At 43.9% G+C, this 71,122-nt stretch overlaps 5 protein-coding genes and 2 pseudogenes across 16 annotated transcripts in view; 2 read left to right on the forward strand and 5 right to left on the reverse strand.

Annotated features, from left to right (window-relative positions):
* Positions 1-1,519, reverse strand: part of LOC133895474 (nucleolin 1-like) — a 4,520-nt gene extending 3,001 nt beyond the window's left edge. Inside the window, exons 1-5 of the mRNA XM_062335807.1 lie at positions 1,196-1,519; positions 848-934; positions 629-751; positions 89-181; positions 1-5 (exon numbers count right to left, since the gene is read on the reverse strand). The exon at positions 1-5 is cut by the window's left edge and continues 127 nt beyond it. Coding sequence (XP_062191791.1) covers positions 1-5; positions 89-181; positions 629-751; positions 848-934; positions 1,196-1,450 — 563 coding nt within the window. The 5' untranslated portion in view covers positions 1,451-1,519. The remainder of the gene's footprint in view (positions 6-88; positions 182-628; positions 752-847; positions 935-1,195) is intronic.
* A 12,668-nt stretch (positions 1,520-14,187) lies between these two features.
* Positions 14,188-15,408, reverse strand: LOC133895020 (uncharacterized; annotated as a pseudogene).
* Positions 15,409-16,885: 1,477 nt separating this feature from the next.
* LOC133895777 (uncharacterized) lies at positions 16,886-19,910 on the forward strand. Of its 3 annotated transcripts, none has more exons than XR_009905649.1 (4): positions 16,886-18,671; positions 18,802-19,008; positions 19,270-19,360; positions 19,712-19,910. XR_009905649.1 is itself a non-coding variant. In XM_062336283.1 (3 exons), exons 1-3 carry the CDS (start codon positions 18,378-18,380, stop codon positions 19,300-19,302), a joined length of 534 nt encoding a protein of 177 aa, XP_062192267.1. In that variant the 5' UTR covers positions 16,886-18,377; the 3' UTR covers positions 19,303-19,477. The 3 variants fall into 3 exon arrangements, 1 of the variants encoding a protein (XP_062192267.1); XR_009905650.1 differs by having other exon boundaries at positions 18,820-19,008; XM_062336283.1 differs by lacking the exon at positions 19,712-19,910 and having other exon boundaries at positions 19,270-19,477.
* Positions 19,911-21,243: 1,333 nt separating this feature from the next.
* Positions 21,244-21,969, reverse strand: LOC133895021 (pollen-specific leucine-rich repeat extensin-like protein 3). The gene has a single exon (XM_062335236.1). The coding sequence runs from the start codon at positions 21,967-21,969 to the stop codon at positions 21,244-21,246; it is 726 nt and encodes a 241-aa protein (XP_062191220.1).
* A 4,734-nt stretch (positions 21,970-26,703) lies between these two features.
* LOC133894723 (peptidyl-prolyl cis-trans isomerase CYP18-2-like) lies at positions 26,704-30,403 on the forward strand. Of its 10 annotated transcripts, none has more exons than XR_009905502.1 (9): positions 26,704-27,279; positions 27,382-27,490; positions 27,570-27,685; positions 27,795-27,856; positions 28,210-28,343; positions 28,979-29,063; positions 29,167-29,296; positions 29,382-29,949; positions 30,105-30,403. XR_009905502.1 is itself a non-coding variant. In XM_062334882.1 (8 exons), the coding sequence occupies exons 2-7, from the start codon at positions 27,466-27,468 to the stop codon at positions 29,255-29,257; spliced, it is 456 nt and encodes a 151-aa protein (XP_062190866.1). In that variant the 5' UTR covers positions 26,704-27,279; positions 27,382-27,465; the 3' UTR covers positions 29,258-29,296; positions 30,105-30,403. The 10 variants fall into 10 exon arrangements, 2 of the variants coding, with proteins under 2 accessions (XP_062190866.1, XP_062190867.1); XR_009905498.1 differs by having other exon boundaries at positions 29,224-29,685; positions 29,825-29,949; XR_009905497.1 differs by having other exon boundaries at positions 29,224-29,296.
* Positions 30,404-31,387: 984 nt separating this feature from the next.
* On the reverse strand, positions 31,388-32,891 carry LOC133895022 (putative F-box/LRR-repeat protein 23; annotated as a pseudogene).
* A 19,677-nt stretch (positions 32,892-52,568) lies between these two features.
* On the reverse strand, positions 52,569-55,110 carry LOC133894859 ((E)-beta-caryophyllene synthase-like). The gene is made up of 6 exons (XM_062335043.1): positions 54,572-55,110; positions 54,087-54,453; positions 53,770-53,991; positions 53,565-53,700; positions 53,223-53,474; positions 52,569-53,137 (listed from the first exon to the last, which is right to left on the reverse strand). The coding sequence occupies exons 1-6, from the start codon at positions 54,984-54,986 to the stop codon at positions 52,856-52,858; spliced, it is 1,674 nt and encodes a 557-aa protein (XP_062191027.1). The 5' UTR covers positions 54,987-55,110; the 3' UTR covers positions 52,569-52,855.
* Positions 55,111-71,122: the final 16,012 nt, after the last annotated feature.

A 71,122-nucleotide genomic window follows, 5' to 3' on the forward strand; every position in this document is an offset into this window, starting at 1 on the left:
TTATCCTAGGGGTTGAGAAAGAAAGTGAATTGAATGACTTTATGCATAAAATGGGGATGTCTCCAAACAATAATAGTTCTATGCATACCTCATCCTCAGAATCACTCTCTGACTCAGAACTTTCACTGGAATCTTCCTTTTTGGAAGCCACAACAGGGCCCTTAGACTTGGGAGCTACTTCCTGAACAGATAGTCATGATTGAACTCAAATAATGTTTAATCATGAAAAATATTGGTGCATAACCCATTATTATTTAGAAATGGTGTTCTATATATGAAAGGTACAATCTGTGACTTGAAGCTAAAATGCCATACTGTTTGACCTAAATCCAAATGGAATGCATTGAAAAAGGCACCTCAAGGCACACAACATAACAGACTAGACAGCCACTAGACAGCCGACAAGCCAGAAAGAATATAAAGACAAATCTGTAAACTTAATCACAAATAGCAATTGCAAATGTCCGAATAGAACCTGGTCCCACATACTTTCAAGCACAAATAATTTATTATACAGGTTTCATTACATATTGTTCTGAACTGGAAAATATAATCATAATGCAATCATCATGGTTGTGAAATGACATTAATTAAGTACAAGACAAGCCAACAGGAACAAAATACTCACATCATCATCATCTGACTCATCCTCAGAACTGCCCTCAGAGTTGCTGCTCTCTTGCTCGACTTTCTTGGAACCATTCTTGGCAACCGGCGCCGGGAGTTTAGGAGCAGGCTTCTTTGCAGGTTCCTAGATCAAAAGAAGACGAATTAGCATCACAACTCATCCTCCGAAGAATTAGGCTTAGCTAGTAACTTTGACATAAACAATTCAGCAGTGATGTACCTCATCAGATTCAGAGGTCTCATCGCTGCTGTCATCACTAGTCTCTTGTTTAACAGGTTTGGCAGCCTTCTTGGATTGTACCTTAACCTGTATTAATGGAAGTTGTGTAAGCCCTGGTTTATGCTCAATATTGTAGGAAGATATTATACATATGTTAATAAACAGCTATCAACGTTCCAAACCATACTTAGATTTCACATATCAAAGTACAGATGGGGCCATCAAATTCGTAGTACTACGCAAGTTGTATGCCAACCAAAGCAGCAAAAAAAAACACGGACCAACGATCACAACAAAGGGAGCAGACATGAGACAAAGGAATGGGGGGAACTGCGAAGAATCGGATACCTCCTCCTCGGACTCGGACGAGTCCTCAGAGCTGCTGCTGCTCTCGGCCTTCTTGGGCGGCGGCTGCTTCTTCGCCTTCTTGCCGTCCTCCTTCAGCGGCGGCACGGCCTTCGCCGGCGGCGCCGCCTTCTGCTTCTTGGCGCTCACCACCTTCTCGATCTCGTCCTCCGCCTCCCGCTTCTTCCCGCCCTTCCCCTTGGGCACCGCAGCCGGCGCCGCCACCGCGGCCGCCGCCTTCTTGCTTGACTTGCCCATCGGAGGAGAGGAAAGGAGAGAGGAGGCGGGGTGGAGGCGGAGAAACCCTAGGGCTGCTAGGGTTTTAGAGAGGGTTTGCAAGAGGAGGAGAAGTGAATTTATAGGCGGAGGTGTGGTCCGCAGGTTGGGCTACTTGGGCCTTCGTGGGCTTTTCGTGGGCCTCCGTTGCTATATGCACCGGCCCATTATCTGGGGATTACAGAGCCCATATACTTCCAAAAAAAATATAAGCACAACTATAGATAATTGAAGTTCAGCTTTTAGGGTTCAGCTCCGCTCAAAAGAATAATTGAAGTCAGCGTGCCAGCTTGATAGCTACCTCTAGAGACAACTCTATCCATGGTACTTTTACCTGCTTTTATCATTGATTCCGTTGATGCATAGTTGCTTAGTTTGCACATTCTCATAACCTCCTTCATCGTCTCTTGCAATGCTCACTAATTGCCTCGGTAACAGTTTTATCCAGCGGAAACAACCACCACTTGTCTCCGTTGCACCCGTCCCGTCCTTGCCCGATGGCACTCTTTTCGTCGTTGTAGCAAGTGTCGTTATCACTGCCACCTCCACTCTGACTCATCATAAGTGCTATGGCTCCATGCCTCCACCACCGACACGATCCACTTCTATCATACCTCCTTACGGTCAGCGGTGCCACCACCCAGTCGAACTAGCTACCATACCCTAACCCCCTCCCCATGTCTGTTGGTTGCTCAACCTCAAACCCTAATCCTAACCCAATCCTCAACCTTAACCCTCATCCACGACCATGGTGATCATCTACGACAACATTGTGACAGGTAGGTAGCTTCATGACCAGTGCCAATACCATCGGCTTTCCTTTTCTTTTGAGGCTAAATGGACATCATTCAAGGGTAGCCTTCTCAGACAACCCATTTGGCAACTTATTCACTTCAGCCAAGAGGTATCAAGAGGTATCTAAGACTCATTTGGAAAATAGGCTCACAATGCTCGTCTTCCACCGACAATCATTTAGCTAAGAGATAGAGTCGATCCACCATGGGATTGCAAAGGTGGATGTCATCCTTTTCTGACCAAACCAAACATCCGAAGAATGGTACGAAATAGTTCGAAAAAGATACTCATGGTTTTTCATATTGCAACAAATTGATTGAGCAATTAAGTATATTCTCATAACTAACGAAATAGTTCAAAAGAGATACTCATGGTTACTCATATTGCAACAAATTGATTGAGCAATTAGTAAGTATATTCTCATAACTAATTAAGCTTCTGGTCCCACTACTGTTGCAATCTACTCCCTCCGGTCATAAATAAATGTAGTTTAGAAAAGGTTTGGTCAAACTTTTAAAACTTTGGCTAACAATAGCTTTAAAAATATTTAGTTTAGAAAACTTAAAATCATATGTGTACATTTGTCTTAAAAAATACTTTCATAATATTACAAATTCAATAAAATTTATAAATATATTCTAATATAAAATAATGATCAAAACCATGCATTTGAGAGCATGTCTTATCCAAAACGACATGTATTTATAACCAAAGGAGTAGTCATTAGGGCTTGTTCCACCCAACTTTACTAACTACTGGGTTAGAGACAGGAAAATCTTGGTCTTGACTCATATAAAGTTATACTAGCCCATCGGAGCTAGCAAATCTGAGCTTTGATTAGGGTTCACAAATTTGATAGACCCCTGAAAACCATTCGGGGTTGGTAACCGCGGTAACCGCACAGTAATTCGAAGGGATTCGGTAGAAACTGGTTGAATTTTGTCAAATTTTTTATTTTTTTTATTTTTGAATTTGAGTTTGATCGGTAACCGCTCAGTTTCTAAATACGGTGTAAACCGAATTAGCTGATAACCGTGATAACCAAGCGGTTACCGTCGCATTTTTGAACCTGGCTTCAATGTTTCAGAAGAACCTACGAGAATAAATCTTAGAGCTGGAATTTGGGTTAGGAGACTTCTCCACATTTTCAACACAAACTTCTCAAGAAGTAAGCTTCTCTTAAGTTGTGGTTCGTCTTCACTTGAAATTGAAGCTTGATCAAACATGAACTTAATCATTCTATCGATAAAAAGGAATTATACACAACCATGGTTGTGGCGCGCAACACATTCTCCATCTCCATCTCCTGTGTGCCCATCACACGGAGGTGTACTGCAACGATGATGGGTGGGGAGATCTGTGAGGGAGTGGAAGGAAGGGAAGGAAACAACAAGAGTGCTCTGGAGGTAGAAGAAGGTGTGCTGTGAGTCTGTGACGCTGGCGAGAGCCAGATGACGTGGCTGTTGTAATCGCAAAACCACCCTCAAACTAGAGTTAGGGTGTTAAGTGGACCACACAATAGTTTGGGGGTGAAATAGACTTTTTTCTTTAAGAAAAAATATAAAAACAAAATCTCTAGTCTCTTCTCTATCTAGTCTAGTCTCTACTATACAAAACACGAGTTGATTCTCGCGTCACATCTTCCCCTCCTCTCCTCCGATCTAATAAAAACCTCTAAAATTCGAATAATTTACCCACTTTCGCCATTAATCCTCGTCCTTCAGCCTCGCTAACTAGCTAATCACACGCGAGCCCTCTGCCTCGTTACTGGTTACGAATACGAGACTCATTTTACTAATGAAAATAAAAGAAGAAATTAGGAGAAAAATTAGCAGATAATCTCTTCCTCCTTTTTGAAATCACATCTGAAATCAAACTACGGTATCGCTCTTGACGTATTCATTTGGCGACACTCATATGGTGCATCCACATCTCCGTACCTTGAGTTTGTGTTTGATGTCACCGCGTTCAATGTTTGCATTTTCATTGCAACGCAAGGGCACTTAGCTAGTCTAGTATATAAAACACGAGTTGTTTCTCGCGTCACATATTCCCCCCTACTCTCCTCCCATCTAATAACAACTCCTAAAATTCAAATAATTTATCCACTTTTGCAATCCACTCTCGTCCTCCAACCGCCCTGCATCATTACTAGCTACGAATACGGAACTCATTTACTAATGAAAATAAATGAAAAAATTAGGAGAGAAATTAGCGGATAATCTTCTCTTTTTTGATCCCATCTGAAATCAAACTATGATATCGCTCCCGACGTATTCGTTCGACGGCGCTCCCATAGCACATCCATGTCTTCATATCTTGAGTTTGTACTTAATATTATCGCGTCTAATATTTATATTTTCATTGTTACATGCGAGCACTTAACTAGTTTAAATTTAATTTGCTTGTTGTCTTATGTCATCGTGCTCGTCATCCTCTCAATTTCTCAGCTCGCCGACCTGCCAGCCGGAGCCCCTCTATAAATACTAGCCAAGCCTATCCCACCCGACCAGCCCCACACACACAGAATACCACCGGACCGCCGCAACCGCCGATTAAAGGTTCACTGATTCCGATGGCTCTGATGTCGCCACGAGGGGGTGAGGAGCTGTAGGACTGGGAGGAAGGCACGGGGGAGAGCTCCCCGCCACCAGCCCCCCACTCTTATCTCCACGAAGTGCGGAGGATCTACGAGTGCCTCTGCCGGACGTGGCGGCACAACCAGGCGCTCACCAGCCTGTCAGGCTCCCTAAGTTCAATTTCATCAGACTTAGTGAAAAAGGCAGAGCCAGAGTGAAGTCGGCGACAGGGATAAAAGAATAATGACTTCACCTGAAGGGGGTATGAGCAGTCGTAGGCGTTGAGGTGTTATCCAACCGCTGGGTTCAAGAGAAGCTCATGTTGGAGACATATTTACGTTCAGCCGCTTTTGACGTAGAATCTGTTTAAAACTCTATCCGACATTTGTCATTCTTAAATTCGCTGTAATCCTTGATAATTGTTGTTTAGCGGTAAAAAACTTGTTTAACTAAGCCAAGGCATGTATCACCTAAGCCGAGTAATGAAAAAAAAAAGAATCCCAATCATTCTGTTAGCTTAGAGTAAAGGTAGGGTAGCTTGTTTATCCGGATTACCTTCATGTTTCTTCATCAGTTACCTTTAATCCTCCTAAAAACAAAGGGAATTTTCAGTAGGTCGGGATTCTGCATCGGGAACCCTTGACATAGGTATCAGACCCACAACATTTCCTTGGAATTTTGGATTTGATCTCGCTGAAGCGCAGGTTGGGCGGTTGCTTGCAGTTCGTTCCGTAAAATCCCGACGCTAGAGGCGAGGTTTCAGATCCGGTGGCGACGGCGGGAGATTGGATTTAGCTTCGGGTTGCACGGCGTGTTCATGTGTAAAATCCCTTGGGCGATCTCCAATCTCAGGCGGCAGCAGGATCTCTCAAGGCTTATAGCGAGGGTTTCGACCCAAGCTGCCCTTGGGAAATTGATTTATGGTTAAAACTCGTGCACAGAAGCTTCAGGTTGGGATGGGATCAAGTGAAGAAGAAGCCATGAAGCATGAGCTGACTCAAATCAAGGCAGGTATCTCTGAATTGATGGTGTTGAAGGGGGATATGAAGAACATGCAAGGGGAAATGTCTGAAATCAAGAAACTACTGTCAATGATTGCAGCCGGGGTACCGAATCTGGTGGGATTCGGTGCGCCTAGTGGTTGTGGTAGTAAAGCAGCATTTCCATAAGGGAGAACTGAAGCTATTGATGTGAACAAATCGATTGTGCCCAGTGGTTCAGCTACCGCCATTGCTACAAATAATCAGGTAACATCCTTTGGTGCTGCAACTGGATTGAATAGTTTTGGTGGTACTGCAGTATGTAATGTTGAAGTTGTTGTTATACCATTGTCTCCCGATCACAACATTCAGTTGATACAAGTGAATGCTCCACCAATATATGCTAGAACCACTGTTGTACCTAGTGTAAAATGTTGTGGAGGTAGATATTCAGATATCAGTCTTAACACTGGGTTTGACCCATATGGTATAAGCAATATTGCTTCTGGTCATATGATTGGTACAAATGTGCAAAGTAGTATTCCTGGTATGCAGATTGTTAATACCCAGAGGAATATAAATCTTTGCCAAGATGGAAACACTAATACATATGCTGAAGCATCTTTTAGAGGTCCAAGACTTGAATCGCCAATTTGCAGTGGTGAAAACCCACAAAACTAGGTCAGGCAATGTGAAAGGTTTTTTGTTGTTACTGGCACTCCTATGGAGCAGTGGGTTAACCTTGGAATTGCACATCTAGCTGGCTGAGCTGATAACTGGTTTTGTGGCTTGGGAGTATCATGGAATCAGGTCACATGGCAACAATTTTGTAGAATGTTGATTGACAGATTTGCTGAGGTGGGTACCCATGATGCTGTTGTCAGGTTTCAGAACTTACAATAGTTGGGAATAGTTGCAGCATATATTGATAAATTTGAGGAGTTCATGGGGTTTCTGAAAAGAGATCATGAATACTTAACGGAAGCTTTCTTTCTAAATTTTTTATTGGAGGGCTAAAATCTCCAATCAAGCAGCAAGTGACATGCCACCAGCCAAGAAGCCTAATTGAAGCTTTCTGGTATGCCAAACATCTGGAGCAAACAACCATAGTTAAAGGCCAATTGTACCCATGAAATTTAACAACTAGCAAGGAGGAAACAATAAGGTTGTTGTACCAAGGGATAATGTTGTGAACAACAAGGAGAAGGATAAGAACAAATGCTAGTTCTGCCAAGAGCCATAAAATCCTCAGCACAACTGCAAGGTTAGAAAAGGCATTAGATGAGGGAAGTGAGACAACAACCAAGGAGAAACCCTGGAGGATGGAAAGCGGTGTGATGATAGCAACTCTAGAGAGGACTCCCCTGAACCTGGCTATGCTACTGCTCTTGATAGTCCACATCAACAAGTCATAGCTGAACAGACAGAGCAGTTGATGTAGATATCACTCAATGCAGTGGATGGAACAATTGGCCCCTTAACCTTCTCCTTGATTGTAAAAATCAATGACAAAAAGGCAGCAGCCCTGGTTGATAGTGGCAACACGAATTATTTTATGGATTATGAGTATGCACTGAAATGATTTTAAGCTAAGCCATATTGCAGCAAAAGTGGTAGCAGTTGCAGGAGGTGGAGAGTTGATCAATGATGCATTAGTTAGCAATCTGTCTTATGATGTACAAGATGTGGGATTCAACAATACTTTCAGGCTGCTCAATCTCAAAAGTTATGATATCATCTTAGGCGAAGACTGGATTTCTGAGCATAGTCCCATTAGCCATGACTTGCAAAAGGGGCCGCTAACCATCACCAAGAATGGCAAATTATTAGCATTCCCTGATCATACTACCACTGGCAAGAGATGCATGATCAATGCCAAGAAATTGCAGAAGATGATTAACAAGGGTGTGTTGGGGTGTGTACTGCATGTCAAGCTGATTCATGAAGTTTGTGATAAGGAAGGAGCCAAACCCCCACCAGAAATTGAAGAACTCTTAGAGCAGTATTCTGATGTGTTTGAGGAACCGAAGGGGCTGCCACCTCAAAGGAGCTGTGATCATGCTATACCACTAAAGAGTGGAGTAGAACCACCAAATTTAAGGTCTTATAGAGTTCCTCATTATCAAAGACATGCAATGGAAGAAATAATCAAGAATATGCTCAAATAAGAAGAAATAAGACCCAGTGTTAGTCCTTATTCCTCACCAGCTGTCATGGTTAGAAAAAAAGATAGGTCCTGGAGGATGTGTGTGGACTATAGGCAGTTGAACTCAATCACTATCAAGAACAAATTTCCAATGCCAGTAATTGATGATATTCTAAATGAGTTGTATGGAGCAGTAATTTTCTCCAAAATTGATCTAAGATTTGGTTTCCATCAAATCAGAATTGTTGTAGAAGATATACCCAAAATTGCCTTTAAGACACATTTAGGCCATTATGAATATACAGTAATACCCTTTGGGCTTACTAATGCTCCAGCATCATTCCAGTCCTTGATGAATCAATTTTTTTTCTGAGAAAATTAGGAAGTTTTTTTGGTGTTCTTCGATGATATTCTAATATACAACAAGAGCTTAAAAGAACATGCAACACACCTAAAGTTAGTCTTGGATATTCTTAGATAAGAGCATATGTCAGCTAAACTTAGCAAATGTACTTTTGCTCAGACTCAGGTTGAATATTTGGGGCATATTGTTAACAGAGAAGGAGTTTCTACTGAAACAAAGAAGATTGATGATGTACTTAGTTGGCCAAAACCTAAGAATGTGTCTCAATTTAGAGGTTTCCTTGGCCTAACCGGTTATTACAGGAGGTTTGTGAAAGACTACGGGAAGATTTGCAGGCCTTTGTTTGATCTTTTGAAGAATGATGCTTTTGAGTGGCAAAGTCAACACATTGAGATATTTGAGAAACTCAAGAAAGTAATGACTACATGCCCAGTACTAGCTTTACTAGATTTTACTCAGCCCTTCATATTAGAAATTGATGCAAGTGGATCTTAATTGGGAGCAGTACTTATGCAAGTTGGGAGGCCAATTGCCTATTTCAGTAAGACACTGAGCAACAAAGCTATGGCTCAATCGGTATATGAAAAGGAGGCAATGACAATCATTGAAGCTCTAAAAAGGTGGAAGCACTATCTCTTGGGAAATCAAATCATGATCAGAAGTGATCAAGAGAGCTTAAAGTATATATCTACACAAAAGCTCACTGATGGTATCCAGCATAAGTTGTTGCTCAAGCTAATGGAGTATGACTACAAGGTTGAATATAGGAAGGGAAAGGAGAATTTAGCTGCAGATGCCCTGTCAAGAAAAACAAACCCTGAACAGGAGCAAGAATGTCTAGCAATAACTGCAGTACTACCTGAGTGGGTACATGATATAAAAGAAAGTTACAATGGAGATAAGTACCAACAGATAATAGACAAATTAGATGGGCAACCTGATCCATTGAGAAAATACACAATTGTGGCTGGGATGCTTAGGTATAGGGCAGATTATATGTGGGTGAGGGCAACAACATGAGGAAATATATTCTACATTCATTCCATTCCACAACCATAGGTGGCCATTCAGGAAGAAGAACTACATATCACAGGATTAAGAAACTCTTCTACTGGCCTCTCATGAAAGGTGATGTTGAACAGATGGTTGCTGAGTGTCCAATTTGCCAAATCACCAAGTCAAAAAAATTGCATATTCCAGGATTATTGAATCCACATGAAGTGCTTGATATGGCATGGACACACATTAGCATGGATTTTATAAAGGGGTTGCCCAAATCAAAGGGAAATGATGTGATATTGGTAGTGGTGGACAAATTTACCAAGTATGCTCATTTCTTTGCACTCTCTCATCCTTACAAAGTGCAACAAGTTGTCCAACTGTTTATTGATCAAGTGTTCAGGCTACATGGATTTCCTCTTGTCATTGTGTCAGACAGGGACATGATATTCATCACCAACTTATATCAAGAGATCTTCAGGGTTGTTGGGGTTACTATCAAGCTCAGCATGGCATACCATCCTCAAGCTGATGGTCAAACAGAGAGGGTAAATCGGTGCTTGGAGAACTACTTAAGAAGCATGGTGTTCCAGAATCCCAATAATTGGTTAGCTTGGTTAACCATGGCTGAGTGGTGGTACAACACAACATACCATACCTCACTGAAAATCACTCCCTTCCAGGCTTTATATGGACATCCTCCACCCCAAATTGGAGAATTATCAATCCCATGCAATGTCTCTGAAGAAGCAAAGCTGACATTAACCGAGAAGGAAAGGATGTTGCATGAGCTGAAGGGTAACTTACAGAAATCTCAAGAGAGGATTAAGCACTTTGTTGACAAACGTAGAACGAAAAGAAGTTTCAAAGAAGGAGATATGGTGTATCTCAAAATGCAGCCCTATCGCTTGACTGCTTTTGGACTTAGGGGATCGATTAAACTCAGTTCCAAATACTATGGCCCCTTTAGAGTTATGCAGAAAATTGGGAAAATAGCTTACAGATTACTGCTGCCTGAAGGAGCAAACATACATCATGTGTTCCACATCAGCCAACTTAAGAAACATCTGGGGAATCATGTTGTACCATCACTTGATCTGCCACTGATTGATGCAAATGGGAAGATCAAAACTGAACCCTTGCTGTTTTGGATAGGAGAATAGTTCCTAGAAACGATGTTGTTGTGGCACAATGGCTTATTCACTGGGTCAACCTGACAGCAGAAGAAGCTACCTAGGAGGATGTGAGCTTCATCAGGAGTACATTTCCAAATTTTAATCCTTGAGGACAAGGATTGTCTCAAGGAGGGGAAAATTGTCAGGCTACCTGAGTTCAGTTTCGTCAGATTTAGTGAAAAAGGTAGAACCAAAGTGAAGTTGGCGACAGGGATAAAAGAACAACGACTTCACTTGAAGGGGGTATGAGCAATCGTAGGCGTTGAGGTGTTATCCAACGGCTGGGTTCAAGAGAAGATCACGTCAGAGACGTATTTATGTTCTGCTGCTTTTGACGTAGAATCTGTTTAAAACTCTATCCGACATTTGTCGTTCTTAAACTCATTGTAATCCTTGATTACCGTTGTTTAGCAGTAAAAAACTCGTTTAACTGAGCCAGGGCATATATCACCTGGGCCGGGTAATGAAAAAAAAAAGAATCCCAATCATTCTGTTAGCTTAGAGTAAAGGTAGGGTAGCTTGTTTATCCGGATTTCCTTCCTGTTTCTTCACTAGTTACCTTTTATCCTCCCAAAAAAAAGGGAATTTTCAGTAGGTCGGGCTCTGCATCGGGAACCCTTGACACAACCCCTCCTTCCACGGCTGCCTCGTCCACCACCTACGCTGCCACCCGCTAAGGTACCTCATCCACCAAGTCGAGGAGAAGAACGAGGATGTCTTGCTCCATTGGAGGATCCTCGACGAGTGCGCCAACCTCGACAAGCGCCCTGTCTTCTACGCGCGATCCTTGAGGTTGGTTTGCCGTACCGATTCTGATCTGATTTCCCTTCCACCATTTCCGATAATCTAGAGATGATGATGGTTAATTGGCTGATACCAAAGTGGCAAAAAAATTTAAAAATTTCTCTGTTACTGTTTCACGATTGTGTTGTGCTGCTCTTCTGTCTTGATGAGCAGCGTGTTCCAGTTCGAGCGGATCACGACAGCAGTAATCCAGAGCTTGATGAGCCATGTCAGAGGTTGATGGAGGACCTCAATTTGGAGAGAAGAAAGTGCAAGTTTTCTTTCTTCTTTCTTTTTTCAAGGAAAATGAAAAAATGGATATAGATGGCGCCACCTTCGTTTCATGACTTTTGGTTAAAACTGGTTGATCAATTTTCCACATGGGTGATATAGAAATTATGCATCTTCATGAGATTATTTTCTCTTCTCTTACACGCCGATGCTCCTAAACCGGGTAATGTTGAACTTTCCTGTTGCAAACTTGTCAAATTTCATATATCTTGCCCTCTGAGGTCGGATTGAATATTCGGTAAGAGGTGACAAGTAGGGATTTCAATTTCGTTTTACAATTTGTTTTCGTTCACCGGCAAAAAGACCGAAATTTCAAAATTTCGGTCATTTTTCGTCCTCTACTCTGTGGATCCTACATGTCAGTGAAAGAAAATTCTGGAATTAGATATTTCGTTCCGGCGAAATTTCGGCGAAATTTTAATTCCTGGTGACAAGTTTCTTACAGCACATGATTGTTCAACAGCTAGCTGCATTGCTTTCTGAGGTCGGATTGAATATTCAGGAAGCTTATGTTTACTCCACAATTGATGGCTTTTGCTTGGGCATTTTTCTTGTTGATGGGTGGGAGACAGAGGTAAACTTTAAGCATGCACAAGCTTAGTGATGGACTGTCTGCGACATTATGAAAATATTATTTGTATTTTGAATTTGAAATTTGACTATATGAATAGATACCAATTACTACCGGCTTACATTTTTAGTAGACAGAGTGAACCATCAATATCTATTATAACATCTCTCTTATATGCAACCGTTATGTGAAAATGCCATCTCTTTTGCAATTGTTCATGCAGGAGACAGATGAGTTGATCGCTAAGATTAAGGAGACATTAGCACTGAAAAATGTATGACACCCTTGTATTTTCAACATATTTGAATAAATTTGGTTTCAGACTTAAAGTCTTGAGTTAGACATCTGCATATGCTTGTTTTATGTCACTTGTCATAAAACTCTACTTTCAGCCAGTATCTTGTGTTTGTGGCTAAAATTTCCTCCAGAGTTTAATTGTTTCCGTGTAATTTGCAGGCATCACCATCTAATTCAACAAATTCTTCGACATTGGAGAAAACTACTTGACCTACAGCAAAAGGTTGGAGATTCTGAAAATTGGCCGGAGCATGCTAACAAAGGGGGAAAATATTGTATCTGGATCTTCTGCAGACTTGTAAGAGAACTATTTGATACTTCAAAGTTCCTAGTAAAATCATCACCTTAGCATCGTTTCTTCGAAAGGTGGCACCTATTATGTCACATCACTGCTTTTCTTGCAGGTTCACCCGCCAGGCCTCTATAAGATTCATCTATGCATGCTGGCATTTGTTGACAAGGAAATGATTTTAAATCTGCATGTTGTCATGAGGCCATCTGAAAAATTGGAAAATTTTCTGTCTCAATCTATTCCTGAATGAATTGTCAGGAATTTTACTTCATCGTAGTGTTAGGCTGTCATCTGAACTATGCCGTTTTGTTGCGTGTGATCTTGACATAATACACTCAAAACTTGGTTCTCCATTTCTATTGTTTGGTGGCTAGACATAATGGAATGATATGATTATTTTTCCTGTAGCAACGCACGGACTTTTGGCTAGTTAAGAAAAACTAATCTCCATCTTCATTAAAAAAAAAAACTAGTGACGACGTTGGTTCACATCCACCCCTTCCCTCCTGCTTGACCGCCGAAGCCACCGTACACGTCTCCTAACAGAAACACGATTCATATGACAAATGGAGCGCCGGCGGGCCTCTTCGATATGGATCGTCAAGCCAGATGATTGATGGGAGGTTTTAGGGGTATTGTGTCTGTGTCTCAGAGGTTTACAGTAGCAAGGAAGTCAGGGGAAGGAAGATCTTGAAGATTAGGTTTCAGAGGATGCTCAAATCGCTAGCTGACTAGCAGTATTGTGTTTCAATGGAAGCTCAGATTTGCACCATGGGAGGACAAAAGAGAGTTTGCACTCTGCAATTCAGAAATCTTATGCAATGTTTTGTTAGGGGATTTCGTAAATACATACAAACACACACACACACACACACACACACACACACTTGATCTACAATCTGAATCGAATATGTTTGCAATCTGAATCGAATAATGAGAGAAATATCAACGATTCATGCCTTCATGTTTGCAATGCTTTGTTGAATGAGTCATCCATGCAGAGAAAAACCTACATTTTTTTATGTATTTCTAATGGATTCAAACATTCCCGGTTGATGATAAATTGGCTGCTGGTAAATACTGTCCAGTTTTATACGCTATTATATTCAAAGATATACAAGGAGATTCTCTTTTTTCTACTTGTTTTCTACTTGGTAGAATTAGTAAATGGAATATCTATATCTTCTGGTGCAAAAATTAGATTATTTTTGCAATACACGGGCACTCGACCAGTTGATTCCTGTAAGCAAAGTTTTTTTTTTTTTTTTTGCAAGGCAAGAAACCTAACTAAACCAACCCCATAAAACCCTCACTGAACCTCACGAGACGATCCATGCAGGGGCGGATCTAGGAGGGGTGCTGGGCGTGTTGTAGCACCCCTGCCAGTTACAACTTCTCGTATAGCTTCTTTAGAGAGAGAAGATGAGATAGAAGAAGAATGAGAGGATCAGCACCCTTGTTTGGAACTTCTTTGGATGAAGGAGATCAGCACCCCCCTCGAACCTCCGCTGGCTCCGCCACTGGATCCATGCAATCCATCTTTACGTATGATCCAGAGCGGCTGTCCCACATCCGCTCCACCTCACCGACGTCGAGCTTCAACCGCCCCTGGCACTCCGGCCTCCTCAGGTTGATCAAGCCGACGTCGTACTTGACGGCGCGGCGCCCCCACGGGTGCGTCACCTCGTCGGCGTGGGCCACGTACACGTAGTTCCTCAGCGCCCACGACCGCAGGCCAGCGCCGACGGTGAACCCTTGCGCGCCGTCGATGAACATCGCGCGGTCGCCGATGCCCTACACCCGCGCCCACCTCGGCGGCCTCCAGCTGCTGCTCCGGCTTAGCCGCGCGCGGTACGCCTGGAGAGAAGACCATGCCGAGGCTGTCCCCGGCGCGCGGCGCACCACGAGGAGCACGTCGTCGGCGGAGGACGGCGCCAGGTAGGCGGCGTCGATGTCCCCCACACCCGGCGGCGGCGGGATCACGGCGCAGGCGCGCAGGGTGTCGACGTCGATGACCGTGGTGAAAAACAGGAGCAGCTCGAGGACGAAGAGGCAGCCGCTGCGGTAGTTGATGGTCATGAGCGAGCCGCGCCGCGACTGGTGCACCGGCGTCCACTCGCCGCCGCCGTGCTTGCAGAAGAAGGCTGTGTCTCCGCTCAGGTCCGGCAGCGCCGCGCTCTCGCCGATGAACGGATCGATGAGGTGGCACGCGTGCCTGTAGCACACGTCCGTCGCGAGCACCGTCCCGCCGTACGGGCACGACACGAGCCGGCGGCCGGGCGCCACTTGCAGCCGCACGTCGGCGTCGTCGTGCATGCGACTGTCGGCGAGGGAGAAGACCTTGACCCGCTCTCGGACGCGAAAGCAAGGCAAGGGAGCGTCGACGTCGCCTCCTCCTCGTCCTCCGCTCTGGGCTCGGCTGGAGACAACGCCGTGATGACATCATCGTCCTCTTCGTCCGGCGTTTCTCATCGCGGCGACCACAAGGACGACAACCGCGACCACGACGATGGACGCAGCTGGGGTATTTCCGGGGACGAGGAAAGCAGGAGGGACCTCAGCCCAGCTCTGTACTTGTCCTCGTCCGGCAACGTCGGCGGAGGCGAATCCCGTAGACGAATTTGTTGGGCTTGTCGGACAGTCTCGAGAAGAGGGCGGCGGCGGCCATCGTGTTCGTGACCACGGGCCTCCTAATCTTCAGACGGCGAGATTTCAGGTGTCATCCCTGTCGCCATCACCGTCGCCGTCGCCACGTACCCTGGCTGGCAAGGTTTAGGATTCGGAGAGGAGATTTTTGTGATTGTCAGTCTGCTACCTGAGTTTAGAGGAATACTCAGGGAAGTAGGCTAACTTAGCAGAGCGGAAGCAGAGCGGCGAGATGACAGAGACGCTGGTGGCGGAGGACGGCCGGTGGGCCAGTGTTGAGGTGGGGGAGTTCCAAAACGAAGTGGTTAGTGCGGCAGGAGGGGGGAGGCAAGGGCGAAGCGGCAGGGGCGTTGAAGGTTGAAGAAAGACTGTGACTTACAACCGTCGGGAAGAGTAGAAATAGACGCCTCATAAATAACATCTCTCTTTTATATAACTAGATTAGAGATGGTATGCCTGTTTTTTTTGATAAAGAGACATGTATGCTTGTTGTAATATGTATGTATAACAACCACATCGTTGGTGTTTTAAAACCGCGAATTGGCATTCAGAAAGCACGGGATTTTACTACTGTGTTGCAATATGGATGTATTTTCATACGGGGTGGGCACTTGCCCTGGGACCTAGACCAACTATGAAGGCGTATTTGATTATGGACGGAGTTTCATAACCAATATAAATCCCTAGTTTCTGGTAGGGTCCCATAGTTGTACACAAGGGTAGTGATATCGGCACGTACACCGTGCTGCCAAATTTTTGCAGATGGAAAATCATATGTTGTTGTCCACGTGCTAACTGGAAAGGGGAAGTAAAGTGACATGCAGATGGTCTGTACTGGATCAACGCAGCAGCATGCAGTACTGCGTGTCCCCAACAGCTGGTGGGTAGTCTGCTATCATGTTAAAGTGGTCTGGCAATCAATTTAATTCTCTTTATTAAGGACTCAATAAGTTCATTTTAAGTATGAACATAGGATACATAATGCTCTACATCAATGCCAAGGCGAGATAATTGTCATTGAATGCCTTTGAGGTGAATTCACCAACATTATCCATTCGAATTGACTTAATGCGATTCTCTGAGAAATTAGCACACAAACGAATGATCTGGGCAATGAATTTAGGGAACGCATGGTTCCGTGTAGACAGAAGACATACATGACTCCATCTGGTAGAATCATTTATAAAAACCACGAAGTATCTGAATGGTCCTGACAACGAATTAATTGACCGCATATGTCACCGTGGATTCTCTCTAGGAACCCAGGGACTCAGCCTTTATCTTCAGGTAAGAGGGTCTAGTTATCAACTTTCCTTTTACGCAAGATGTGCAAAAAATCTTCAGGTTTAGGAAAGTGTTTTGATTGAATGTCATGACCAGCAGAACCATTTATAATTTTTCTCATCATTATTCCATGATGATCCAATCTTCAATAACATATCTCTACTACTTTAAAAAAAACATAAAGTTTCCTGTTCCGCTCCCATACATTCCGCTCCCGTGAATCACGCGCGCTGATTCTGCCCCCATCCCCTTCTCTCCTCTCTGAATCCGCTCGCGATTCCAAATAACTCGCGCGCTGATCCGCTCGTTCCGCTCCTCCCTCCCCGTCCGCCACCCACGTGCCGCGCTCGGGCCCGACGAACACCCCCTGCCCCTCGATCCGGCCGCCGCGGAAATCCCCCTCGAACGTGGCCCCCGACGGCCACGAGAACCGGTCCTTCCCGGACGCCTTCCCGCGCCGCCATTACTTTTTTGCTCCGACTCCGTGCCGGTGGTCCGCCATCTATGACGAATGCGGTCGGGCCCGACGAACGCCCCTGCCCCTCGATCCGGCCGCCGCGGAACTCCCCCTCGAACGTCTTGGGCGGCGTTCGTGTGCGCGGCTCCCTCATCGCTGTTGTTCGTGCGGCAGGGGTGTGGACAGGAGGTAGTGCAGCGGCGCGAGGAAAGGGCTGAACCAAAACGCCTGAGGTGCAGATTAGAGGAGGAAAAATCCATCTTGTATCTCGATCTTGCACTAGGTAATGTATAAAATTGTTTCTCCAACTGATTATCCATTGAAGATTGGTTTTAGGTTGGGTAATTAGGCCTAATCTCACCGGACATCACGCTGCTCGCGGGGGGTTTCTGCTACAACATTTCAGCCCGTGCAATATTGATCGAATAGAAGTTTAGGGTTCCTTAAGTGCTGAATCTCATAATGCAATGTACTAGAGAGTTATAGATAATTTCATTACCTTTCTACAGAGTATTATTTCACGGGATTTGAATGAACAGATCTGGATTTATGATTTTTTTAATTCAGTCTGTTTGCAGAGTAGCAGGAAAACTGCGCGATTATTTCGTATCTCAGTTTAACCATAGTAAACCCATCTTGTGATCTGGATCTTGCACTAGGTAATGTATAAAATTGTCTCTCCAATTGATTATCCGTTGAAGATTGGTTTTAGGTTGAGTAATTAGGCCTAATCTCATCGGACATCACGCTGCTCGCGGGGGGTTTCTGCTACAATATTTCAGCCCATGCAATGTTGATCGAATCGAAGTTTAGGGTTCCTTAAGTGCTGAATCTCATAATGCAATGTACTAGAGAGTTGTAGATAATTTCATTACCTTTCCATAGAGTATTATTTCACGGGATTTGGATGAACAGATCTGGTTTTATGATTTTTTTAATTCAGTTTGTTTCCATAGAGAATTATTGCTTTGTAACTTTTATCTCATCAGAGTCCCATAATCAAGAGTAGGATCTAAAGCTACGAACAACGCTCTTGCTCCTTCCGCTAAACGGTAGGCGACACCCTCTATGCTCTTCTTCTACCTTGCTGAACTAATGTTCTTGCAATTATGCTGTAATCCCTCTACTTCGGATTACAAAGCAGAGATGATAATGTATCATTGCTGAATTGCTTGTACAATAGAGATGAAAAGGTATTCATTTCTGGTGGCCAAAATATCTGTTGGCCCTTACACTTTGCTGATTGTACTATGGTTGAAATCTGTTTTGAATTTTGTATCTGTAGTCACTGGTCCCTTGTGAACTTTTCAAATTACCGAACTACCTTTTCTCTCATGAATGATTGTATTCAGGGCAATCTGCAGCATGAGTTCACTGGTAGCAATTGTGTGCCCCTGGAATGTCATGGAGTAAGGCGGGAGCTGATGGGACTTCTCAGATACATGAGGCTCTGCATGTTCTTCTCAAAGAAGCCATATGAAGTGTTTCTAGCGTTTGGTGTGTATGGCCATAGTGATATTCTCATAAGGAAGTCTAAGGCAAGGGTATGTATCACCCTGAGTCATTTTGATGTTTTTTTTCTAGCACAGATTGCAAATGGAGATACCTTAATAGAAGCCTGCATTCACTGTTGTCCGCGATGAAAGTACCAAATGCTTCCTCCTTTTTATTCAGGGTGCGACCAGCGCTAAGGATCGTCTGACAGCAGCAGCTGCTGCAGAGTTTCCATTCCATCATTCAGTGTTACAAGAAGGTCGTAAATCCAACTTGGTGGTTGGACATGTGCATCGTGGAATGGTTGCAACAACTCGTTGGATTGCAGATCAGACCATTCCCTGCCTCAGCAAAGCCGTCGAGCAATTCCCAGATTACAAAATTAAGGTAAATTGTCAAACTTTTTTGACCCTCTTCAAGTGTACATCCCATTTCTCGTTATGCGAGGAAATAAATAAGTACATTGCAGAAGACATGCATGAGGTTTGATTTTTTTTAATCTTTTGCAAAACAACACATGGTATTATGATAATAGTAGTTTACAACAATTCTTGGTCCATTTTGGTTAACAGAGAAAAGTAATCCCTTTGTACTCGGGTGGTTTATCCAATTTTAATCGATACCTGATCTCTGCATTTTCTTTCTCAGATTTTAAGTACATTGCAATGGGAGTTATACTAGAAAATCAATGGGAGTTATCGTGAAAGCAGACTCTGGAAAGAATGCGCTGGTTGTCAAGGTATTATGCATTATTCATATGATTAATGTCTTCTTTAATTAGCGCCCCTTCCACTTTTAGATCATCAGTTGCTACTACATAGCAATTGTCTACTTCTATATTAGAGAAGAGAGGAATAAGTCCATGTTTCAGCATCATCGCAGCGTGATAAAAAGGTTAACAAATTACAAGGTTATCACACAAATGAGTAACAACCGACAACTGGGGGGGGGGGGGGCGAAAGAAATAATCCAGCTAACTAATTTGTGCTACATATTGGTGAGTAGTAACCGTTCTCTACATGAATATATTCTTGCCGCAATTTGTGCTACAAATTGTAAATGTTTGATAAATTGATTTTGCAATTGTTAGAACCAAGGATGATGTATGGAAACATTGCCAATCATGAAGCATTTTTGCGGAGGAAGCTCGAAGAGCAGCAGCAGGCAGCCGAGCTGCAGCAAGCCATCAAGTTGCGGGGACGCCTGTTCATGAGGCTGTAGCTTCTCGACCTCAAGAGCAGGGTTCATCATCTCAGCTCCCCTGTTGGTTCACCCATGTCTCTGGGATAAACTGATGGCAAAGAAATAATCCAGCTAACTAATTTGTGCTACATATTGGTGAGTAGTAACCGTTCTCTATATGCATATATTCTTGCCGCAATTTGTGCTACAAATTGTAAATGTTTGATAAATTGATTTTGCAATTGTTAGAACTAAGAATGATGTATGGAAACATTGCCAATCATGAAGCATTTTTGCGGAGGAAGCTCGAAGAGCAGCAGTAGGCAGCCGAGCTGCAGCAAGCCATCAAGTTGCAGGGACGCCAGTTCATGAGGCTGTAGCTTCTCGACCTCAAGAGCAGGGTTCACCATCTCAGCTCCCTGTTGGGGCGGGCACACGTGAGGTCATGGATGTACAGATATACACCCAAATATTTATCCCATTCTTTTCCGGTTCAGCCATTTTATTCAGCCGTTGCAAGATTACTCAAAAATTCATATTTTCAATCTCTTTTCTCTATAAGTTTAGACTTTCTAAAAGGCTCCAAAAAATCTACCAATTTTCGTGTAGGTTGTATAATTTATAAGCAACCCATTTTAACTGGTTGCACTTAAAAAGCTAGAACGGAATTCAAATTAAAATTCATTAAAGTTGATTGTTTTTGCACATTTCATGAATTTTTAGAGCTTTAAAAGAATTCCCAAAAATAAGAAAAAAATCGCCAATATTCATCTTAATTAATGGGCTAATTTCTAAAATTATCCTCAGATCTAAGTTATATAGTGAAATTTCAAGCTTCTTCGTATGATCTCACTTTTCATGAATTTGATCAATTCCAATTAAATGCAAATGCATGCAACAATTGTTCAAAAATGATCAAAGATGATGCTCATGTTGTATATGTATGTCAATTGTTGTTATTGAAAAAAAAATATTTTCAGAGAGAATCTAAAACCAAAATATTTCTGAGAGAATTCAAACGCTAGGCAGGGCGCGGTGACGGCGTGGGCATGAGCGAGGCGCGGCGCACATGGCTGCACGCGGGCACGATCACGATGGGTATGTACACCCAAGTTAAAAATGCTAGACCCGCCACTGCCCTGCTGTTGGCTCACCCATGTCTCTGGGATAAACTGATGGCAAAGGTAGCATCATTGATGTAACCAATAACTTTTGTATAAGTTTAATATTATCTTGTTTAATTTTTATTTTCGTTGTAACACATGAGTACTCAACTGGTTTTAAAAGTTTCTCTATTTTCAAATATGATCTGCATTGCGACATATTCTTCTAGTGGCTTAATATGTGTAGTACAATCGAGAGGAATTATTAGTGTGCAAATAAACCCTTTTTGCATTTCTCTGGAATTTCATGAAATTAATTAAACCCCAAAACCTATAGCTACTCAGATCTATCTAGCCCCTGAGATGGAGGTGGGGCCTGGACCCACGTTGACCCGGTCAAAATTGACGCGGGGGGTGGGGGACAGAGGGCGGCGGCGGCCAGAATTTGAGAGCTCGCCGGCGGCGAGCGGGGCAGCGGCTTGGCCGGCGGTGGGAACCACAAGCACCATAGCGCGACGAGGAGTCCGTTTGGAGTGGATGAGGCGACATGTGGCGGCGGGAGCATGGCCGGCGGCGGCGCTCTACGGCGAGAGAAGGAGGAAGGGGAGGGGCGCATGACGCTCACCAGATCGCGGGCGACCTCGTGGCAGGGTCGGCTTGGACGGGGAACGGCCGGAGTTGGGCGGTCGACGGAGGGGGGCGGGGGGGCTCGGGCGGCCGGCCGCGAGGAAGAAGATGGCGCGCGCACGAGCTGTGGGCCGAGGGGTGGAACGAGGAACTGCCGAGCGGATAGTGGAACTCCAACGCTGCTTCCATGGTGGACCTGAGCTGAGTTTTGGGCTGGGAGGCGGGCAGGTGGTCGGCGGGGGGCGACTGCCGTGGAGCTGCCTACTCTGTGCCGCCGGTGGAGGGAAACGCGAGAGAGAGAGAGCAGGGAGGAGCGGGGCTGTTGCTGCTTGCGCTCGGCGAGAGAGTGAATGAGGGAGAGAGCACAGAGCACGGAGGGCCGGGTGGAGGTGAAGGTCTGCGCTCGGCTGTGAATGTCGGCCGCGTGGAGCTGCATGTCTGCCGAACCAACGGGAAGAGAAGGCAGAGGGAAGGAGAAGATGACAGGTGGGACCCGAGTCCAGTGTTGACCAAATCCAAATCCTCCCCTCCAATTTGACTGACAGATTGGACTACCTAAAGGCGTCCAAAATTCACACAAATTTTTGTGTTGGTAGAACAATTACCAGAGAACCCATTTTGACAAGTTTCACTGCCATAGCTGCTGTAGATTTAAAATTAAAATTATTCAAACTTGGCAGCCTTTAAACATTGGGTGAATTTTTAAGGGTTCAGGTTGACCTCCAAAAATTTGGGAAAATTCGCCATAAATCGTAGTTTGGGTTATTAATTCCTAAAATTATTTTGAACCATATGTTGAACAATAAATTTGTGAGCTTCTTCACAATGCGCCATTTGTTAATTAATCTAACCATTTGAATTCAAATTCGATTATATTCAGAAGATGCTCAACAAAATTCAAATATGGTTCTTATCCACCTAGGATGTTTATTCTTGGTTACTTTCATATGTTGAATATTTTAATTATTACTTTACTTTGTTTCATCATATAGCTCTTTACTCATTTAACTCAACGATTCAAGTTCAAAATTTCAAAACCAATGCAAACAATGCTCAAAATTTTAAATCATGGTGCACATGATGCTCATGGATGCATTCAAACATGAAATGCAAAAATTGGGATGTGACATGAACAATTGAGTAAATGGATCCTTGGCAATGAGGTATGGGTTCTAGCTGTAGTGGAACAATATGAACAACTTGATTCTGGTGAGCATCAGTTGGCTGTACAAGAATTGTTGGTTGAATTTCAAGGTGTCTTTGGAGAACCTCAACAATTGCCTCATGTTAGAGAATATGACCATGATGTACCTTTAGTTCCTGTAGTTGTCCCTGTAAATTCCAGACGACATAAATATTCACCATTTCATAAAGATGAAATTGAGAAACAGGTAACAACGCTTGTACAGTGTGGTCTCATTATACCCAAGTTTAGCCCTTTTGCTTCACCAGTTCTTTTTGTCCAAAAGAAGGATAGTTCTTGGTGCCTATGTGTAAGATTATAGGAAGTTGAATTGCATCACAGTCAGGAATATATTCCCTATGCCATTGATAGATGAAATCATTGATGAATTAGCTGGAATTAAATTTTTCACAAGCTTAGATACGAGGGCTGGTTACCATCAAATCAGGATGAGGCATGAAGATGAACATAAAACAACCTTTAAGACTCATCACGGGCATTATCAGTTCAAGGTGATGCCATTTGGCCTTATCAATGAACCAACTACTTTTTAGTGTGCTATGAATTCTATTTTGAGTCGTTTTCTCAGGAAATTTGCTTTAGTATTCATTGATGATATTTTAGTGTAGAGCCCAACTCTGGAAAGTCATGTGGTTCATCTTAGAAAGGTGTTGAGCATAAGTTCTTTATCAAGGAGTCCAAGTGCTCCTTTGCTCAACAACAACTTATGTATTTGGGGCATATTATATCTGCTGATGGGGTAGCTACTGATCCAAGTAAGATAGAGGCTATGCTCAATTGGCCAACACCATCTTCAATAACTGAATTGAGGGGATTTTTGGGCCTTACTGGATACTATAGGAAATTTGTGAGAAATTATGGAATCATTGCCAAGCCTTTGACTAATCTGTTGAGGAAGAAGCAGTTTTAGTGGACTTCTGATGCTAATCAAGCTTTTCAAAACCTGAAGCAAGCAATGGTAACGACCCCCTATCTTGGCAATACCTGATTCCAATGAACCATTCATGATAGAAACTGATGCATGTGATTCTGGCTTAGGTGCAGTTTTGATGCAAAAAGATAGACTTGTAGCCTTCTTGAGTAAGTCCTTGAGTGATGTTCACAAGCACTTTCCATTTATGAGAAATAATTTTTAGCTCTCATTATGGCTGTAGAGAAATGGAGATCTTATTTACAGAGTTTATCATTAGAACTGCCAACAAGAGTCTTTGCTATCTGGAAGAGCAATATTTACAAACAAATATGCAAAAGAATGCTATGGCATGATTGATGGGTTTACAATTCAAAATAGTGTAAAAAAAAGGCAAGGAAAATGTAGCTGCTGATGCCTTGTCTAGAGTGGGACATTTAATGTCTATTCAAGCTGTGACTGAGATTAAACTTGCCTAGGTTCAAGAAGTTCTCAATTCTTATGCCACTGATCCTTCTGCTCAACAATTATTGGTCAAGCTGGCTATGAAAAGCCCATATGAACAAAGATTTTCTCTGCAGCAGGGAGTGATCAGACATGGAGACCAAATCTGGGTAGGTGAAAACTCTGCATTACATACTAAATTGATTGATGCCTTCCATTCAAGTGATATAGCTGGTCATTAAGGTATGCAAGTTACTTATTATTGTCTCAAGAAGATGTTTTATTGGAAGGGATTGAAAATGGATGTAGAAAATTATGTGAAACAATGTACTATATGCCAGCAAGCCAAACATGAGAAGTTACACCCAGCTGATCTTCTGCAACCCTTGCCAGTACCACATGGAGCTTGGCAAGACATAACCATGGATTTTATAGAGGGCCTCCCAAAATCTGAAGGTGCTGATATCATACTTGTTATTGTTGATAGGTTCATAAAGTATGCTCATTTCTTACCTTCGAAACATCCTTTTTCTACTCCGAAAGTGGCTAGACTGGTTTTGAACAATGTAGTGAAACTCCATGGTTTACCTTACTGATAGAGACAAGGTTTTTACCAGTGCCTTTTGGAAAGAGTTGTTTAAGTTGATGGACACCAAGTTACATTTGAGCACAGCCTACCATCCACAAACTGACGGTAGTGAGAGGGTAAATCAATGCCTAGAGATGTATCTTAGATGTGCAATTCACAATTCACCACATAAATAGAAGTCATGGTTGGCATTAGCTGAGTTCTAGTACAACTCTTCTTTGGGGTGTTCTCCTTTCAAGGCCTTATATGGATATGATCCTCCTTTTGGTGCAACCGATATGCTGCAAGAGGGGCAAGTTCATTCTGAATTGCTGAGACAACATCTGATAGCAGCACAAAACATGATGAAAACACAAGCTGATCGTCACAGAACTGATCGCGAGTTTCAGGTTGGAGAACAAGTGTTACGGAAACTTCAGTCGCATGCTCAAACTTTTTCGGCCCTTACTGTGTGTTTGAAAGAATTGGGGCAGCTGCTTATAGATTGGGGTTGCCGGAAGGAGCACAGATCCACCCTGTTTTCCACGTATTGCAGTTAAAGCCAGTTGCCAATGGTGATCGACTTGGAAAAGGAAGACTTGGTGCCAGGAGAAGTGCTGGACCGACGTCTCATCAAGAAAGGTAACAATGCAATCCCGCAAGTACTGGTGATATGGTCTCTGTCTTCTGCCTGAATCAGCTACTTGGGAGGATCTGAATGTTGTGAAGAAGCGTTTTCCTGCATCTTTTGCTTGGGGACAAGCAAGTTCTGGAGGCGAGGGAGGTGTAAAACCTTATAGTACGGTGGCAATACAACAAAGGCGTAAATGAGAAAGGCGTAACCGACGACGGGATTAGTTCTGGTGCGGTGGCATGTGTTAGCTGGCGTCAGTGGGCTCTAAGGGTAGAGTCCGGGCTTGGAATGTTATAACCCATCCATATGTATTGTGTGATCTTCCTATGAATCGAATCGTGTAGAATCTGCCTACTTGTCTCTCTCGCGTGCTCTCGCGAGTAGCTGTGCATCGCTCATGTCCTGGCACTGGCAGATCCTCGCCTGCGGCCAAGGGTGGTTACATCCCTGACAGGTGACATGGGCAAGGGGCTCGGATCCACATTCTTTATGCAAAGTAGTACGTAATAGAATGAGGACAACATTAAGTAAACTGAAAAGTTCCTACCATCTCTCTGGGAAAGTTGTAGGTCAAGCCTGGGCTTGGATTGTTTGCTGAAAGCACTGAGATATAGGGGTATAACACTATGTTTGCAATCTGCCTTGCAGGGCTCTTTTACGGTGCTCCTCTGAGGAAATTTCAATTTAAACCGTTGATTGACAGAGAGTAGTTTTGACCATATGGAATTCAAGCAGTGAGTGCAATTACTGCACTAACCTTTAGAAGGTCAAAGTAACCTCTTACCCTCTACAAGGTAATATATCATCCTAACTATTAGATCAAAGGAAACCAACAACTCTCATAAAAAATAGTGTACCTTAGAATCTGTTTTGCAATCTCTACAACTTAAAAAATCAGTAACGTTCCTTCCTCCCGTCCCTTTTTTGTTTGCTCCAACAAGCTGGGAGCATGAAGATTTTTCTGCTGGTGCTTGGCATTGGTTGACAGGCTCGCTCGATCTTTCTGGACACTGGCCAGACCGAGCGTTTGCTGGTGATAGCACTGGCATCGGGGCCCTCCTGACAGCAGGTGGAGCTGGCAGCACAGGAACCAAGCACGCTGAGAGCTCGCCGTTTCTTCCACGCGTAGTATATGATACTCCCTCCAATTGCAAATATAGGTTGTTTTAGACTTGTGCACAAGGATTAAGAAAGTAGATCAAATGACTTTGTTGCCCTTCATTTATTTTGTATTGAAAAAGATAACTCATTTATTTGTGAGAGTGGTAGCATTTATTTAACAAGGATAAAATAGGACAAAAAAAAACATAAAAATTTAAAAATAACTTATATTTAAAGAATAGTTGAGAAGGCTGAAACGATCTATATTTGTAATGAGGAGGAGTATTGAATTTCGTCCGCTCAGTCAGCCCACAACTGGCCCATTTCCATCATAAATGCACGGGACACGTCATCATTACCACGCTGTAACCCTAGCCTTCCTCGAAGCTTCTCGTCCTTCCCTGAAGATTCTCGTCCTCCTCCTCGTCGCCCCCAGGGATCGGGACCCGTCGGTGTGCCGCCTCAGTGTGGAGCTCGAGGTCCTAGCGGGATCCCTCGCCGTCGACCCGCCTGCCAACCCAGCCACCGCCCAGATCTCGCCGCCGATCCATATAGTCCAGATCTGGCAGTTGGCGGAATCCATATAGCCCAGATCTGCCACTCTTCTCACTGGATCCATGAACAGATATATTAGTGAAATCACGCCACAAGTGTGCTCTTGGAGACGTAGAAGACGACGCCAGGCCGACGGCGAGGGAGGGAATGCCCGGTCGGCGATGGGGTAAGGAAGTTCGGCGTCACCGCCGTCCCCTCTGCCCCCTTCTTCCACTCCACGATCCGTGCATCACTGCCATGCACCGCTGTCTCCTCAGCTTCCTCTCGCGTCGCCACTGCCGTCACCGCCGCGCCGCACCCACCGCGTCGAGGGACACCACCGCATCTTAGGTACGCTAAGCTGTCTCGCAATCTGCAGCACCCCATATTTTTCCTTTCGATTCACAATGTGATCGGAGAACTGCTCTCCTCTCCAAACTCGCACGCATGCAGCTCCGGCAGCTCGCGTTGAGCTACTTCGAGGAGTTTCTGGACTGCGCCGCCGTCGCCGCCATGGCAAGGGGTTAGTTTGCTTCAATGGTGCTGGTGCCACCTCTTGTTGGTAAGTGACTGGTGGCAGGCCGGAGTTTCTGTACATGTAGTTGTTTTTGTTTCACTAGGACGCGCAAATGTACATGTAGGTGCTCTATTCGATCGGCAGATGTGCTACAAGCACACGCCCAAGACCTGCCGGAACTTCGTCGAGCTGGCACGCTGCGGTTACTACGACAACGTCATCTTTCACCGGATCATCAAGGTCTCTCTTTTTTTATCCTTTCGCTTCTCAAGTTCTCCTTGCTTGTGTTGTCTGATCCGAATCCAGTGAGGTTACTTAATGAGTGGATGATGTTCTTGTGCTTGTTTAGGATTTCATCGTGCAAGGTGGGGATCCTACTGGAACCGGCAGAGGTGGCGAGTCCATCTATGGGTGAGCAATCTGTCCACTGCCCTTGCTTTATTCTCGAATCGACAATTACATTGTCACTGAAGTGGAATAAATGGTAGCTTACAACACCAATAGATGTATACCATATATGGGTCTTAAGCATTGTGTTGGGAAAGATTAGCTGCTCTCTTTGTGCACCATTTTGGTGGCCATGTTACCACTGTTTTGGCCTGCTGTATGCTGTCTTATTTGGGGATAAGCTAATTTGTTACACCGGCTGTAAGACCCTTTTTTTCTAGGGCCGGTTGTAAGATGAAGTTGTTTGTGCCATTCTTGCTCTTTGGTTGGGATTCTGGCTAAGATTGGTTCACTTGCCGCTGTTGCTGTCTTTGTAGAGCAAAGTTTGAGGATGAAATAAAGCCAGAGTTGAAGCACACTGGGGCTGGAATTCTGTCCATGGCAAACGCTGGTCCAAATACTAATGGAAGCCAGTTCTTCATAACTCTTGCACCTTGTCAGTCACTTGATGGTAAGGCTAGGCACTTTGGATCATTGGTACCACCATTGTACATCTATGCTTTTTGCTTGTCTACTTTCTTTGAATTTTGTCGACCTTTTTCACTGGAAAGTTGAAATTCATTCCATAGGTTGATTCATCAATGGATTTTCTGATTGCCACCTGAAAACATGTCGATTAAGTAGACGTCTATTGGTGCTATGGGCACATGAGCTGTAAAACTGATATTTGAATATTTTTGTCCTTTCTAATAGAATTGATTGGAATTGAGTTAATTGGCCATATATTGTATTTGCTTATTTAATCTGAAGGACTACGAAGACCCAAGTCACATTGGTGTTTGAAGTGCTCTTTATGTACCTGTTTAAACATTGATAAATATTGGTGTTTCCGTTTTTATCATTATGTTATCATGTTGTGCCTAATACACACAGTTCAGGGATTATAATGATTGCATAACTGTGCTATTATTTCTTGCACCTGTCTTTGTCTGATATATTCAACCATAGGAGGTTTTGTGTCTCAATGTCAATACTCAAAATTTGCTCACATCTGAATTTGGCATGATAGATAAAACTCATGTTGGATTTTTCCACCATCTCATTATGCTTGCATTTCATACGGTTAGCATGATTGTAATGTTCCAGGAAAGCATACAATTTTTGGGAGGGTATGCAGAGGAATGGAAATTGTTAAGTGCCTTGGAAGTGTGCAGACCGACAAAAATGATAGGCAATATTTCAACTATATCCTATAGTTGTACATATCGCACCGTATATCTTGCATCTGATTTCTCATCAACGAAGGGTTTAATTGTATGGCAATGGCTTTGCAGCGTATAGCTTACATTAGGAGTTTCTATACATGTAATTGCATGGCAATGGCTTTGCAGCTTCGATGGTGCTGGCGCCACCTCTTGTTGGTAAGTGACTGGTGGCAGGCCGGAGTGTGAGAAGGAATTTGAGGTGATAATTCTTGTCAATTGCTGCCACTGATGACTAGGTGTTCTTGTGTTCTTGTCCTAATTATTTTGGTTGGTGTAATCTGCAGAATGAGCTGGACTTCCATTCTTTTTTTCCTCATGTACATGATAGTGTCCTGCATGCAAAGATGTATGCTTATAAAGATTTACAAACATAATAGCTCTCTTTTGGGTTTTTAGTACGCTGCGTTGGTTCTTCCCAGGACTGCTGCTTGTTCGTTTCTTTATTGGCAATAATAATCAAGATGCTGCAAATTGAATATCTTAGTCTTTGGTATGTATTAATGGCTTAATTCAGTGAAGCGAGAATTGCTACTTTGTATGGTTTCCCTCTTCAATCTTTGGAAGCCTCCATCTTCCTTACTTGACTGAGTATGTATTCATCATTCAGTTCGAGCTTATTTAGAATTTTCTTTGATCTTTTGTACGTCGATATAGAAACCCTTCTCGCCCAGTGTATATGAAAAATGTTACATTGTCAATTAATGTTATTCATTGATTTCTATCCAAGGTTGATTCAATCATAATTGTTTATGGAAGTTCTACATCTAAATTTTCAAATGTTGTGGGGCTCGTTAAGCCAATGACGACAAATATTGTAGTATGAAAATATTCGGCTTCCGTTGCAACGTATAGGTACGTAACTAGTCCATGATAACATTTTTTTTCACAATACAAGGTTAAGTAATTAAGGAAATTCAGGACCATTATATAATTTAGAGTGAAACAACAAAATTATATGTAATTTTGATGGTATGATCACTCACTGAGGATAAACAATCCATCTGCAGTGCTGGCGGGGAACGAAAGGAGGCGATCCTAAATCTAGTTACCTTCGCTGCCGGTGGCGGCATCTTCGGCTCCTAGCAACTTCGCCGGGAGGGTTTGGAGCAGCCGCGCCGTTGCTTCTTGCAATCTTTGCGTAGTTAAAGTCGGGAGGGTTTTTCTGAGACGATGCGGCCGATGCTGTGCCAGCTTTTTTGACCGTTCGTTTATGTGGAAAAATGGTCAGCCAGGCCATGTCCTACTAGGGCAGCTCTCTTTTATATCCTTTATTTCCTTTCAATTCTATATAATTTATTTCTTGTGATTTGGATTTATATTGTTCTTTTCATACACACTTAACATTTTAAAAGACTGAATGCAACAATTTACTAAACCCAGTTAAACAACACGAAATATCCCAAGCGACCACTTTTTGCCTAACAATAATTTTTGAAGACATAGCACAAACAGTTGCCAGACTCATACCTCATCCAACAATTTGTAATGACATGTCCAACCTCTATACGAGATTTTTCTGAAATAGTATTTTTAATTTTTTTGTACAATATTTTTGAACTATTGAATTATTAAGAAAGACATAACATTCAATTTGGATATAATTTTGCTCAATATGGTCAAAAGGTTTTCATATCGAACACCTGATTAAATATAAACATATTTGAATTTTGAAGAAAATCCATACATGTCCAAAGTTTGACCACACACCTGCTCCGACCTAAGTAGATGTGTCATGTGTCTGACCATTTTTGCGGAAACTGATGGCCGACCACCAGAAAGGAAATTTGATAGGAACTGACACGCGATAAGTGATATGTTCTCTTGAAAAAGAACTTTGTTTTTGCGAGGATCGAAAAAGAAGAATATAATATGTTTACACAATTATTTCTATCTTTTTAATTAACTCGTTAGAAATAATACCTCAGCCAACATTTGAAATAGACATAGGATTGCATATCGGGGTATTATGTGTGCTATGCTGTGGAATTATGCTGTTATATCCCAGTAAAGATTCTTAACGAATTAGTTTATCCATATTTAGAAAATAAGCATTGCTGAAAGCCAACGCAATGGCAATCGAAACCTTAGACATGGCAATGGCTGCGGCGTTGGGCAGCCGGTGCGAGCTGCTTGGCCACCATGTCACGTGGAACGCTGTGGGTACACACTCAAAACGCCGAATGAACCCTAGTGGCTGGTGTTGTACGCCTGCGGCTCTACCAAGAGGTGGTTCACATATCTTTTCTTTCAAGAACTCTTTAGTCTGAACTTCGAAACTCCTCTCACACGGTCACTCGGAGACGTCGAGGCACTCGAGGTGGGGGCAGCCCTCGAGGATGGCGTAGACCCCTTTGTTGGTCAGGTTGTTGCCTGCCATCTGAAGAACACGGAGCTCGTGCAAGCTTTCTGCGATGGCAAAGGCATCCCTATTCTGCCTCGCCTCCCAATCCTCGTGTGATTCCTCAGGTTCCTCGTCTTCGTCTTCATACTGTTGACGATATTCCATCTCCATCTCACGCCTGACTGATCTGATCAGAATCATACAACTCCTCAATATGGATTCTTAGACGCTTCAGCTGTGGGCGCACATGGCCAACGTATCTGAAAAACTCCGCTGGCGGTTTGGTAATGAGCACTCTATCTCCTCTAGAAGTGGACATTTATCTGCCAGCTTAACCAATGTTTCCGAAAAATACACGCATGCAATGAGTCGAATGCTTTTCAAAAGAATTGGCCATACAGAGATAAGTACACAAACGACAGGGGATCAAATGAACCGGGCAATAGCAAGTACCAGAAGAATTAGCTGAAAAGACTAAGAAGTTGCAGATATTTTAAATCACATAAGGTGCGTTTTAAAGTAGGTGAAGCATGGAAGCAACCACAGATACCGAACTTATTTGGATGTAGATGACCTACTTTAAAAGCACACAAATAATAAACCACCCTGCTTGCTCACTTTGATCTCCATAACTCGTTTTTTTCATTAATATGATAATTAGTGAATGTATTGCCTGTAGAACCCTCCATATGTCATCCTATTGTCCTTTTTTTGGCGGAATACACGCATTCAACCAATTTGACATGGCGTGCTGTGAATCAGGTAATCAAACTTTGGTCGGGCCAAAGTCCCATGTAGTTGGTGGGAATCAATATGCAATTCATGTTTGGTCAGATAAATGTGCAATTTAGTGTCGGAATTGGACAAATATAAGTATATAACAGGGTACATGCGAGAACGCACAATAAAATTGCAGTCCGGTTACTTATGGGAGATTCATAGGCATCATGTATGATAATGGGAATGTAAATGATCGAAAATGATATACTCAGTGGGGATAAATATTGGAAGTACTGCATTAATAAAAACTGATATCGAGCAAAGGTAGAGTAAAATGATTAAAGATTCAAAGGTCAATTTCTTCAATCCAAGAACTGAAATTTAGCATGTCAAGAACAATACCTGCTCGCAATGTAATCCAAGAGTTCATAAGTAACAAACTTCTGAGCCCAGAATGATTCCATCCGTCCCTCAGAGCGATCAATAGCCACTTTTGCCGTGGCACACATGGTATCTATGCCCTTTGAGAAAACAACTTGTGGCGTGCCATGTCCACGAAACGCCAAAGTTCAGGTGCCTTTGCAGCCGCCAACCATGAGTGGCACACAAGGCCTGCGCCCATCAGGATCTCAATGGTCCCAAGCTTCATGAAGATTGAGGAGAGGGCGTCGAGTGGGAGCTCAGACCAATCCCTCACAGGTGACTCTGCCAAGGGGTTTGGGTCTACATCCATTGTGCAAAGTGGTACCTAAAAATGGTGAAAAATAAAAGTTTGGGTGATACAGTCGTTCTAACAAGCATGAAGACTTTGTATGCCAATTAAAAACACAAGGCCATCCGCGATAACCAGGAAAGTTGTAATACTTGAGATATTTTAGATCAAACCTAGATTGATATGTTGAAACCACCACATGTAGCGCTAGTTTTGCAAGAATCGATCATATTAGCTTGTGCCATCCCAACATAAGAACCTTATTCACAACACAAGATCGTACAACTTGATTAGAATAACCTAGGGGCATCGAATAATTTAGACTGAAACAACCACAAATATTTAAACACGTTTTGATGATGTGAACCGTGATCTTTTATAAAGGACTGTTTCCCTAAAAAGAAAATATCTGGTGGCTACTGCTGAGAAATGAAAAGGGGAATGGGTTCAATGTACAAAGCAAACAGGAAGCGAAGATCTCACTAAAATGACGGATAACTACTGCGAAAACAGCCGGCTGATTGGTAACTAGGAAATAGCAGTTGTGAAATGGATATTACTTGAAAGCTGCATGAAACTTGTTGGCGAGCAGCATTATAGTGTCATGATCCTTCGCCCTTTAGGAAGAAATGGTAGAGTTTGTGTCGAAGTAGGGTCAAAAGATGAAAACTTTGTGTGGAACTACGGTCGCACAAATAAATTCCTCTCATGGAATTCTAGGACAATAAACAAAGGTTGAACTGAACTAGTACTAGATGATCTACTCGAGAAAAAGAAAAAGAAAAACAAAACAAACAATCCTGAAACGAAATTGAGAAGAAATGGATTTTAGGGTATGGGACAGGAAAGTAAATCAAGTGACTAAGATAAATGATCCTACCAAGTGAACTGAAGCCCTGATACCAGATGATGCGGGAGGGTTGCCTGATCTTCTTGTCGTAGGATCGTGGGGATAACTTGATCTGTGCAACCTGACGAACCGATGGCACCAACCGCTGCTTGAGCAGCAACCTGTGACAAATGAATTCGCCCAACCACACAATTTGGTCTTTGTCTACTTGACCACGGGAAGTAGACGCTGTTGCAGCTGCAAATCCAAAGAAATACACAAGAACAATAGCTATAACTAGCAAATATCTCAATCTCCAAGGGGGTGGCTGTTGCACACTCAAACCTTAGAGACAAGAAATGGGGGCTGTTGGTTCAAATTCGTGGTAAACCCTAGAAGGGAGGTTACATGTGGGTATATATAGTGAGGGCAACCCCTGCCCTTAGCTCTACATGTGCTGGACTTAGCCAAATAATAAAAACAACAGCTCATGTGCAGTTTGCTTCATAAAAGGCTGAAAGACTCTAATTGTTTTCAAACTTAACATACAAACCAACCAAATTGGTGTGGTCCAAAAGAAGTCATGTAGGACCAACTCGCCTCGCCTTGTCGGGTTCTAGAGTAGTCTTGCCTTATCGGGTTCCTGAGTAGTCAAAGGCGAAGCCCGACTTGTCAAGGAACTCACCAGCATTGGTCGGCCTGACTGGTCGAGGAGGTGGTCAGACTGGTCGAGGAGGTGGTTGGACTGGTTGAGGAGGTGGTCGTGTCCATGGTAGCGATATCGTCATCAAATGCACAACCAAGCAATTCTGGATAGTAGCATCACCACACCTGTCCAGCTCATACTTGTTCTCCCATGTGGCATGTGATTCAAACATGAGAAAACAAGCAATGTATTCTCATTAGGCAGTAAACAATTCTCACTAAAAGTATGATTGCAATCAATAAGGAACAGATTCACCTCCTGTTGCATTTGTTTCAATCGAGCTCTTGTCATAGGACCTTTGTGTGTAGTATTGGCATCAATAGTTTGAGTGAGACTTGTAGCGTCAACCAAGTCCACCCCATGACCAAGAGAATGAGTGCTGTTGGGGATGTCCTCATCACTTCCCTTCCTCATATGCATCAATGCAATCAGCCTTGATGGTAGTTCTAGAAACTAGTGTGAACCAAGGATTTAGGCTAGCAACAAAGCTTCTAAATTTTGCATAATCAAGTAAACTGAATGGCAATTCATGTACGATAATCAACTTAATCAGTTCTTGTCGAGATACATCTTGGTCAAATTTTCAGTTCTTTAGAGCACCATGCAAGGACAGATTATTATAATTCATTTGGGTAAGCATATGATCCAATCTGGATTTTCCCTCACAACTGTTTAGATGCCTACGACAACCACTTGTGCCAAAATCTTGATTTGCTTTGAATATTCTGCTGCAATGAATGCACTTAGCTTCCACAAGAGTCTGGCCATCATATATAGGCTCAAATTCAGTCCATATCTCAGATGTAAGTTTCCGTCTTCTATTTTGACGTGAAGATCCTAATATAAAATGGAATATTTTTTAAAGACAGTGACATGGAAGCTATTGCACAAATGATACACGTTTATGACAAAATAGAAGTAGCAAATTACAATACTTACTGCTAGAGGGAGATATCTGGATTGGTGATGGGGACCTTGCCAGTGATGTAGATGGGGACCCAACTCTTGGTGATAACATTATCTTTATCCCAGGTGACTTCACGACCATTGGTGTTATTGGTGACCTGAACCGCTTTGCTTGCGGTGACTTCGTCTACTTCACACTTGGGACCTTCCTCTTCTAAGTTCAGCAAGAAAATGACATAATTAGGATGTGTTTAACACTGTATCATTTAATGTTATTTCGGTACAAGTTTCGGTACAAGAATAAGAAAATGACATGGTCCATCAGACCGGCTAATGCAGCAGCAAAAAACCTCACATCAGGGAGATTATTTGTCTAGCTCCTTTCACTTTACTTTGTGTGGAGATTATTCTGTCCATGCCTTTCTCAAATCAGAATAGAGAAATACCAGCCAAGCATAAAGTTGAGTCTTGATCTTAAACACAACACATAATGAACAAATCAACCCAACATTGTCCCTGTCTTTAGTAGAAAAATCAGATACAAAGAATTCCTATAGAATGAACAAAATGCTAAAATTGGCCGAAACCTATAAATAAAAGAATGATAAATAAAAAAGGAAACCAAAAGGTTCTAAGAAAGACCAAAAAAACAAAGAAAGGACTGACTACATATACAAAAAAGATTGTATGACTGATAAATGAAAGACTTCAGTTTTGTAAATTTGTGCTCTGATAACAGAGGAAAGATTCAATGAAGGTTGCCTGCCGCATCTCATTGGAACCCTCGATCAAGTAAAATTAGGTCTATTAAATGAACATATGAAAACTCTAACTATACCAAGGCCACATCTCTAGAACCTAGAACGTGTAAGAAAACTCATCCCAGATTGAGCCACGTCATCATCATAGTCGCCTGCCATCAGATCAAAGGGTGCAGCGTCGTGAGCCGTCGGATGATCCTCTCGATCGCAGCGCCGCCACTGCAGTCTCTGGAAGTTTGCTTTGCTCGAATCCTCCTGATCCCATCGCCGCCTCAGCTCAGCATCGCCGCCATCCTCCGCCATCCTCTCCAACTCCGCCACCGTCGCGACCACCGTCGGATCCTCTACCGCTCCTCCTCTCCTGAGTTCCTCTACCTCGGCAGCCTCGCCACCCCGCCGCCGGCACTGCATCCCTAGTGTCAGGACCCGGAAGGATCTGACAAGAATTTGGGAGAAATTTGTGATAAGGATGGAAGAATTTGGGAGAAATAGAGGAACTACGAACCAGGGTTCTATAACTACGAACTACATGATTAAATAATTTTCAGCTTTTTCCTGGATAAAGCATCAGCAGCAAGGTTCTCTTTTCCTCTCCTATACTCCACTTTATAATCATACTCTATTAGTTTAAGCAGCAATTTGTGTTGAATGCTCTCAGTCAACCTCCGTGTGGATATGTATTTTAGACTTTCTTGGTCAGTTCTAATGATAATAGGATTTTCCAATAGATAGTTCCTCCATTTCTTAAGGGATTCAATGATTGCCATTGCTTCTTTCTCATAAACTGATCGAGCCATTGCTCTTGCACTCAATGTCTTACTAAGATATGCTATGGGTCTGTTAGACTGCATCAAAACAGCACCCAAACCAGTACCACTTGCATCTGTCTCTAACACAAAGGGTTGAGAGAAATCTGGTAAGGCAAGAACTGGACAAGAAGTCATTACCCTCTTCAGCCTTTCAAATGTTTCAGTGTGTACTTCTTTCCATTCAAAAGCATCCTTCTTCAACAAATCAAAAAGGGGTCTGCATATCTTACCATATTCTTTAACAAATCGCCTGTAGTATCCTGTTAAGCCAAGAAACCCTTTTAGCTGAGATACATTTCCTGGTTTTGGCCATTGAAGAACATCCTGGATCTTCTTGGGGTCGGTAGAAACACCACTGCTATTGATGATGTGCCCCAGATATTCCACCTGTGGTTGGGCAAAAGTGCACTTGTTCATCTTTGCATATAAATGTTCTCTTCTCAGAATGTCCAGGATAAACTTCAGATGAGATTTATGTTCTTCCATACCTTTGCTATATACTAAGATATCATAAAAAAAACTAGCACAAATTTACCAATGAATTCAGTGAAAACTTGGTTCATTAAGGACTGTAAAGTAGCTGGGGCATTGGTGAGATCAAAAGGCATGACAGTGTATTCATAGTGGCCCAAATGAGTCCTGAATGCAGTTTTTGGAATGTCAGATTCAATGATCCTTATCTGGTGGAACCTAGACCTTAAGTCAATTTTTGAGAAAATAATTGATCCGTGCAACCCATTCAATATATCATCTATTACTGGCATGGGAAACCTATTTTTGATTGTGAGGGAGTTGAGCTGTCTATAATCCACACACATCCTCCAAGAGCCATCCTTCTTCCTCACCATAACTGCCGGTGAAGAGTATGGGCTAACACTTGGCCTGATCTCATCAGATTTGAGAAGCTGCTTGATTATTTCCTCCATGGCATTTCTCTATTGATGTGGCACTCTGTAAGGCCTCAGGTTTGGTGGTACAACATCACTCCTCAAAGGTATAGCGTGGTCACAGTTCCTCTTGGGAGGCAAGCCTCTTGGCTCTTCAAAAATGTTAGAATATTGTGATAACACATCCTCTATTTCCCTTGGAATATCCCTAGTTGATCCATTCTCTTCAACCTCTTGTAACATTGTCACATGTATCACACACCCAAGCACTCCCTTCCTCAACATCTTCTGTAGCTTGTTAACATTAATCATGCATATGTTGTTTGGCACAGTATGATCAGGCACCAATATGGTTCTTCCCAGCTTAGTAATAGACAATAACCTCTTTTGCAGATCCAGTCCAATTGGGCTATGTTTATAAATCTAGCCCCCTCCTAGTATAACATCATAGCTCTTGAGCTTCAATAATCTGAAAGAGTCACATAATTCTTCTTCACACACTGAGTATGTTAGGTTCTGCACCACAGCGTCAGTGACTAATTCTCCCCCTCCTGCTACTGTCACCCTTTTGGCTGCTACATAATTCAGTTTTAGATCATTTTTCAAGGCATATTCATAATCCATGAATGAGTTAGTACTGTCACTGTCCACTAAGGCAACAACTCTCTTATCCCCAATGAAACATACGGCCTGGAATAGCCTGGCCCGTGGCAGCCTCGACAGTGAAGTCTCCCTTTCCGACCTGAACATGTAGCATGCAAGGGGTAGCCTCTGTGATAACATCCACAGGATATCTCTGGTTATTGACTTGTGTGGATTCGACGCTGCTCTGAAAGCCTAGGCTGGTTGGTTGCTCTATCATCATTAATGCCGCCCTTTTCTTCTCCTTTTCATTCCACATTTTCATGAACTGGACCTTAACCTGTTCTTGTATCTCTTCCGCTAGGGTCTTCTTATATCTATTACGGGTCTTATAGTGGCCCACGGCGTCTGGGAACTCATGCTTCCAGCCCACTTTTAATCCGATGCCTCGAGTGCGACCCAGGTGTTCCTTATTCCCTAGGGCCTTGGTAAGCAAATCATTCTCCTTGTCAGGCTCTAGAGACCCTTCGTTAGCAATCCCTTGAATGGTTTGGGTCACTTCCATGGTCTCGGAGCTTTTGAAGGCTAAGTCCCCAGACTCGGTTCGTTCTGACCAAGCGTAGACCCAGTTCCTGCTTCGCTCGTCATAATTTTCCAAAGGGTTGGGTTTCCCAGCCCGGACAACCTCTTCTTCTTGCCTCCTCCATTCAGAAATTTTAGGGGCGTACCCAGACGAGCCCAGGTGATGGTGATACTTGTTCTTCTTTGCATGGTGCTTCAACAATTCACCCAGTTTGATAGCCTCAGGTGTGGTCTTCTGCCTAACAAACTTCGCCGAATGGTCTGGCGTAATCTTTCCATATTTATTAAAGGGTACCAAATTCTTCTTCACGAAGTCCTTATTCAGCTCACTCTTCCAGCCCCGAAAGCTCTTTCCCATAGTTTTCAATGCATTCTGTTTGATGGCTTCCTCTGTTCCCGAGGGGAACCGGATGGTTCTCTGCAATGTTGCCCACAAGAACTCCTTCGTCTCATCCGGTAGCAACTGCCAATCAGTTATTGTGATTGGGATGTACTCCTTGACAAGAAATCCGCAACTGTTGCGGAATTTGGCGCATGCCTCACGAGGTGCAACAGGCTCTCCTTCAACACTGACTTGCGTTATTGTATAAGTGCTGGACGACAACTTGTTTCTGCTTCGCTCGCCCCGTCTTTGTTTCAGCGTACCCCCAGAGGGACCCAAAGTTTTGGGCACAGAGGGAGCGGAAGGTTGTGGTGCAGAAGGTTGTGGCGCAAATGATCGACGCGAAGATCTTTGCACCCTCACCCTCTAGAGAGAAAAAAAAGGAGAGTTGACATAAACAAAAAATATTCCTCCATTTAAGAAGTATAAAATGCATTGACTTAGCTAAATACCTCTTCGGCAGGATTGTAGTCGTTGTCACTTTCCCGATGTCGGCTCTCCCGATCACACAGAATAGGGCTCGGGCCGTGATACGAGCCTGAGCTTTCGCTGCTGTCGGAGGAGGACGACTGGTGCGGGCTTGGGCTCCTATCCGACCTCCTGCTTGCATCCGCCCCATCTTGTGCCGGGGCGCCCTCTATTGGGAGTGGCCTCTGTGCCGGGGAGGCCTCTATTGTGAGCGTCCTCTGTACTGGGGCGCCCTCTATTGCGAGCGGGCTTGGGCTCCTATCTGACCTCCTGCTTGCTTCTGGTTTCTTAGGGGTAACTGTCCTCTTCTGCCCCATGGTACTTACTCGACCACTGGATTATTGTTACCTAGAAAAAACTGACAAGTATACAATGGTTCATCAATGAAATTTCTCGTTTCAATATGCCATTGTGAAGCAAGATGCAATAAAGATCAAATTGCAATGAGTAATATTATTTTAGAGGAAAGAAAAGGAATCAAGGTATGTGTTTTAAACTTTTCTTATAGTATATTAAATCATCAGACAGGTAAACTGTACTTGAACGAATAGAATACTATTCAATTTAAATTCCATCTTCTTTATAGCTTGTGTCATATACTTGTTCCAATATGGTTCTTCACTGGTGTTTGCAGTGTACTTTGTCTGATCCTGTCACTATTGTGCTTGTTTTTGTAATTCTATCGTTACTTTTCCTTCTCTCTATTGCAATGCTAGATCAGTAGCATATATACCTATAATGGCCATTAGGATCACAAGTGCATATATGTTCCCTCGCAAGTCACGGATGTTCTCTTGAACAATATTGAGAAACTCTTTAATATTAGATGAACCTTTTGATATGGGAGAGCAATTCATGAACTACACATATGTTCCCTGGCAAGTCACGGCCTCTACCATTGGAATTTTTTCGTAGTAAAGTCCGAATACTAGTAAACTATACTAAAGACACATCAAATCCCAACTATAAAATGCAAGTTGTAGTAATACGGTACCTTGCAGGTACAAGCAATGTTAAATATGATGTTCTTACATTGTTAACTTTGTTGTAAATGCATTATTATCTCTTCAAAAGTTCAAGCACTTGAATTTGGTCATGTTATTTTAGTGTACAAATTTTAAAATTTTGGCAGCATTTAATTACTAGGTCCCATATTCATCACAAACATAACACCTACACATACAGCAACATATATATCACATCCTGGACCCCTCGTGTCAATTAAACACACACGAGCGACCTCCGTGTGTCCTACGCCACACGGATAACGCATATGCAGTTGCCCACATATTGACCACTGCTGGACCCCTCGTGTCAATTAAACACACACGAGCAGCCTCCATGTGTCATACGCCACACGGATAACGCATACGCAGTTGCCCACGTATTGACCACCCCGTACTATTCTGTACGGGATGTTCCCAAGCAAGCCGCGCCTTGGGTGCACGACCATGATTCTCATCACATGGAAAGAGGTCCACAACCACCATCGTGTGGCAGATGTTCATACGTTCGTGAGAACGTATTCACTTACCGGGAGGGGACGACGGCGGAGGGCTCAAGGTCGATAATTCCGATCAATCCTACAAAGACAATGCGCGATGAAACTACATTACATACCAAATACACCCTCATTTGGAATAAAACCAATTAATCAGTAAGCATTTTTAGTCAAGCTACATAACTAGTCTTGCCCTTAGCTGCTCACTACATATCAGTATCGAATAGTAAACCAAGTATTCTCTCAACTATATCATCTGAACTGTAACCAAAAAGCTCAACGACTCAAAAGGAGATTTGATTAGTTTACAAGTATAGGCCACTAGATTATCAAGTCTTTCTATTAGTACATTATCCAAAAGTAACATATCAATATAGTGTTTATCATTAGGATTAGTGCATACACCTTTCACAATAGGCACACTCTACTGCTAATTGATTTGTATGGCAACATCTTGTCTAGGATGCACGAATATAAAAAAAAATCTTTCCATATAATCATATGAAGACATTAGAACACGCATGCTCACAGAGAATAACAATGCAAATGTGCATCCTACATGCACTATTCACTTGGAAAGTTGAGAAACAGACTATCGTAAGTTGATTTGAGCACCAACACAACCAAAAGGAGAATAATGACATGATCATAACAAAGGTTATAATTACACTTCATTAGAAGCATGATGACAAAAGTTGACAAAAGAAATAGCCCTGTTTTTCCTGTTCCTTTGGTACCTTTTCCGTTTACAAAATATTGTCATGAAAAAACTATTCATATGCTCGGTGACTATTTAAACCACTTACAAAAATTTAAAGTTTTCTATTATAAAGGTAAAACTTTACCTATCTTTTTTTACAACGAAAAATGAAATTAAAATTGGGGTACATATTGCAGCATGTGCAAATCTCACATATGACAAATCTCACAACGATGGCAAGTGTGGCTTATTTTCCAAAATAACAAATAAAATTTGGGGGGGTTCAATTGAACCACCCATGCCCAAGCGAAGTCTGCCACTGGACCGCATGGCGAAGGCATTTGGCCCAGCCGCTGCTATCTCTTGCTATTTCCCCCATTTATCTCATCTACCTTTGCTGACATCTGTTGCCTTCGCATTATGTTTGAGTGAATTCACCGTCCAATTTTTAGGAATAGCTTGTTTATTTGCCTACTTTGAATATCATAATGACAATTGTTCCATGCGTATATACTCTATGGGTTAAACTGCCAGAGAAACTTGTGTGTACTCCATTTGCTGATCGGTGTTATATCACATGAATCCATTGTAATGACAAGAGAACTGTTGCACATTGCAGGTCTTGACACCATGTCAGCATTTGCTATGTGTTCCTTGTCGCAAACTGTGGCTGCACATGCTGCAATCACATATCTCACATATGGAAAGAACTAAGAGACATACACAATCTCACATATGAAACGAACTAGAGACATACACAATCTCTCACATATGAAACGAACCAGCATAGGGAAGGGGAGGAGGAGAGAAAGATAGCTTACCAACGCGGGGAAGGGGAGGCGCGGAGCTCGAACTCCGGGACAACATCGGCGTCAGCGTCGGTGGTGGCGGACAACGGCAGAATGGAGGCCGGAGGGAGAGAGCATGCCACTTGGAGGAGGGGACTAGGGTTCGGCGTCGGAAAGGGCGCGACACTCGGACTCCGAGATGGTGTCGGCGGTGGCGGATGGCGGTGGAACAGTGGTCGGAGGGAGAGGGCTCGGCGGCGGAACGGAGGACGAAGGGGTGCGACGGCGGAACGAGGTAGCCTGACAGCGTGGGCGCGTGGCGATGTGTTCATCAATGAGACTAGGGTTTCGGGGGCCTCGTGCTGCTATATATATAGAATGCATTTCCACAGGCGGTTGACTTAAGTCACAGGCGGTTTCTTAAGCCAACCGCTTGTAGAAATCATTTCCACAGGCGGTTGACTCAATTAACCGCCTGTGAAAATCGTTTTAAATATGTTTTTTAAAATTTTTCCTAGGTAAAATTATTCTAGAAGCATATATTTAATACATATCCTTAATGTAATCCTGTATATTAATTAAAGCATTTTAGTACTCCATACATTCCCTCAGTTTTAAGTTACATAACATGTAAGTCACATTGGAAAAGAAATTGCATGACATGAAAATCATATTGGAAACTAAGTTACCTAGCATGGCACTATTTGCCTTGAACTATTTTTCCTACACCATCAAGGTGCATGTAGGGCATCACAGATCTATCGAGGGTTGCTTCTACAAGTTTGATCTTTTCTGGATCTCCGAAAGGCGGCACGTCATCGAACTGATTGTATTCTTCCTCATCCTCCACATTCTCAGCTCTGGCAATTCTTTGTTTTCCGTTAACAACTATGTGCTTCTTTTCATTCGCGGGGTTGTTTATATAGAAAACCTGTGCAACGTGATCATCAGCGAGTACCCACGGGTCATCTTTGTGGCCTACAATGCTGAGGTCGACAGTTGTGAACCCGTAGTTGTCCACCACCACGCCATTTGGGTGTTTGAACCATTTGCACCGAAAGACGGGGATCTGTAGATTCACTCCATAGTCGAGTTTCCAGATTTCATCTATGAACCCATAGTAGGTGATCTTTTCCCCTGTTGTGTCATAGGCTTCTATCCGAATGCCGCTGTTTTGGGCTGTGCTCTTCTTGTCCTTTGCTTTGGTATAAAACATGTACCCATTAACGTCATACGCTTGCCATGATGTAACTAAACTTGATGGGCCACAAGCCAACATTTTCACATTTTTTTAATCTATGGATTCACCATCTGGAAGATTTTGGTTCTTGAACCATGTGGTGAAGCGATGCTTGCGCTCTTTCAAAATCCAATCATATGAGCGGCCTTGGTTTCTTGTGTGAAGCTCATTCAGGTGTTGCTCGACGTACGACGCCACTATCTGGAGCTGCTGCAAGATAGTGAAATGTGCTTCTTCCATTGCTTTGTAATCATAATCGATGAATGTTTTCTTTCCTTTGGTCCCTCTCCCAGGCAACCTCCCCTCATGTTGAGATACATGTACACCAATCGGTTTAGCATCTTTTATGTAATCAATGCAACACTCAACGACTTTCTCGGTACTATAGCCCTCGATCATGGAATCCTCTGGGTGAGCACGATTCCGTTCATATGTGAGAATGCCCATGTACCGCTCAAACGCATACATCTGATGTAAGAATACAGGGCCCAGTGCAATTATCTCATTCACGATGTGAACCAAGAGGTGTACCATGACATCAAAAAAGGATGGAGGGAAGCACATCTCAAGTTGGCACAGAGTCTCTACCAAGTAACTATGTAGAGCACCTAGTTTTTCAGCATCGATCACCTTCTGAGCAATTGCATTGAAGAAGTGACACAACCGTGTGATGACCACCTTTATGTATCTTGGCTTGATACCCCTGATTGCAATAGGGAGCATCTGCGTCATCATCACATGACAATCGTGAGACTTCATGCCGATTAACTTCAAATCTTTCATCAAGACTAGTTTCTTGATGTTGGATGAGTAACCAGTCTGGACTCTCACCTCACGTAAGCACTTGCACAGTGTCTTTTCCTCCTCCAATGTCAAAGAGTAGCTAGCCGAGGGAAGATAATGTTTCCCATTTGGTCTATCTTTAGAATGTAGCACTGGCCCGATTTTAAAATGCACCAAGTTCTTACGCGACTTGATTCCATCCTTTGTCTTGTTCGATATATCCAGTAAGAGACCGATGATGCTATCACACACATTCTTCTCAACATGTATGACATCGATGCTGTGGCGAACGTCCAAGTCCTTCCAATAGGACAAATACTTGAAGAAAATCGGTATCTTCTTCCACAGCATGCCAGTCGGCGTCTCACTTTTCTTCCTCTTTTTACCCTTCGGCGGCTTCCCAAAAACAACTTTGATGCTCTTGACCATTTCAAACATTAGTGCCCCGCTGTGAGGTTTTGGGCCAGTACCTTGCTCAATCGTGTTGTCAAAATGTTTCTTCCTCTTATGGTATTTGTGAGTTTTGAGTAAGAACCATCGGTGACGCGTATACACTACCTTCTGTGAGTACGGAAGGTACACAAACGCGGTTTCATCCAAGCATACTACACATCTTTGCTTCCCTTTAACCTGTCTCGATAGGAAAAAAAGGGCGGGATAATCACTGATGGTAACGGAAATCATAGCTTTCAGTGTGAAGTACTGTTGTCGGGACTCATCCCACACCCCGACTCCATCGTTCCACAATTTCGCCATATCTTCCATCAATGGTTCCAGAAACACATCTATATCGTTACCAGACTGTTTCGGTCCTTGGATAAGAATGGACAACATAAGGTACTTCCACTTCACGCATAGCCATGGAGGAAGGTTGTAGATGGCCATGACCACTGGCCAAGTGCTATGTGAGGTGCTCATGTCACCGAAAGGATTCATTACATCGGTACTCAATGTGAGCCTTGCATTCGTTAGTTCTTTAGCGAAATCTGGATACATGGCATCAAACTTTCTCCATTGGCTAGCATCAGCGGGGTGCCGAAGCTTAGTTCCATCCTTCTTGCGCTTATCGAAATGTCAACACATCAGTTCAGAGTCCCTAGGGTTCGAGTACAAATGCTGCAAGCGGGAGATCACTGGCAGGTACCACATCACCATGGCGGGACTTCTTCTCTTCTTCTCCGTGTTGCAAGAAGTGTCTTCTTCGTCACGACCAACATTACTCTTCTTCTTTTTTGCGTTGGCGGAAGCATCTTCGTCCTCACAATCATCATTCCTCTTGTACTAACTTGCATTGCACACTGGGCATCTATCCAAGGCTTCATACTCCTTACGGTATAGGATACAGTGGTTCGGACACGCGTATATTTTTTGCACATCCAATGACAATGGGCAGAGAAGCTTCTTTCCCTGATAAGTGGTGATGGTCAAGGAATTAGGCTTCGGAAGCATGTTTGCCAAGAGACTCAGTAGATCCGAGAAACCCTTGTCAGATCATCCATTGCTGGCCTTCAACCTTAGAAGTTTAAGCACCGAATGCAACACCGTAAACTCCTTATCACAGCCCTTCGATTCCTCATACAAAGGTTCCTTCGATGCCTTCTGTAATGCCTCAAAATTATCTAAAACTCTTATGTTCCTTAAAACATGCGGTTCTATGTGGCACAATATTTCCTCTAGATCGAAATCAATATCATCATCCATCATAACATCAGTGTCGCCTTCGACTCCATCATCACCACCATCCACTTGATCAGCAGCGATGTTGTCATTTGGTTCGCATGTACGTTGTTTGCTGTGATTGGACCAACATGTGTAATCTTCGACAAAACCTCTCAAGATCAACTGTGATTTGATTATGCTTGATTTGTCCCACAATTTTTGGTTCTTGCAGTCAGAACATGGATAGATATTTCCTTTGTCTTCTTAGTCAAAGCGTCCTTCTCGGCAGCTTCAATAAAAGCAGAGAGTCCTTTGATGTATACTTCTCTATATCTTGGCGCATCGTACATCCATGCTCTGTCCATCTTTAACTTCAACCACAAAATTAGATTAATTAATTAATTAAATAGAAAATTAGAATAAAAAATATTTTTTTAAAAAAGGGAAAAATGGGTTTGTTATGATTATAATATGTCTACGCAATTGAATTTACATTGGCGTAAATTTATGGCTCAAAATAATGTGAATTCATTACTCTCTCTCCCTCTTCCTCTAGATCTAGATCTATTCAAAAAATCCCCGTTCATGATAAAACCTAATAGAGGCAAAAAAAAAAAAAAAAATTCAAATTCTAGCTACATTTTTGAAATATAATGCTAGAATTATATGAATCTACACAATTAAATCAATATTGGCCACAAATATTAGCTAATTCGATGATCTAAATGGCTAGAACCATGAGCATCTCTAGATCACATCTAAACCCTAATTAAGCTTTAAATCTAAATCTAAACTTAAAAAAGATGCTAGCTAGGGATGAGATACCCTTAACTTAGATGGCTCCTCCAAGGAATTCAAAAACAAAATCTTCCCCCTCTGTTTTCAAAATCCACCGTCACCTTTGAGGTCTACTGTTCGGAACAACGAGCTCTGTGTCTAAATAGAGCTCCCCGCTCGGAGGCACTGTTTATGGAAAGATTATCACAGACAGTTCATATAAGGAATCGTCTGTGAAAATACTTCATTTTTACCGGCGGTTCCTTATGTAAATCACTTATGAAAATAGCTTCATTTTTACTAGCGGTTCATATAAGGAATCGTCTGTAAAAATACTTAATTTTCACAGGCGGTTCCTTATATGAACCGTTTGTAAAAATGGAGCTATTTTCACAAGTGGTTCATATAAGGAACCGTCTGTGAAAATTAATTTTCACAAGCGGTCCAGAATCGCACGGGACCACAGAATACTACTTAAACGGCTTATCCTATGAATCGTCTATAAAAATAAAATCTAGATGTCTTAAAAAATAGTTTTTTTAACGTGCGTAACAGTGTGGACATAACTTCTTCCACTCCAACAGAAAAAGGAGCCTGAAAATTGAGCTCCGCCTGAAATTGGGCTGGAGGCGAAACTGCCTCCGGAAAAGCAGGGTACGTTTTGTCTCATTGCTTTCATGCCGGTGAGGACGGCATCTGCCAATAAAAATGAGATGATGTAATGTGTGTGGTAGCAACACTGAAAAGGACGCATAGCATGTTAAATTTAGCGTCATCACATCTAGCAGAAACATTTTTCGTTTGTTGGAGGAACCATTTCTCTATTTGATAATGCAATGCAAAATGGATTCCTTTAATTCATTGAATTGGTTTGAGTACATGGACTTACCGACCTGTCACTGGACAAAGTGGCCAGATGATAAAGTCATTTGATAGCTAACCAATCCCAGTGCTCAACACAATTAACCACTCACACATTACATAGTTAATCATACATGCCCGTGTTTTGGTGGTGAACCGTTGATCTTATAAATTTGTAGAATACAATAGGATGTTTTAAATAGACGAATACATACCCATGTATAGGGGTTTTTATACATGTTTGGACCCTCTGAGAAAATAACTCTATGTCATATTTATCTTGTATTGATATAAACGTGTTACAAGGGGGTGCGTAGCTAGCTTAATAAATCTAAATTTAGTCGGCGACTTTCTTACTCAGCTTGTTGTGTCTTCTGACTTGTGTGACTTGTAAAGACTTCTAATAACTTGTTGAACTTGTCATCCGCATGGAACCCTTTTATGTAATCGGGACTCTCACCCCACGTAAGCACTTGCACAATGCCTTTTTCTCCTCAGGTGTCAGAGAGTAGCTAGCCGGGGGAAGATAATGTTTCTCATTTGGTTTGTCTTCAGGGTGTAACTCTGATCTGATTTCAAAATGTACCAAGTCCTTACGTGACTTGATTTCATTCTTTGTCTTGCCCGGTATGTTCAGTAAGAGGTCAATGATGCTATCACACACATTCTTCTCAACGTGCATGACATCGATGCTATGGCGAACGTCCAAGTTCTTTCAGTAGGGCAAATACTTAAAGAAAATCGGCATCTTCTTCCACAGCATGCCGGTCGGCGTCTCACTTTTCTTCCTCTTTTTACCCTTCAGCGGCTTCCAAAAACAACCTTGATGCTCTTGACCATTTCAAACACTAGTGCCCTGCTGCGAGGTTTTGGGCCAGTACCTTGCTCAATCGTGTTGTCAACATATTTCTTCATCTTGCGGTATCTGTGAGTTTTGAGTAAGGACCGTTGATGTCACGTGTACACTACCTTCTGTAAATACAAAAGGTACACAGACATGGTTTCATCCAAGCACACTACACACCTTGCTTCCCTTTAACCTGTCCCGATAGGGAGAAAAGGGCGGGATAATCACTGATGGTAACGAAAATCATGGCTTTCAGCGTGAAGTACTGTCGTCGGAACTCATCCCACACCCAGACCCCATCGTTTCACAGTTTCGCCATATCTTCCATCAATGGTTCCAGAAACACATCTATATCGTTGCCAAGTTATTTTGGTCCTTGGATAAGAATGGACAGCATAAGGTATTTCTACTTCATGCATAGCCATGAAGAAAGGTTGTAGATGGCCAGGACCACTGACCAAGTGCTATGTGAGGTGCTCATATCACTGAAAGGATTCATTCCATCGGTACTCAACGCGAACCTTACATTCCTTAGTTCTTCAGCGAAATTTGGATACATGGCATCGAACCTTCTCCATTGGCTAGCATCAGCGGGGTGTCGAAGCTTAGTTCCATCCTTCTTGCACTTATCGAAATGCCAACATATCAGTTCAGAGTCCCTAGGGTTCGAGTACAACATCACCATGGCAGTACCTTTTCTCTTCTTCTCTGCGTTGGAAGAAGTGTCTTCTTCGTCACGACCAGCATTACTCTTCTTCTTCTTCGCGTTGGCGGAAGCATTTTCGTCCTCACTATCATCATTCCTCTTGTACCGACTCGCATTGCATATTGGGCATCTATCCATGGCTTCGTACTCTTTACGGTAGAGGATATAGTAGTTCAGACACGTGTGTATTTTTTGCACATCCAATGACAACGAGCAGATAAGCTTCTTTGCCTGATAAGTGGTGGTGGGCAAGGAGTTAGGCTTCGGAAGCATGTTCGCCAAGAGACTCAATAGATCCGAGAAACTCTTGTCGGACCATCCATTGCTGGCCTTCAACCTTAGATATTCAAGCACCGAATGCAACACCGTAAACTCCTTATCACATCCCTTCGATTCCTCATACAAAAGTTCCTTCGATGCCTTCTGTAACGTCTCGAAATTATCTAAACCTCTCGTGTCCCTTAAAACATGCGGTTCTACGTAGCACAATATTTCCTCTAGATCGAAATCAGTATCATCATCCACCATAACATCAGTGTCGCCTTCGACTCCCTCATCATCACCATCCACTTGATCAGCAGCGATGTCGTCGTTTGGTTCGCTTGTACGTTGTTCACCGTGATTAGACCAACATGTGTCATCCTCAACAAAACCTCTCAAGATCAAGTGTGATTTGATTATGCTTGATTTGACCCATAATTTTTGGTTCTTACAGTCAGAACATGGACAGTATATTTCCTTTGTCTTCTTAGTCAAAGCGTCCTTCTCGACAGCTTCAATAAAAACAGAGAGTCATTTGATGTATATTTCTCCATGTCTTGGCACATCGTACATCCATGCTCTGTCCATCTTTAACTTCAACCACAAAATTAGATTAATTAATTAATTAATTAGAAAATCAGAATAATTTTTTTAAAAGGGGGGGGGGGTGGGAAATGGGCTTGTTATGATTATAATATGTCTACACAATTGAATCTACATTGGCGCAAATTAATGGCTCAAAATAATGTGAATTCATTACTCTCTCTCTCCCTCTCCCTCTAGATATAGATCTAGATCTATCCAAAAAATCCCCATTCATGATAAAACCTCCTAGAGGCTAAAAAACATCAAATTCTAGCTATATTTTTGAAATATAATGCTAGAATCATGTGAATTTACACAATTGAATCAATATTGGCCACAAATTCTAGCTAATTCGATGATCTAAATGGCAGCATCTCTAGATCACATCTAAACCCTAATTAAACCTTAAATCTAAATCTAAACTTCAAAAAGATGCTAGCTAGGGATGAGATATCCTTACCTTAGATGGCTCCTCCAAGGAATTCAAAAACAAAACCTTCCGTCTCTGTTTTCAAAATCCGCGGCCGCCTTTGAGCTCTGCTATTCGGACAGTGAGCTCTCTGTTTGAATGGAGCTCCTCACTGCGAGGTACTATTTATAGAGAGATTATCACAGAGGGTTCACATAACGAATCGCCTGTGATAATAAATCACATTTTTATAGGCGGTTCACATAAAGAACTGCTTGTGAAAATTCTCATTTCCACAAATGGTTCACATAAGGAACCGCCTGTGGAAATCCACATGCGGTCCACAACCGCTCGGGGCCGCAGCCTACTACTCAAGCGGTTTTTTATATGAACCGCCTGTAGAAACGATACCTATGTGTCTCAAAAAATAGCTTTTGTAGTAGTATCGGCTACAGTACACGATGAACAGTACTGAGCTACACAATATGTACATATACATACATACATACATAAATATATACATAGATATTGCATATTACCATATATAATATATAAAGCTATAAATATGCGCATATTTGTATACATGAGTATAGCATATTATATCCATATAGTATGATGGTATAACGTATATGTATTGTATCCATATTACCCAACACAATATATATATATATATATATATAGACACACATATATACATGGATATTGCATATTACCGTATATAATTATGCGCATGTATGTATACTAACATATATGTTGTTGTACTCATGCTCTTAATGCCATGGGCTCTGAAGAAACCACTCATCCATTTTCTATGACAACCAATACTGCATATATTCTAATATTCTCCAGATGCAACATAAAATGTCTGATACAATACAGTTCCCTTACGTTTTAATATGCGCTACCAATCTATAGATCTTCTAGCTCTATGCAAGCTAATCTTTATGGTTTCAAACTGTGCTCTCCGGCCGATTTCAACAACTACCATCCATATAACATATAATACAGTACCATAACCCATATATAACGTATATATTAATATATAATATGTTACTAATATGTGGATATTACATATATCATATGTTATGCATGCATATAACAATTACATAACATAATATATATATATATATATATATATATTACATATCATATATATACCTATAAATATGCGCATATATGTATCCAGACATATAGTATAGCATACCATATAAAATGTATACATATGTGCATCGACTATAGTTCGTACGGATGTACATAAAATATATGATAGCATAACTATACTATATATATGTACCATATGGTAACATAACTATACTATTAATATATATGTATATGATGTTCATATATATATATATATATATGTATATATATGTCTACATATCATTACAATAAATTAGTAATATATGATTATAGGATACCATATGAATAATAACAATAATTTACTACCATATGCATTACCATATATAACATATATGATTACCGTATTATATACACATGGATACGCATAACCATGGTATCCGTATACATAACCATACATATATATATAAATATATGTATATAATTACACATATAATACAAATACTATATTGTTACCATACAATATATGTATACATATGTATATACCATATAATTACATGTATTTGTAATCTGTTGTATACATATATATGGTTCAGTATCCATATGTACCATATGCCATAATACTATAATAGCATATGTATCATATAATATAATTACCATAATACATATAACAATATGGGTGCATATTGATATTTACTAACAATATATAGCATATATAATACATATGTAGATTCCTATTTAGAATCTCGACACTTCCCGCGGCAACGGACAGAGTGTTTTCTCTAGTTATTTAGGATCTTGGAGGTAAAGTATACCCTTGACATCTGATCTTCACTGACATTATGCTGAAAAGACATACTTGATGCTGGATCACCAAACTCAAACGAACTTCACGTACAATGAAGTTAAAGTGTCCTTGAGGTTGGATGAGAGGGTGTACGAATCTACACGCTTGTACACGAAATCTATTGATTGTGCAAAGGCGATCACCTTCTCCAAAAGCGCCATGGGATGTTCCTGATCAAGGCATTCCTGGACCATGTCCATCCATGCTTCGTCGATTATTACCCTAAGCTTTTCATTGGCTTCCTCTGCCGTGACCCCATACTGCTTCATGCAAGTTTGCACCGTGGATGCCATATGCTCCGAAGCTTGTTCTCGCTTCAAGAACAAACCGTACAGGACGTCAGGAAAATATTTACAGTGTTGAGGTTTAATGATATGTGGAGAGAGTTGGTATATATACCTCATGTGACATGATATCGTTACTAATACGTGCGTGAATACAAACACCTCTGATAGTTTTCGGATAGGCGAAAGCCCACTCAACCGCCTCCATTGTAGTCACATTTCCCAGTGCAATGAAGACTAGGTTGACAGTTTGCATAGCCGCAATGCTTCCCATTGAAATTTGCAGATGCTCCTCAACATCGGTAGGTGTGTAGTGTTCATCACGCCATTTGAGCTCAGCATGGAAGCATTTGGCGGCATCAATTACCTGAATAGATCGATGTCCAGATGTTAAAATTAACTTGAAAATAAACCTTACGTGTTTTCTCTTGGTGTGATCTTTGGAGCAATAACTTACCATTCTTCTTACCGCCTCAGCATTCTTGTTATTCTGAACTTTTAAATCTTCCACGATCCCATCTATATTGCCAAGTAGATTGTTGTAGAATGCCCTCAGGTTTGCTGGGAGTTGTTCCATGGCCTTCTCATCCCACCTATCGCCAATTTCAAGCAAAGTTAAATTTTGTATGATACGTAAAACTCAGTCAGTGAGCTGGGCCAACCTTTCCATGGCTGTGGTAAAGATATTGCTCTCCTCTGTGCTCGTATAGTTGTCATAGACGTCATCCATCAATGCCAGGAATAGGATCAATTTTGTAAGCATTATCCGTGAATACGAGTAATAAGGCTCATAAACAATTGCCATCATCCAGAAATACATCTCCACCATTCTATCCCGCCCAAATCTCATCGCATCTGTCCGTGACTTGAAATCCTTCCACCATCTGTGAATCGACAAATAAATATGATTAGCATAGTGCGTACCACTACCTGTAATTCATGTAAATTATTACAGACTTGTACCAATGCGTCTCCTTACATTGTAAGTTCTTTCAACTCCTTGCAGTAGAGAACTTGCAATATGTTGTAGTCCAACTTTGCAAACTCCAGTATGGTGTCATCTCGCGCAGCCTTCTTCTCGTACACCGAGATGAAGCGCCTCGCCTCCACTCTCTCGACCCTCCTTAATCGAGGTGTCTCCAATGTGATCCGCACCTCCTCTACTAGATCTGGCTCCAAATTTGTTTTCATCACAGATTGGAGGCGGGTCTTGTTGAAAGTGATGATATTGTCAAGTATGTCCTCCCCACGAGTCCTCAGATGCGCGGCATCGTACAGCGTCAACAAGCTGTTCACATCACCACTTGAAATGTTTCCTTGCTCATCTCTGAACTTCACAAACACATCTGCACATGTAATTGGATTGGACATTCATGAGTGTTAATGCAACTCAAAATTGCACCAGTATACTTGCACCCACAAAAGTAATAAAAAAAAAACATAATGAAGCAATAAATTCCTTACCGGAAGAGACGGCGTATCCATGCTTCCTGAGCAGATAGAACCTCAAAGAGGTGACATATAGGTCATCAGAACCTCCATCCTTGTCATCGTAAACAGCACGCAGCAACTCATCGATGTCCTTCTTGTAGTGGTAGTCCACTCCGAGCCGCTGCAGCGCGTCGACGAGGTCCAGTTTCCGCGCCAGGTCGTCGGAGGCGGCGGCGTCCAGCACGATTCTTCTCACCTCCTCCTCCTTGGCCTGCGCCTTCTCCTTCATGGACAGGAGCTCTGCCGGTGTGCACGGCTGGTGGGTGAGGAAGAAGTCGCCCCAGAGGCTCGGGGGGTACTGCCGTCGACTGTGCTGCTGCACGTCCTTCTCCGCCGGAAGCTGCGAGGCCGGAGCGGCGGGGCTGCAGATGGTGATGGTGGTCGCCATAGCAACGGCTGGGCCTTGGTACGTTGATCGCACAGGTGCTAGAATGCTAGCACTGGATGATCGATCGATGCAGGAGATGGAAGGCGGTGGATGGCTTGAGGAAGATGGCTGGCTTCCCAGCCTTTATATAGAGGGCCCTTTTAAGGTACTCCCTCTTACGTACTAGGACCGTTGATTTGAGTGAAGTAAGGTAATTAAATGATTTGATAAGACCACTAACCGGGTAGCACAGGTTACCCACCGGGATTTTATATGGAAAGTCTCGATCACTACAGGTCATATTTCCGGTCTTCTCGCAGCACCTACATGGAAACCCCTTGCAGATTAGTTCTCTCCTTAATTCTATCCTTCGATTACATGCCATGGCCGGCCACTGTGAACATGTCATGGTGAACATCTGTGAACATGTCACGTTATATCCACCGTGAACATTGATAGGATACTTGAACTCAGAAAATATCTTGTGAACATATGGCATTACATATGACAGGGTACGGATTCTTTAATTTGTGCACTACTATCCAATTAGCACTTGGTTTGTGCACTATAGTCTAACTAGCCTTTGTTCATTTTCGCATATGCCAGATTTTTTATACACACATCATTAGATGACGTAAAAGGATTAGAACCACGGCGTCATGTTACATTACTCAAATTTGTGTCCAATTAAATATCTCTCAAATTGGTTGAATTAAATGCCAAGTTATTTTTCCTCACATTAATTAACTAATATTTGCGTCCGTTAGATTGGACTAGTGTGGAGGTCTGGTCAGCCGAAGCGTGGCGGGAGAAGGATCCACCGCCAAACGCGGGAAGGAAAGCGGTACCTTGGAGGGCTGGAGCGAGGGTGGCGATGGCAATTCCATGGAGTAGATTGGACAGAGGGAGGCAGGGAAGAGGGGGGGGGGGGGGGGGGAACAGCCATGCGGCGGGTAGAGGAATATGCAAGAGATTGATGATGCGGGTGGGGGAGGACACATGAGATCGATGCGTGAGAATGAGAAGGGCTAACAAAGTGTGCATGGGACGACATCGCAAGGTTGTCGGATGAAAAGGTGAGCGGGGAGCGGGGATGGATTCAGGTGGTGAGTGTGGGATTCAGGATAGGCGCAGGATTCAGTGGACGTGGGACTTATTACTGCTTTTTTATGTACTACCTCTGATCTCAAATATAAGTTCATTTAGGTTTGTTATAAGTCAAATATTTTTAGTTTTAATCATCAATAGCTTAAAAATCCTATAGATTAATAGTATAAGATGGATATTACTAGATTCATCATAAAAATACTTTCATAATATACAACTCTTTCTATTTGAATAATATGTTTTTATAGAGAACCAACCATGCATATGCATCAGTCTACTGTTGGAATAGTTCCTCGTGTTCAGTTTTCAGGACTCAGTGTGCAGCATGTGGAAGTAGAAAAAGGAAAGTCGCAGCCACATGTCTGGACTCCTATGTTCGTACCAACTCAAATGTGCAGCATCTAGAAGTAGAAAAAGGAAAGTCGCAGCCACATGTCGCTTAATTGGTCAACTAAAGAGTATTTTTTCCAGCCACGTGGAAGAGTACTATTGACTATCGATGGAAGAACAACTGATTTCTCTGTAGACGTTCAACATCAACTAGCACAAACAAATCGATCGTCAGCATCTTTGTGCAGCGCCAACGCCCTGACTTTCTCCAGATGGTCAATTAAGGAATCGTGACGAAACAACGTTTTTATTATCTTTTTTTGCAAACAACAATGTTTTTTATTGACAGTAGTAAGTTCGTACGTGGAATACACATCAAATCAGAAGAGAGATATATACATATAAATCACATGGAAACACTGGAGAACACGTCATATGGAAATCACAACTTCCCTTTTTTTTAAGGGTGCGGTACAGGGTTACAAGACCTCAGTACGCGAAAAATACACAGTACCACCCAACGCACGGTGTACCTGTTACCCACCAGGATCTAATCCCGGGAACAAACAACCCAGAAATAAATTCTGAAAAAAATCACCGAAATTTGTCCCCAGATGGGATCGAACTGGGACCCGACGGGTGCAATTTGACCTTAGACCATTTCTAATTGATTTCTGTCAGGGCATAGAATCCCTTCACAAATGGGTTTTTGTTTCCTTCAATGCTCTAACGGTTTTCTTCCACGGTTCTCGTCACGAAGGAATTTCCAAAACCATTCTCTTCAGGACGGTATTCTCTCTCATTTTTAAACTTAGAGGGGTAGCCGTCAAACTAGAAGCTGACTTTTCACCCGGTAATTATTAGGGCTTGTTTGGATGGCGGCGTGGAGGTAAGACCAAGAGACCAATTCGATTTTCGACAATTGGTGTAAATGAATGATTAGCGTAGCGAGCTGAATAGATTTTGTCTGATCCATGCATGTCTATCATATATAGCCAGCCGTAATTGTATTGGTAACTGAAGATCAAGTGATCGTGGTCGAGAGTGGAGGCAAAAATGTATTTGTTAAAAATTTGCAGTCAAAATTATAAAATATTTGGCTCGTTTGCAGATGGAAGTGGTGGAATAGAAGTTGTTGTCAGGAATTTCAGAGGTAATATTTTGCTGTCAGCGTGGAGATTTCTGCCCCATTGCGCTGACGCCTTTGAAGCTGAAGTTCACGCTGCATTAGAAGGAATTAATCTGGCTTTGCAACACACCAACCAAAGAATCATACTCCAATCTGATTGTGCGGTGTTACTGCAGGCATTGCAGAGTCCTGACAGGGATAGAGCAGAAGCCGGTTTTCTCATCAAGTAGTTGAAGCAGAGAATCCATGGAGACAGAGAGCTGTTACTCGCAAAGATCGGTCGTCATCAGAATAGGGCTGCAGATTTGCTTGCAATTTTTGCAAGGGTGAACCAGAGTTCAAATGTTTTGTTACTTCAGTCACCCGATTGTAACCCTGTTACTTGAGTAATAAAGCTCTCTTATTCTCTAAAAAAAATATAAAATATTTAAAAATAGATGTAGTATTATTCAAACAGAATCAAAAAATGCATCTGGGGATTGTTTGCATGTCATGCTTAGGATCAATTTTCTAACAAACAAAAAAGATAGGGATGTTCTATAGTTCAGACGGTCATCTTCTACCTCTTGCTGCTTGCCTCTTTTTTCTTTCTCACCCCATAGGCACCGTTCTTCCTCCCTTGCTCACCCCCGCTAGCCCTTCGTCCTCAGTCTCCAATGCTGCCTCCCGCTGTCAGGTCTACCACCTTCACCTGCAACCACGCATACCTAGTAGTTATGTTGTCTCCTGGCATTGCCACCTTCCACCATCCGCCCCCCACCACCATGGTCGTCACGTTGGCCTGTCACCCGGGCTATCCTTTAAGCCTAGAGGCACCTCTCAAAGCACTAACCTGTAGCATTCTAGAGTCCAAAACTGGCTTAGGACCACTTAGGCATTGGGTGGACCACACATGCCCACCAGTCCCTTTATGCTTTTGTCCTTGTTTCACGTAAAAGGTTGACCTGGGTTGGTGGTACTGGACTACATAGGTTTTTATATTGGTGTAGCTCACCCTACAATAGCAAGGTAGGACTAAACTCATAATATCTCATAAACATATGCACATGTGCCACCATGGGCCTAATCCTAATTGGGTTAGGATGTCACATAACCCATTGTCAGTGTGAAAATCACGTATAATGCATACAACATTAGTGAAAAATTACTGCAAAGACTTTACACTGTTAGCCACTTACGACTAATATAACCACTACTACACAAACACTTATACGAGATTTATTGTCTCTCATGGTTTATTTAAAACCATGTGAGAGACAATACTACAGAACATGTCATAAGTAGCGCCTCATCAGTGTCGGCTCGAGCGTAACCAGTACTGTTGACGTATCAGTACCAGTTCTTAAACTCCCGCGAGCGAACCATGATTGAGGCGCCAAGAACCATTACTGATAGGCACTATCAGTGCCGGTTCTTGGCGCCTCAACTATTGCTTGCGCGCGGGAGTTTAAGAACCGGCACTGATAGTCACTATCAGTGCCGGTAGGAACTAGAACCGGCATTGATGCCTCTGTTATATGTATATCCAACACTTAACCACTCTCTTCATTTGCTCCATTCAGCCTGACGCCGCTCCTCCTCCCCGCCATCGCCTCCTCCCCGCCTGCAGCCTTCTCGTCACGTGTTGTCTCATCGCCTCCTCGTCCTCGTCCTCGTCGTGCATCAGCCCACCTCCTCCTCCTCCTCATCGCGCGTTGACCGCCGCCGCCTCCTCGTCCTCATCGCGCGCCGGCCCACCGCCGCCTCCTCGTCACCTCCTCGACGTCTCCATGGCAAGCAGCAGCGGCAGTGGAGATGGAGGGCGTAGATCTAGGCAGCGTTGAGGCGATCACTCCATCCTATTCGGCCGCCCGAGTCCGGATGACCACCCTCGTACTTCCGGCCTCCAGATCCTCAATGGTGTATCCCCTTCTTACCCGGAAAGGCCACAAAACACCTGGGTTAGTTCTCAAATTCAAGTTAGCAAATTGTATTTAACAAATTGTAGTTAGCAAATTATAGTTAGCAAATTGTAGTTAGCAATTTTAGTTAACCAATTTAGGTCCTGAAATTAGATATGTATTTTAGTTCAAAATATGTTGGCTTATTATTAGATGTGTATCACTATATCGGTGTTTTAGATGTTCCCAGTGAGTAACTAGTTTGGTACTTTTTTGTTCTGCAATTGATGACTTGACATAATTGCGAGATTATGCACATGTGCCGAGTGATATGGCATTGGCGTTTTTTTCTTTGGGCATGTAGATGTACCTATGACTTGTCCTAGGTACATCTGCATGTTCAAAGATGAAAATCCCTTTGCTATAAATTATAAGAAGGTCAGTTAATATTGCAGTTAACAAATTCAGAAACTAATATACCAATTGATGTAGATGCTTCCTCATCTACAATGGCTACATGACATTATTGCGGACCTTGGTGGCACACCACCTGTGGTGATGACCACATTGGCTGATAACAATAAAATGAAGATCACTATCTCTTTTAGCATTGCTTTTCCTAAAGAAGGATATATCACTTTAACAGCATCAAGCTCTGAAACAGACCAAAGACTTATAGCTAAAAGATCTGCTATCCATGCGCTTCTACAATCGGTTAACCTGCAACTTGGATACGTGTTTCCGAACTACAGCTGTTTCACATTGAAAGCGCTTGAACAGAATGAGGATATGCTTGCAATGACTCCTAGGCTCTCGCAGTTATATGCAGCTGAAACGGTTGGTGACATGAACCTGTAGTTTGTAGCTAGGATTATTTCAATAATATTAAATTTTTTCTCTATATTGTTGCTCTTTGTCTGTAGGATTTTTACTGGAACACTCGGATGCAGATGGATCATAGCTTGACTTTAATCTTATGTCTTCTTGCCTAGCACTGGGGGTACACATTACTTGGTCCTCAATGCAGGAAGGTCCGGAAAGAAAAGTACCAGTCACACCTTAAGTTTTAGTATGATAGATTTACGGAAGTCCAATGGAACTTTCGTTTGAAGCAACAGCTAGTACGCTCATTTATGCACTGAATCATTTTGATGTAATATTTTGAGTTAAATTTTTAGATATCAACTATGCATGTAATGGTATTTGATGTAATTTTAGAAATGTCTGTAGTTTGAATTAATGTATTAAGTGTTTATCATGACTTTTAGAAGAATTGATGCATGTGCATGTGATGCATTTTGGATTGTGCAATTTTTTTTTGCGGCCGAATATCTATCAGTGCCAGTTCTATTTTAGAACCGACATTGATAATCAGTATCAGTGCCAATTCCTAACAGGGAACCGCACTGATAATGAATTATCAGTACCGGTTCATGGATGGAACCGGCACTGATAGTGATTTTCAGTGCCGGTTCCATACCCTGCACTGATAGTCACTGACTATTAGTGTCGAGTAATCAGTGTCAGTTCAAAACCCGCCACTGATGACGATTTTGAACCGACATTGATGAGGTATTCTGCAGTAGTGTACGGATTAATTTCGTTGTCGAGGTGTTTCCCCCCCTTCCTCACTTGATTTTCTGTTCATCTGATCTACACCAGGATGCGTGTTCTTCAGCTTCTTTTGTGATGAGGTTAGGGGAGGGTGTTTCTTCAGGGAGGCTCTGGCAAGGTTAGGATTAGGGTTTAGGATTTGTTTAGGGTGGGGATCACCGGAGAACAGTAGGATTAGAGGGAAGCCAAGGCGGTAGGTTGGCCTAGAGTTGGCAGCGATTGGTGGGTAGGGCGGTGGGGGTGCCACCTTCTAGGGTTGTAGAGGACAGACTATAAGCAAGGTTTGGGCAAGGGCATCAAACCAACCGTCTATCAAAGATGAGTTCGCGTGGTGGTTGGCTACCGTGGGGTTTCGGGAGCGACGCATCGGAGAAGGGAGGAGGGAGGGGGTGTGGTGGGGTGTCACACGGTGTATGAGCTCGCCGGCAGGGAGGAAACATTTGGAGGAAGAATATGCAATGGAAACCATTTAATGTAACGGCAAATGTCCGAGAAAATTACCATTGTAATAATTGTGCTTTCTTTGATTATATCATGCATCTGCCTGCTTGAATGAGTAATTTATTGTGTGTGTTTTCCTCTGCCATCATGCCAATGAACCCATATGAGTTAGTAGACGAGCTTTGCAAATATATCATGACTATAGACCATGCCAAGACTCTGGACTACGCCACTTTGATTCTGTATAATATCAACTATTTGTAAATATAGATTATTCTAATGTGTTGTTATACCTAACACAAAAAACTTTTTTATAGGAATAAATAGGTGTGAAGCTCCCAGCCTTACCCCATTAGTTTAAGCCTAAAAAATTCCACGAAATACTGAATGTGCACAAGCCCATAGACAAAGATTGTTTCAATATGGCCATACAGATGCTCACATGTGCTGACCTGTAGGTATTCAGAGAAACCAAAATTCAGTACATGGACCATCAATTTTACATAACTTCTTTGATTCATGTAATCACTTTGTTTGCTCATGTTTATAAGCTTTCTTATCATCGTAGTAGGTGTCCGATTTTGGACGAGAGTCATCGCGTCATGCGACGCTTAATGTTCAACAGTTGGCAAGAATGTTTGGTAGCTGGTCTGGGTTGGATTACGACATTTTAGAATGCATGTTTGTAAGATTAGTTCCATTGCCTATTGGTGTCGTAGTTTATGTTTTCCTAATGACTACCATTTGCATATTCCACTACTGTTATCTTTCCTCGTCCAGTTCATTCTATTCGCATTCGGCATTAAGGCTAAAAATGTCTGTACACTGGACCCACAGTCTATGCTGGTTTGGTTCAAAGGAGATGATCCAGCCATGTACTATATCTTTAAATTCAAAAGATTGTCAATAATCTAAAGTCAGCATTTGAGGTAGCTCCCACATGGAATGACAATACTTTTGTATGGTGTCATAAATTATCAACTTATGTTCAAAAAACAGAAGACTTGTAACTTTAATTTCTTAGAGAATCGATACAACCAATTGGTTGATCTATGTAGATATAACAATTCATTCCTCAGCAGGGACAATATAGGGTTTTTTGCTATCAACTTTATGCGACTCAAGATGAAGGAGCTCCTCCTTTGCCTCATCTACACCGAGATGCTCGACTCACGAGGACTCCGCCTCCTCCTGCCCTGCTACCCCGCTCCTTCCTCCTCTCCTCCTGGCGTGTACACCTGTGAGTAGGAGGAGGATGCCTCGTGGGGGCCAACAGTTGGCGCCGGATCCACCGCTATCGCTCCGTCATTATAGTGCCAAGGGCCCCTCATTGCCCTCCAGCCCGGAGATCCTAGGATTGATGCTCCACTGGCTCCGAACTGCAACAGGGGTGATGAACAGCATTGCCAAGGCCTATGCTAGCTCTATCGTCCATGTGGTCTTAGCGCTTCAGGTGATGCTGCTACACCGCGCGGGGTGCAGCCAGCTCGAAGCACTGGAGCAGTTGGCCTCGGACTTCGTGGCTGAAGACCTCTGGCTTGAGACTCCTTCGGTAGAAATTTGTGCAGCCTTGGACGGCTTCCACCAGGGAGTATGGGAGAAGCATGGCCGGCCCGCAACTCTGCATTTATAGCAGATCTCGTGAAGTCAAATGCCCGAGGAGCCCCCCCCTCGGATTCCCTCGCAAGGGGTCAAGCCACCACCACGACAAGACATCCCTTTGTCTAGGCTGCCTCCTCGCCCGGACGCCGCTCCATGGGAACCGGCTCCTTCAGCAGTCACCGCCTCTCTTTCGGATACCACTACATGAGAGCAGCCTCCGCGCGCAGGCGGCACACCGCATGATCAGCATTCGGAGGTGTATATTTGAGTAGGCTTTATTGTTTTTCTCTTATTTTCCTACAGAGGGTCGGAGACCAAGCATGTTTACTTGGGCCTCCTGCTTTATGTACATTGACTTGTTTGCCAACTTCTATGGAGCTATGTCCCTTTTGTACCTTATTCATTTATTCGTGTGTTGTGTTGGGACATATGTGTCATGCGGCTAACCCTTTTAGAGGGTTGAGCATATAGGTTCGGTGACCTGACGCAAGAGAACCCTTTCCAATTGCTCAGGCTGCTACTTCCAGAGGAGGGCCCAACGTGCCTCGTCGTCCAGGCCTTCGTTACCCTTCCCACGATAGGACCGCTTCATCTTGGTTAAGGAGGAGCCGGAGGACCCTTTCGCTTCTACCTTTGAGGCTGGCTCAAACTCCGTAGGGATGGCCAAGTGGTGGAGTGCTTTTAAGGTTGCTGGTCCGTGTGACTCTTGGCATTTGATTCTCCCACGGGACCCCAACGAAAAGGTGCCATCAGATGTCCTTAAGGATGTCATGGCCCGGAACAAGGCAGAGGATGCGGAGACCGCGAGGGACTCATCATCATTGGAGGAGTTGAATTTTTTGTCCTTTGACTCCTACCCATTCGAGGAGGATCCCTCATCTCCTCGGGCTCAGGGAGACTTCATTTTTGGCAGGAGGTCTTTGCATCAGAAGTATTTGCGCCGTCGCCCTGCTGGGTAGGTAGCTCCGCCGGGCGGAGGCAGTCCTCCGCACCTCGCCGTACTTCGGGAAGGCATCGAGACCTATCTTATCTCTTAGGAGCATAATGCCAAGTATAGTTTTGGTACTTATCATATGTAAAATTGTGATACGGCGACTTTGCTTCCCTTTTTTCTTTAACTTTCGCTTATGCCTATGCTCTAGAAGCCTCCCATTCCCTGCCCCCTCGTATGCTACTGCCGCTAGCAGCCGAGGGGTGCGACTAAAGGCACCCTTAAGCCAGGTTGGAGGAGAGGGGAGTTGAACTAGCTAGGAAGCAACATACTAGCGATTGCTCTTGTAGTACGGGGATGTTTGACTGGACGCAACCGAGGTATGTGGCCTTCGAGGTGGGGAGTGCCTGTTGTTCGACACGATCGAGGCCTATGGCCTTCAAGGGGCAGAGTGTTTGCTGCTCGATGCGACTGAGACCTGTGGCCTTCAAGGTGTGAAGTGTTTGCTTCTCGACGCAACTGAGGCATGCACCCTTCAAGGTACGCGGTGTTTGTTGCTCAATGCTACCAATGCTTGTGGCCCTCGAGGGGCGAAGTGTTCACTGCTCGATGCGATCGAGGCATGTAGCCTTCGAGGCGCGAAGTGTTTTGTGCTCGACGCGACCGAGGCCTGTGGCCTTTGAGGTGCAGAGTGTTTGCTTATTGACATGACCGAGGTGTGCGGCCTTTGAGGTATAGAGTGTTTGTTGCTAGACGCTACCGAGGCCCGTGGCCTTCGAGGCGCGGAGTGTTTGTTGCTCGACGCTATCGAGGCCTATGTCCTTCGAGGTGTGGAGTATTTTGTGCTCAATGCGACTGAGGCCTATGGCCATCAAGGTGTGGAGTGTTTGTGGCTCAACGCTACCGCGGCCTATGGCCTTCAAGGCAGGGAGCATTTTGTGCTTGACGTAACCGAGGCCTATGGCCTTCGAGGTATAGACTGTTCATTGCTCGACGTGACCAAGGCCTATGGCCTTTGAGGTGCAGAGCATTTTTTCTCAACGCGACTGAGGCCTATGGCCTTCGAGGTGTGGAGTGTTCGTTGCTCGACATGACTGAGGCCTATAGCCTTCGAGGTGCAAAGCTGTGGGCGGAGGCCCATGGCCTCTATGACCGAGTTTGATACGGCACACTTGGGTGATGTTTCTCAGCCATGCATTACAAAAGGTGGCCAAGGGCTTGGCAAGGGTACATTGCTGCTTACACATACTAGCTCTCCTCCTACACTACGAGGAGGGGGAGAGCTTTACACATAATATTTGTGAAGTGCCTCCGTGTGCCAGGTGTGCTCGAGGGCGACCCCCTCCATGTCTGCCAAGAGATAGGAGCTAGGCCTATTGGATGCGAGGACCGGGTAAGGGCATTCCCACTTGTTCTGTAGTTTTCCTAGATCCAAGGCGCACCAAAGGACGAGGTCGCCGGGGCGAAAGGTTCATAACGTGACCTTGGGATTGTACCAAACCTTGGTGTCAGTGATGTAGCGGTCAAGGTTCTGTATAGCATGGAGCCTCGTACCTTCGGCAAGGTCGAGGGAGAGTTTTCTTTCTCCGGGGGTCTCTGGAAGCTAATCCCGGAGGGAGTGTCCCTTGATTTTGGCTGGAGTCATAGCTTTGTCATCAAACAGGAGATGGAAGGGGGTAAATTTGGTGGGGCATGTGACAGTGGTGCAGAGGGACCACAATACCTTTGGAAGATCTTCAACCCACAAGCCCTTGGCAAGACCGATGAGGCACCGGTTGAGGCTGGAGAGGATGTTGTCGTTGGCATGCTCAACAACCCTATTGGACTGTGGGTGACGAATCGCGGCGAAGCATAGTTCTATGCCGAACTCAGTGCAAAACTCCCGGAATGGGCCAGAGTCGAACTGCATCCCGTTGTCAACGGTGAGTTGGTGAGGGACGCCGAAGCGGCATATGACATTTTTCCAGAAGAATCTCTGGACATTCCTGGACGTGATCGCCATGAGGGGCTCTGCTTTGATCCACTTGGAGAAGTACTCCAGGGCCACCATTGCGTACCGGAGGTTTCACTTGGCCCGAGGGAACGGTCTGATCAAGTCCATTCCCCAACGTGCCAAGGGTCAAATGGGAGTGATTGGCTACAGCGAAGTCGGAGGCCGGTGGCACTACTACAGAAAAAGTCAAATTTGTTGCCTCATCACTGTCGGTTCGTTTTGAGCGGACAGTGATAAAGTTTCACTGCCAGTTCGTTACGTGTGTGCCATTTTTGGCTGAAAACGTACAGTAAAAATAGGTATCACTGTTGGCATGTGATATGAACCGGTAGTGATTCTTATCACTGCTGATGATTCTTATCACTATCGGTCTGTCATACCAACCGGCAGTAACAAGAGGATTGGACCCAAAAATTGTATTGATTCTACTTTTGGCCCACAGCTCACGTCCGGACTCACGGCCTTATCCGCTCACAACCTCTCTCAGCCCCTTATCCTCATCTCCTCGTGCTCTCTCATGTCCGCAGCTGTGGATCCTCATCTCCTCCTCTCGCTCTCTCACGTCTGCACCGCTCTCTTGCACCATGGTCATAGCCCGCAGCCACCACAACACCATGCTGGTCTCGGCGGGCGGGGTCGGGAGCAGCCACGTGGTCCAGGCACTGCACGCACCGGTGGGCGGGGCTGTGAACGAAAGCTTGTTGGCACAGGACGCAGTCGGGGCGAGGGGACATGGCAGCATCCCCGTGGTCGTTCCTGGTGGTTGTGACGACGACGGAGTCGACACCGGCTTTGGTGGGTGAGCTGGTCTCCTACTGGTTGCGGCTGGTTGAGCCACTGCTACTGTGGGTGGTGGTGGAGTCCGCCCCGGCATCCTCTAATCCCCACCACCGGCCTCCGACCTCCTCCCCTCACCCCTCCCCACTTTTGCCTCCGACGTGGCTGTGTTCCTGGAGTGGTCTCCGATGAGGCTGGATCCAGCTGGGTATATGACTTTGGCCTCCGAGTTGTCCATAGCCACGTTTATGCTCTAATTCTTGTGTTTATGTCTTCTTGGATTAGTTTGATGTATCTGTTGCAGTGTTGTAATCCTTGTTAATTCTCTCTTCATGGCTTACTATCTTCTCGAAACATTGTTTAGAGGAATTTCTTAGCATGTTTAGCGATATGTTTGGAAGCATTGCATAGGTATTTTTGTTGTTTAGTTAAGTTTGTTTTCCACTTCAAATTTGTGTGATGCATGGTAATTTATTTAGTTTAGTTCGTTTCCCAGTGTTGTACTATATGTGCTGTGGTGGCGGCCTTCGTGCCGCCGCGTTTTCTTGTGCATAGCGGAGCAATGGTCAAGCTGGCGCAGCAGCGATGACGGAGTACACTGGCGGTGGCGGCAGCCAAGCTCGCTCAATTTTGAGCTGGCTCAATTCTTTTTTTGGCTCCTGGAACCACCTTCACTGCTGGTTGTACAACCGGTAGTGAAAGGGGTGTGACTTTCACTGCCCGTTATGTACTACTGGTTCCAAAACCAGCAGTGAAAGCCAGTTTAGAACCGGTAGTACAGGGGTGTTTTGTAGTAGTGTGGTTTCACTGCCCCATCCACTGGCATCCTTGGTAGGTGCGGACATGCTCCTCCGCATTGGACATAATCATGGGCCAGTATAGCCGCGAGCGAAGCGCTTTGCCTGTAAGGTGCAAGGTGGCTGTCATAAAGTCCTTTGTGAATCTCCCGGAGGAGGTCGGCTCCTTGCTCCTTGGAGACACAGCGGAGGAGGGGGCGCAGACTCTAGCTTTGTAGAGGGCTCTGTCCACTAGGAGCTAGATCCTGGCGCACTGCTCCATGCGACGGAGTTCGACGGAGTCATCAGGCTTCTCTGTTTCATTTAGGAAGGAGACAAGGGGGTCCTCTAGTCTGGGAGGCTGGCAAGAAGGACGGTGGTGGTGGCCTCGCCGGATTCGCCCACCACTGGCCCGTGGAGAACTTCAAATAAGGCCCCCAGTGGAAGGTCCATGCTCCCGGTGGCAGTTTTGGCTAAGGCATCGCCCCCTTGGTTATCCGTGCATGGTATGCTTCGCACTTAAATGCCATGGAAAGACCTCTCGGTCTTCCAGATGGCTTCGAGGTACTTCACAAGGTCCGGGCGTCGATCTTGGAAGCTCTTGTTGATGTGCTTGGTGACGACCTGAGAGTCTGTCTTTATGACAAGTTTGGCAGCTCCCAAGGCTCGGGCCTTCCGGAGCCCCAAGAGGATGGATTCATGTTCAACGATGTTGTTGGTTGTCTTGAACTCAAGGCGTGCAGCGAACGCAACTCGTTGTCCAGCCAAGGAGATAAGGATGGCCTCGACCCCCACGCAGGTGGACCCAAAGGCTCTGTCAGTGTATATTATCCACAGACCTTCGGGAGGGGCTGCTGAGAGCCCTGCGAAGGAAGGAGTTCATTCGGCGATGAAGTCGGCCAGGACCTACGACTTGATGGCCGAGCGGGCCACTAGTCATTAGTGACGGGTTACAACTTGACTCGTCGCTATTATCATCAGTGACGGGTCATGTTATGTCTCATCACTAATGAGTGGTCATTAGTGACGGGTCTATATCTGGTCCTGATCAGAAGGCACATTAGTGACACGTCCTTATTGGACCCGTCACTAATAGGACATTAGTGACACGTGTTGAGCAGCTATCACTATTGTGGTGTCTCCTTTGCTAGTTTCTTACGTAGTGTGGCTCACCAGCTCACTGTCGCATGCACGAATAGCGAGCATGGCGCATAGTGAGCCGCACCCGGCACGACGGCTGCCATCGTGGTAGGGACATGCCAGAGCCGTGTGTACTAGCCCCTCTTCGCCCTCAGGGGTTGGTTCAGCATGCAGGCAGCAGGCACGAGGGTGCCCCCCCATGTACGTCCAGCCCTCGAGCGAAGGCCAACCCGTGGGAGGGCGAAAGCGGAGGTAATAATGATGCGGGCCCCCATGCGCTAGATAAAGCATGTATCCATCCATTGTGCTTCGGATGGATTGGCCCGTTGTTTATTTACTGCTCTTAGCTGGTTGGCTTGTTGTTCATCTTAGCATCATGGCTAGACCTAGCATTCTAAAGATAAGAGAGCGTTTTATTTAATATGGTATCCGGCATGGTCCAAAGCCTTGGTACGACCGCCAGACGGCAACGTGCTTTCAGGATCGCATGCGTGGACCGCCTCGTGCTGCACCTAGAGTTCCTTTTCATTTATGGTGACATGGCGTTGTGTTCAGCTTTGTTTGCTACTATGCTAGTAACTTATATTGTACCGTTATACATGTGAAGAGCTAGCTACTCTTCTAGCTTTTTGCTTACGGATAAAGTAGCATAGCTAGTCACCTCAATGTTGCCATCGGTGCATCGCTGATTGCATGCTGGCTGGTGATGCGTTTGGTGAGCATGATGCGCATATAATAAACAATGATGCTGGTGTCGAGTCACTGCGGTGCAGTCAAATCGTCTGACATGACATGGGTCTTGGACATGCGTGTACGCTGGCCAACGACGTATGATATGTTCACTTTTATGGCCTCATGGTAGTAAAAAAAGTCACCACACTTCCGTGGTAGGAATAGCAGTCATCACAGCATGGCTATAGTAGAAGCTAACACTATCGATATATTTATTGCTCGCACCTACTTGGTACCACACTAACCATGCATGGAACATCCTCCGTCCTCGGGCACTTAGTGGTGTCACAGAGCTCGCGGCGCCTCTACGGGCCTCCGCATAGGGGCCGCCTCTGCGGGCCTCCGTGCCAACGTGCCTCCACGGGCCTTCGTGCCAAGGCCTGCTCTGCGAGACTCCGCACCGAGGGTCGTGGATACCCTCGCTGTGTTCACAAGGTTGTTCGCAGCTTCGGGACGGAGCCCCTTGAGCCCGTAGTCTAGTACAATGGTAAGTGGACGAATGCACCTGTGTCCAGGTAATTGCATGCCCTTTACTGCACATCAGCTGGAGTGCCCTTTGTTTATTCGCTGGCACCGCCGAGCCGAAAGGGCTGCATGCAGCCCTATCTAACACGCGTGCCGTTTGAACGGCATGAGGACGCTGTGCTAGCTACCAGTTACCAACTATGGCTAGGCTTGTCTTGCTAGGACACAATGAACAACGCTATGCACGTTATAGGGTCCCGTCAATAATGAGCAAGGTCAAAAAAGCACGCACATTACAGCATGGCGCTCCATAGTAAAGTCCCCTCACTATACCTTGCTAGCTGGGTAGAATGGCTTTTACTAGCATGCTTGAGCTGGTCATTTAAGTCATACTGAACTGTGGACAGAGCCTGGAACCGTGATAAACAAACAATAATAAAAGAAAAAACATGTGCATGCATGCTTCCTGTTGATCATGTTTGCAGCTGACGCACATCTCATGGAGATCCGGCTTCGTGCGCGGCCTCCAACTAGTGGAGTTTGGAGCTCGCACTAGACTAGGCTCTGGCTCACTGGACCAGGCTCCGACTTAGGCCTCGCATGCTCCGTCGGCCTTGGCCGGCTTCAGGCGTCGGCCCCATTCTGAAGCCACAACTTAACAAGCCCAGCCTCGCAGGGCTCCAGTTCGAGGTCAGCATCCCGGATCGTGTGGTCTAGGGTCGGTCCCGCGTGTCATCTCCATAGGCTACGTACATGGGTTACTTCGGCATCGTGCGCATCCGCCTTGGCTTCAAGGGCCGACGGGGGCCTCCGTCATCGGCCTTCCTGGGTCTCTGGAGTTGGCCTTCGCGTGGTGCTCTCTAGCCACGCTGCCCGGCCTCGGCCCCACGGACCTCCGGCATTGGCCTTCAAGGGCTGCTTGGACCCTATACAGGCCAACCCTTCAGCCTCATGGAACTCTGGCCCAGAGACGGCTACGCGGGTGCCAGCACCTGGCGTCTGCCGCAGGCTCTAACGATCTCACTAAACATGGGCCGGCCCACACAAAACCCTCTTTGACCCAATTTGCCTCGCGGGCCAAATCAGCTCTGTGCCGCAGAGGTCGGCCGCACGGAGGTACCGCACGGAGGTAAATACAAAATGCCCCTTCCATCACAGCAAAAATTATTACGCAGCCGATAGGAGTCGAACTGCAACAACAAGGCTTAAAATCACTATAACAAGGTTCATCTAACCAGCA

This window comes from Phragmites australis, chromosome 16, assembly GCF_958298935.1.
Source record: "Phragmites australis chromosome 16, lpPhrAust1.1, whole genome shotgun sequence".
Taxonomy (NCBI): Eukaryota; Viridiplantae; Streptophyta; class Magnoliopsida; order Poales; family Poaceae; genus Phragmites; species Phragmites australis.

Excerpts from the sequence above, each read along its gene's own strand:
- LOC133895777 (XM_062336283.1), top strand. The coding sequence starts at position 18,378 with ATGGTTGAAATCTGTTTTGAATTTTGTATCTGTAGTCACTGGTCCCTT. Across the intron at positions 18,672-18,801 it reads TAAGGAAGTCTAAGGCAAGG|GGTGCGACCAGCGCTAAGGA; the intron begins GTATGTATCACC and ends CTTTTTATTCAG. Across the intron at positions 19,009-19,269 it reads TCCCAGATTACAAAATTAAG|ATTTTAAGTACATTGCAATG; the intron begins GTAAATTGTCAA and ends TTTCTTTCTCAG.
- LOC133895021 (XM_062335236.1), bottom strand. The coding sequence starts at position 21,969 with ATGCAGCTCCACGCGGCCGACATTCACAGCCGAGCGCAGACCTTCACC.
- LOC133894723 (XM_062334882.1), top strand. The coding sequence starts at position 27,466 with ATGGTGCTGGTGCCACCTCTTGTTG. Across the intron at positions 27,686-27,794 it reads TCTTTCACCGGATCATCAAG|GATTTCATCGTGCAAGGTGG; the intron begins GTCTCTCTTTTT and ends GTGCTTGTTTAG. Across the intron at positions 28,344-28,978 it reads ACCTTGTCAGTCACTTGATG|GAAAGCATACAATTTTTGGG; the intron begins GTAAGGCTAGGC and ends GTAATGTTCCAG.
- LOC133894859 (XM_062335043.1), bottom strand. The coding sequence starts at position 54,986 with ATGGCGACCACCATCACCATCTGCAGCCCCGCCGCTCCGGCCTCGCAG. Across the intron at positions 54,454-54,571 it reads TGGATACGCCGTCTCTTCCG|ATGTGTTTGTGAAGTTCAGA; the intron begins GTAAGGAATTTA and ends TTACATGTGCAG. Across the intron at positions 53,701-53,769 it reads TTTACCACAGCCATGGAAAG|GTGGGATGAGAAGGCCATGG; the intron begins GTTGGCCCAGCT and ends AATTGGCGATAG.